The sequence below is a fragment of the Scomber scombrus genome, chromosome 11, assembly GCF_963691925.1.
Source record: "Scomber scombrus chromosome 11, fScoSco1.1, whole genome shotgun sequence".
Taxonomy (NCBI): domain Eukaryota; kingdom Metazoa; phylum Chordata; class Actinopteri; order Scombriformes; family Scombridae; genus Scomber; species Scomber scombrus.
The window spans coordinates 30520042-30571847 of NC_084980.1; the positions used below are offsets into that span (position 1 = coordinate 30520042).

General features: G+C 38.4%; 3 protein-coding genes and 1 pseudogene across 3 annotated transcripts; all 4 read left to right on the top strand.

Annotated features, from left to right (window-relative positions):
* The first annotated feature begins 6348 nt into the window (after positions 1–6348).
* Positions 6349–11629, top strand: LOC133990149 (uncharacterized). Its single transcript, XM_062428323.1, has 6 exons — positions 6349–6404; positions 6497–6823; positions 7240–7275; positions 8694–9010; positions 9092–9203; positions 11289–11629. Exons 1-6 carry the CDS (start codon positions 6362–6364, stop codon positions 11435–11437), a joined length of 984 nt encoding a protein of 327 aa, XP_062284307.1. The 5' UTR covers positions 6349–6361; the 3' UTR covers positions 11438–11629.
* A 7421-nt stretch (positions 11630–19050) lies between these two features.
* Positions 19051–22126, top strand: LOC133991154 (uncharacterized). Its single transcript, XM_062429624.1, has 5 exons — positions 19051–19093; positions 19186–19512; positions 19929–19967; positions 21386–21754; positions 21821–22126. The coding sequence occupies exons 1-5, from the start codon at positions 19051–19053 to the stop codon at positions 22006–22008; spliced, it is 966 nt and encodes a 321-aa protein (XP_062285608.1). The 3' UTR covers positions 22009–22126.
* Positions 22127–29522: 7396 nt separating this feature from the next.
* On the top strand, positions 29523–32722 carry LOC133991146 (immunoglobulin kappa light chain-like; annotated as a pseudogene).
* Positions 32723–38365: 5643 nt separating this feature from the next.
* Positions 38366–41020, top strand: LOC133990150 (piggyBac transposable element-derived protein 4-like). Its single transcript, XM_062428324.1, has 2 exons — positions 38366–38526; positions 39184–41020. The coding sequence occupies exons 1-2, from the start codon at positions 38366–38368 to the stop codon at positions 41018–41020; spliced, it is 1998 nt and encodes a 665-aa protein (XP_062284308.1).
* The last annotated feature ends 10786 nt before the right edge of the window (positions 41021–51806 follow it).

Here is a 51806-nt window from a genome sequence, read left to right on the forward strand (position 1 = left end):
TCATTTGGCCTATTCTTGTAATGATCAACAATAGTCATCCAAATGTCATCTGTGGTACAATCATGTGACGCTGCCTTTTGCCTCAACACACTTAAGGCAAAACTCATTTTAACTATATTATCTTTTGTAAGTACAAATCCAACTTTCTTTGAACATTCCTTAAGATGCATATTAGTTAACCTCTATACAGCTTCTTCAGCACACACACATCTCTGTTATGTAGATAAACACTGCCTAGACTTCTCAATGCCTCTTTTGCACTAACGTTCCCGTCCTTTGATGCTTCTCTATGGGCTTTAGTCAGCAACAATCCTATCTCTCTTTCTGCCTTCGACATGTAAGAAATGATGTAAATAACACACGCATAAGCATAACGAACAAACTGTACATCTAAATTAACATACAAACTTTTCAATAGTGGCTTGATATACTGATTTCACAAACTTCATTAACCTGCCTTTTGACACTATATGTGTATTTCTAGCTAAATGTTTATATGCAGCCTCAAAAGAAAGTTGAATAATCCCTAAAGTTTCAAACAAAGCTATGAAACCATCATTGCTATTGTTCTCACTGCTGCATGCTCTCTTTTTATATGATTTGAATCTTTCTCACCCTGTTTACATGTTCATGCTGCAGAATTATCAGTGTGCCACAGTACAGACTGTGGGAGCTGAGCAGACTGCAGGAGTTTGAACGTCTCCCTTTATTTAATTATGTTTTTCAGCTCTGAGTTTAGGATTTGAGCTGCTTCTCTCACAGATTAATAACACAAATTAAACCTGAGACAGGGAGCACTGAGTTCATACTGAAGTTCCTGGAATGATTCTTTAAGCAGAGTGGATGGTTGTAACCGTCATTGTGTTATTAAAGTGAAAAACCACAGTGAACAGTGTGGAGGCTGCTGAGCAGAAACCCACACGGCCCGTCTGCTGCAGGAAAGGAAGTGTTGATTCGCTGTCAACTGTTTTTTTTTCATGACTCTTATTAACCACAGAGAACAGGAAACTTACACAAGATGTAACAGTTAACAGATAATTGAATAAAAGATGAAATTTTGGTGTAATTTCCTTTATAAATGTAGAGTTTGGTTGGTGGTCAGTCAGAAATGTCTTTGTTTGGACTCATAACTTCAGTATTGATAAAATCCTGACCACCAAACCACAAAGGTCCACTTATCAGTTTTTCTGGTGCTTTCAATCACCTCTCTTGGTCTTCAACAGTTCTCCTCAGTCCCAGTTAGTGGCTCCGTTTTGACTTTAGGGCCCCTCTACAGGACGGGGCCCCCAGATCAGCTCATAATTCAGGACTCAGTTTTGACCTCTTTATCATTGCAGCTGATTCTGTTCTCAAGTGGTCAGCAGTTAATCACATCTGGGGGCCATGAGGGTCTGGGGGCCCACATTCCCCTGCTGGTGACCCAAAACACAGTCCGAACTGATTTGTAGTTTCACACAATTCATCTGTTAGAAAGTGTTAAATATGTGTGCAGACAGACGGCGCCCCCTGCTGGTCAGAAATCACACAGCACAGACAGAAAACACAGGAACACTCTTAATGGCTCTCATGATAAATCCATGCTGCTTCCTCCTCCTCTGTGTTTAACAGCATCCTTGGTGTTGCATTACTGCCATCTGCTGGTCAGCTCCTACAGTGTCCAGCTCTCCTAAGCAGAAACTTCCCACCGTGTCCAGTCTCACCACACAAACCTGCTCCTGTCAGTCCTGAGGCCTGTACTACTAAGCTGGATTTTCTGTTATCGAGGTAACTTCAGGGTTAACCCTGGGTTTTCCGTCCTACGACGCTGGTTCACATCTTACCGGGGTAAATCACCATGGTAACTTAAGCTGAGCGGCTAACCTGCTCCGGAGAAGGTTATGTTCTGGATCAACGAGTATAAAAGCACTGCCTCTTGGAAAATTTTTAGATGATCCTGTCGACATTGGTGCGCGGATCGTGAGAGGAGCGCTTAGGAGAGAAAGAGTTTTTAGGGATAGATGCAATCCTTTTGATGTCCCCGATGACATCCTATATGAAAGGTACAGATTTTTATTGGATTGACTGCGCTACATTTGTCAACTGATGGAGCCATATGTCAACTGTAGAGAAAATGCATATAACCCTCGGCTACTTACTCCCACAGTAAATGGTATATTGGATAATTGTGTTTTATCAGCAACCCAGTGTTTTAACATGAACTCAATGAAACATACCCTTAACATATGAGGTGCTGCGAGTGCTGCTACCTCCACCAGGGTCTGATGTCAACCCCACCCCCTCCACCCCTCTACACCCTCCATCAAGGGGCGACCCTCATTGTTGGAGAGGGGAAGCTCCTCTGCAGTAGTATACTCCTGAGAATGGGGCCCTCCCCCTGTCTTTTTTAAACTGCAAACAATATCAAATAAATTCCATTAATTTCATTAATTTCATCCATAAAACAGAGACAGTGTGAAGAAATGAAGCCTTGTCACTGACAGCTTTGAAGTACGTTTTTATACTTGTTCTTGACTTGTTCCCAAGTCCGATTAGCTCCACTAGGGTTGCTACTCGTGCCGTCACGGTGAGGAATTAATATTCCAACACTAACGTGCTTACACGGAAGAGCTAAGCCTGAAAAGAATTCAATGGAAAATATAAAGAAAAGGAAGGGCACTGAGGAAGCGCTCTGCCTGAAACGTCAACGCCGTAATAAAGTGAAATTGAGTGATCAGAGTGCTATCCGTTTATATTGTCCGATGAATTAATATTGTATAATCTCACAAATGTACACATTAACAGAGTCGGCAATGTTCTGCCAGCATTCCTTCCTGGCTTTTGCTGCAGCAACAGTGTTGCTTTTGGCCTGATGATGTGTTTGAATTCTTCATATTTTTGAAGAATAATTGTCTGCTCCTCCATGGTAAAGTAGGATGCTCTGCAGGGTTTCTCCATGTCTGCGATTGGTCAGACGCTGCAAACACCACCCCTTATATGTGAGCGCGCAGTAATCCAGATTGTAAAACCCTGGGTTAAATTACTGAGTTGATAACCAGCTTCGTAGTACCGTTTATCAGGATTGCGAATGTCCGGGTAAGTCAACCCAGGTAACGGAGAGATATCCAGGGTATGTTAATCCAGCTTCGTAGTACAGGCCTCTGATCTCCTCATTCCCTCCATCATGTTCTTTATTTCCTGCGGTTAGAACCACTACATGTTCTGCTGTTTCTACAACCTGATGCTGCTCATAAACTCCAGTATGATGCTTCCTCTTTAATGTGTGTAGAGTCCCGTTCAGGTTACTGTGTTTGATCATTACTATGAAGCATGGAGAGGAAGGCCATGAAACTTCAGAGGAATTGCATTGGTGCAAAAACACACATATGGAAACAAATACAAGATTAAACTTATGCAGTAAATCAAATTAACCCCATATCTTTAAAAATAAGGTTCATGTCATGTACACAGGATAAGCTGCAAACTGAAGAATGAGATGAAACCTCTCAACAGGTCTGCTGCCACGTATGAAGGTGAAAGAATGAGAGGAGCAGGTGAACTTAATCAGGACAATTAGGGGTGACAGAGCCAATCAGTGAGAATCAAAGGAGGAAAAAAGAAAGTGAAGTAAGTGAGGAAAGAGAAGTGGAATAAATAAAAGAGAGAATAGTGAGTCTTTACTACTTACAGTGGGTAGAAGAAGTCAAACCAGTAAGGGTAATAGTGTGTACAGAATCTCAAACTGGTAACTCAAGTGGGAGACACGACCTTATCTGTGAAATATGAATGATGATTTATAAAAATTCAGACATTAGGAACACATGTTAGATTTGTTTGGGTACCTGCCCACGTGGGAGTGCCTGGAAATAAACTTGGAGATAAATATGCAAAAAAAAAAATAAGCCCAAAGATCAGAGGTCATCCTTAGTTCAAACTAATCTGTGCACGACAGAAGCCAAAGCAATAATAATAATTAAAAAAAGAAGGAAATCAAGAAAGTGTAAAGACCAATGGAGTGGTGGAAATAAAGAGAGACAGTTATTTTCTGTTACTCCACTGGTTGGACAAATGAGACATGGGGGTAGGAACAGGAGGGGGGAGACAATTCTTACAAGGACGAGAATAAACAAAAAATTATACTCTGTAAAGAATTTCACTGTAAAATCATCTACTGTCATTTATTTTAACAGTATATTACTGTATATTGGATTACAGTATATAACAGTAGGATGACGGTGGGTTTTATGTTCATTTTACAGTGTATGCCAACATTTCACTGTTTATTTACAAAGGATAATAAAATCTGTTACTTTTGCTTTTAATTCCTATAAATCCCCACAAATTAAAAAAAGTAGAAAACACAAAAGAATAGACGTTCAATAAAGTATTTCTGTGTTTTATTTGTCACATTTCTATTAATAAACGGACAGATTACTGCATTACCATGACAGTACAAGTGAAAGGGAGAGAGAGGAGAGGACCTCACTGGAGACAAACAGCCCCACTCTGTCATTTATGTCCCTCAGTAATGATAAGTGTAAACTGTAAAGCAAAGGTGGAAGAAGTTTATATTCTATTAAATGTTCATGAATATAGCTCCAAATCCCAACAGAAGTAACCTCAGGACACTTTTCACATAGAGCAGGTCTATATCGTACTCTTTATTTTACAGAGAGCCAACATTCCTCCATGAGCAGCACTTGGTGACAGCAGCAAGGAGAAACTCCACTTTAACAGGAAGAAACCTCAAGAATATATACTCTTTATACACATTTGGTGACATGAAAACTAAACGTTGCAGAGACTAGTAGTAGTAGAAGCAATGTGTTGTTGCAGCCACCAGAGGGCAGCAGTGTAAAGGTTTTATTACTGACAGCAGCAGCACACAGCAGATAGAGGTAATGTAATATAAAGTGTAGAATGAGATGTAAACTATAGGTTTAAAGTGTCATAAAATGTCTCAACAACATTAATAATATATCATATAATGTGTAAAATATATTATAAATATCATATAATAAAAAGGGGCAGAGTTACTTTTGGTTTCCTGGAAACAGCTGAACATGTAGACTGCTGCTGGTTGTATTTGGTACCAAACGTTTATTAAATAATCATGAATAAATAAATATTCAGTTATTTGCAAACAGGTTGAATTTTCTCTTGTTTTTAGACTTTGTAAAATTATAATTATAATTACATATTATGATTAAACATGTTAACATTAGACAATTTGATTTAAAACAACTGAAATAATAACAGAAGAAATAATAAAGAATTTGACAAACACACATTTTTAAATACCGTAATAAACGGTGTATGAGACGCTTCTTTAACGCAATACTTTTTTATTTAAAAGTGAGGTGCGTCTTATACACCAGTGTGTCATATTCACCTTTACAATGCAGAGAGAGGTTGGATCTGCATATGATTGTAGGTCTGTAAAAGGCTCCACACTAAGAACAGTAACTATAACAATGACTATAATTATAAACATAATGATGTGAGCGTCCACACTTATAAATTATAACATCCTGTAAACGCGCTCCAGCTGTTTCAGCAGCTAATGAAAAGAGACTATTGATGACCTGTTAATGCTGAATGCTGGAAAGAAAGATAGTTGTGTGTTGATCAGAAGTATTTCAGACACTAGCTGCTGTGATGTTTCAGTATTTACAGACCAAACTGATGTTGAAGCGTGACTCTGGTGCAGTAGTCTATTTGTGCACAGCGAGCACACAGCTACACACTGTATTAAATATATAAAGTTACTGTGTTAAATATATAAAGTTACTGTGTTCCTTTAAAAGGTTTAATTGAAAGTCAGCCTAACCCGAACACAGAGTTAATATAGCGGTCCAGTTCAGTTAAGCTAATAATTACTGGACCATTAACCTAAATTAACCTGACACACTGTTTCAGGTGTAATATGTGTGTTTTCATTGTGGTTCAGTTAAAAGTAAATTGAGAAAGTTTAAACATGTATAAACATATGTCATATAAATGAATATCTACTGGTGCATTCAAATAAATCAGTCTTTAATAGAAAAGCATTTCCCCAGCATGACAACCCTCAAAATAGACTGAGACTTATACACCGTTTTTTACAGTAGTTTGATTATTATTATTATTGAGAATATTGAAACCTGTCAGATGATGAAGGAAATTGAATTAACTGATTGATCTAAATTAAATAAATAAGCATAAAACCACACAGCAGCAGCAGCAGCAGCCTTATGTGTCAGCTGCAGGGGCTGATGGGAGGTTTGAGGACCTGTTAGAAACCACGTGGCCCTCGTCTGATCTCACAGCTCGTCCTTGTTTGGCCTCAGCTGCATCAGAGCGCCACTTCTCCCCAGGTTCACCAGAGGAAACACCACTGCACACAATGCTTTTCCTCCCAGCTGCTGCTCTGTGCTGTCTGTGTTCAGGTGAGTGTTTCCAGCCAATCAGGAGCCCACAAACTCAACCTTTAACAATCACTGTCACGCTGACCTTCATCTGTGTGTCTGTTTCTCTACAGCGCTGGTTGCCATGGCAGCACAGCTGATTCAGGATGATTTAACATTGACCAGGAGAGCTGGTGAAAATGTTTCATTCAGCTGTCGAGGAACTGGCCAGTGTGACAGTAGTTATGTACTCTGGTACCAGAAGAAAGACAAAGAAACATTCACTGTGATTCTTGATATTATCCTGGATGATGGTGACGTAGATAAAGGTTACAATCACCCTCAGAAAGATGATTTCTCAGCTGTAGAGACACAGAACGGCTGGGAGTTGCAGATCCAGACAGTTCAACTCTCACATTCAGCCACCTACTACTGTAGCTGTTATAAAGTTGTTTCCCACAGTGAGAAATGATCCCTGCAGCCTGTACAAAAACCTCCAGATGTCAAACAGTGTTATTGACAGGAAGAGAGCAGTAAACCACTGCCCAGGTTCACATATTTCACCTTCATCTCAGCCAGAGTCACTCTACTGATCTCCATGTAGTAAAATCATATTTTATTAAAGTGACAGACAACATGTGTCATGTGTTGGACGGATTAGAAATGTAGCAGGATCCCGCCTCTCTCTACCTTAATAGGCTGAAATCAAGAAAAATACAACAAAAGAAGAGACAGTCATGTTGATATGAACATTAGAGAAACACATCATGGAGATGAAATATGAAACTGCTTCATAATTTGGATTTTTTCACCTCAGCTGACACATTCAGCAGCAGAGAGGTTTTTGTACGAGGCTTTTTCACTGTGTCAGGAGGAGAGTGGATCTTTGGCTCTGGCACTAAACTGTTTGTAGGTAAGTCTAAACTTTCATTTTCCTTCAGTTGTTTTATTGAACAAGTTGAAAATGTGTTTGTAGTTTTAGTTTCTGCTGCTTCAGGCTTTACATGTTAGTTTTTTCATATTTAGTAGAGAATTCTTTCTGCAGCCGTTCTTACATAAAACTAATCAATAACTCCTGAAAAGAGCTTCAAATCTCACTGCACACCACAAGTTATTCTTTATTTATGCATCACATCAAAGTTTGTTTCCAGCCAAAAAGTCTGATATCAGTAATGTTACAAATAAACAGGATTTAATCATCTCAGTGATTCAGCAGCAGCTCCTGTTGGTTAAAAACAAGATGATATATGATGTGAAACATCATTTAATAAATGTTCCTAAATGTCATTTTAGAAGCAAATAGTCATAAATATATTGTGTTAAATATACAGTATATATTTATTAAATGGTAAAATGTATCTCATGATAATTGTGTTTTTATGATGATAAATATGTTTATTAGTAGAAAGTATATTAATGCATGAAGGTAAAAAGAGATTAATATGTTATTACGATAAATATAATTTATAGATAAAATGTATAATTGTACCTTAATTCACATTTAATATAAATGAAATGAACGTGATGTCAAATAATGTTAAAATATTTGAGAAAATATAAATTTACATAACAACATAAATCATATCTTATATTTTATCTGATATATGTGAACATGTTGTAATTGTGTTTTATATAAAAGCTGAAACTATTTAAAAAGTAGTTAAAGTATTGATGTATTGTGTCTGATTAGAGTAAAGTATATGGTGGTAAATATACTTCATATAAAACACTATAATCATTTATAAATGTAATATTAATATAATATATTTTAACCAAGTTATAAAACTATAGTTTTAATTTAACAAAGACAAATGTCATCATATTATATTATGTTACATTATATTATATTTGACATATCTCTACATGTTGTGGTGATTGTGTTTTATATAAAACCTAAAACTGTTTTATGAAATAAATGAAATTATTGATATATTGATTCTCTTTAAACTTAATAATCAATATGGTGGTAAATATATTTGATATAAAACATTATAATCATGAACAAATGTATTTTATATGAGGCTGTTATGTCATGATATATGTTCAGTTTTACACATTTTATTATATTAGTAATTAATGTTGTTAAATATTGATAAAGAGTGGTACATTGTGTTTGAATCTTTCTATATGACATATGATGAGCTTCCATGATGCTTTAGTCTGATATGATTATTGATCCAGTGTCCAGTAGATGATGTTTGTGGTGTATTGATGAGTAGTTTAGTGATCATGTAGTTTCCAGGATCAGACTGAATGCAGTGCAGTGCTGTAAGCTGCTGTTGACTGTGTGAATGTGTGTCTGTGCTGCTTGTTGCTGCTGTCAAACTTCAGATGAGCAGGTAGTGAAGCCCGTGGTGAGCGTGTACCCAGCAGCATCCAGAGCCCACCTGGAGGGGAAGAGCTCCCTGCTGTGTGTGGCCTCAGCCATGTCTCCTCCTCGGGTCCGGTTCTCCTGGAAAAGACAGAAGAAGAACGGCCCGCTGGAGGATCTGACCCCTGCTGAGTTTGAGCAGCTGGAGCTCAGAGAGCCGGGACGCAGCGCCTCCATCCTGCTGCTCCATCAGCAAGAGAACAGCACATATAAATACCACTGCTACGTCAAGCACGAGGGGGGCCCAATGGAGGTCCAAACAGGTAATGAAGGCTTGGTGACTGTGTTCAGCAGTGATTCAGCTTCATCTGGAGACGCTGTCAGAGAGAGCAGAGGAGCAGAGCGCTGACATTTCTCACTGCAACTCCAAACATTTGACTCCTTTTCTGTTTCAGAGGTTCCAGCTGCAGCAGCCTCCTGTCCTCCAGAGAGAGAGCCAGCAGACCTGCCAGCTCTGCAGCAAGCTGACTGTAAGATCACCTGCTGCCTCTCTGCATGCTCTGACAGCTCCAATGTCCTGCTGCAGTTAGGGCTGCATATCAGTCTGTTCACTTTCTGCTCATCATTGAAGGATTTAAACATACACTCCCTGATTCTGTTAGAGTGTCCCACAGCACAACAAGTCCCACTGAGAGAGCTTTCACTGCACAGGCTGACTAATAACACCTTTTGGGGGAGCGACACTACATTTTAGGCTTTGAGGGAGATATAACAAGTTTAGGGAGTCTATCTTAAAGCTGCACTAATGAATAGTTTTATATAGAGAAAGAATCTAATGACTAAATGAGCTTTTTAGCCTCTTTTAGCTGCTAGTTGTGGTTTTGTGGCACATTTCCTGTCTGGTTCAGTCTCAGTGTTTCCAGCAGCAGCAGCACCTGTTTTCTAATGCAGCATCAGGCGCCTCTTTCACCATAACCGCAAAATAAAACGGCACCTACTGCAGATATAATTAGGCTCTAACACAGAGGTCTGTAGGATCATTTTTATGTAACCCATGTGCAATTACGCATTGCGCATGCACAATCATTTACTTTGGTCGTGCTGACTGTGGGCAGTTTTTTTTCTGCTGGACCAGTGTGGGATGGATAGGGTAATATTGTATTGATTCATTTATTGTTCAGTCTATGGGAGAGTCTGAGACTGAAACGAGACGGCTGAAGAGCTTTTCCACATTAAAAGCCGCGGACGTAGCTGTCGGCTTCAAACGCTTTCATGAACTTTCTCTTCAAAATTTGAATTCATTTATTTTTCGTTCTCATAACAGCTTTAAACATATTTCTAAATTAACTTAAATAACAAAACGAAAAATCTACTCAGTTCATAATAAAGTTCTCAAACAGTGATCGAAACGGTATATCTCCACCAATACGTTACAGGATGCATTCAGTAAAAAATGCAAATAATAATAAAATACAGAAATAGCATAGCTTAACATAGCATTCACACAAAATAAATAAATAGGCTACCGGTAATTCAAGTGTGCTGTAATTTAGTAAACAAGCCAATAACCTATATGTGCAAATAATATTAGAATTTAGAAGACCCGAAATTATTAAATAATTATTAAATAATTTAAGCTCAACAAAACGAAATTATTTGAATGAATGGTTTCCCTAGTGCAGCATCAGGCGCCTCTCTTTCCGGCTTATGTTTATTGAGTTAGTTTGTATTTATTGATATTGTGTTACAGAGTTATATTTATCTAGGTCACCTACTATCTGTACATCATAACTAAAAAAAAAAAAGAAGACTCCGGCCACCAGGGGGAGCCGTGCAGCCTGGGAACCCCCCCCCAAACTTCACCACTGTTGAGGGAGATATAACAAGTTTAGGGAGTCTATCTTAAAGCTGCTCTAATCAATAGTTTTATATTAAGAAAGAATCTAATGACTAAATTAGCTTTTTAGCCTCTTTTAGCTGCTAGTTGTGGTTTTGTGGCACATTTCCTGTCTGGTTAAGTCTCAGTGTTTCCAGCAGCAGCAGCAGCAGCTGTTTCCTGATTAAGCCACTGTACACTACCTGCCCAGCAGCAAACAGCACACGTACCTTTATATGTCAGAGATGACTTTGTTAGCTTGTTGTGGAGTTCTTCTGCTCCCAAGTGCTAAAAACTTCACATCTATAGTAACCTGTGTGTTTTTAAACAGTGTTTGGACTTTGCTTTTTATCATTGACTGATTTTAATTGTTATAAATTGTAGTTTATTAGTTGTGAATTAAAAAGTGATTTGAAGTTAAAAACAGGAAATCAAATCCTGCTTAGGGCCCCTAAAAAGCTGGGTCCGGCCCTGACTTGTTGTATTTAATAAGGGCCTTTGAGCTGTCAGTCAAACTGTAGTGGACCCCTGTCTTCATGTAAAGCTGCTCGTCCCGTGTGGAAAAGTCCAAGTTATAGTGAAGAACATGTGATGATATTGTGATGTGTGTGTGTGTGTGTGTGTGTGTGTGTGTGTGTGTGTGTGTGTGTGTGTGTGTGTGTGTGTGTGTGTGTGTGTGTGTGTGTGTGTGTGTGTGTGTGTGTGTGTGTGTGTGTGTGTGTGTGTGTGTGTGTGTCAGTGCTCTTCCAGTCTCAGTGCAGGGTGAAGCTGCTCTGTGTGCTGTACACAGTGCTGATAGTGAAGAGTCTGGTGTACTGCTGTGGACTCTCTCTGCTGATGATCCTCAGAAACAAGGGACCGTCCACCAACTGCACACATGCTGACTGACTGTTTCCTGCTCGCCTTTTCTCACCATCACATCTCATCAATTCATCTCATTCATCACTTTGATCAGTCTTCATAAATGTCACTTATGACGCGTTGTGCTTGTTTTTACATTTTCTCTCTTTATGCACAAGTTAGATACAGTTGTGCTAAATATATAAATACATATATACTCATTTATATTTACAAATAAAATCTTAACAGTTACTTTTTTAGCTTTGGTTTGTTTTGTTTCCAACTATAAACTTTGATTTGTATTGTAGGAAATATAAAAATAAATGTAGAAAATATAACTATTTTTTAGTATTTTTAAAACCTTTATTGTGTTTATTGTTTTGTGTTTAATGAATTCTGCAAAGTTAGATTTGTCTTTTTTAATTCATAACTGTGATATTTTCAATAAACTGTAACATCGTTTTATTTGGTTTTGTTGGTTTTTCTTCTAAATTTGTGTCTCTGAATTGATTTTGATGCAAAATGCCCCCAAAATATAGAGATTTGCAAATAAAGTCTCAACAGTTAAATAATATATAATTTTATATTAAATCAACTACAGTCTTATGATTCTCTACTTCATTTACAATATAGACTTACTTCTAAATATATAATGAATAAAACTAGAATTAAATAATAGCAATTTAAATTAGGTGAATTTGTATTCTTTAATTTTTATTTAGTTAATCATTTAAAATGTTTTCAATTTATTGATGTATAAATATGTAAAGCAAATATAAACATACAGATATTAAATATAAGCATGTAGTTGTGGTGTGAGAACAGGTTTGATGGTTCCCTGATTATTTAGGTTGCACATTGATCATCTTTTATAATTATTTCAGTGTGGATGTACAACTCTACACTGATAACACTGTTGTTTAAACACATGATAAAACAGCACAGAGCTGCTTTGAAACTACAGCTGTTATTAAACTGATCACACAGCAGCTTAATTAGTCTGTGCTGAAGTCTGAATGTTGTCAAAATGATGGGTGTGTTTATTATTTATTTATTATCTAAATCACTAAAATATTGATTAGCTCTTGTAGTTTCATCCAGAACTAATTTTGTTTGCATTTACATAAAATATGACTATAAGAAAACTCAGTTTATTGAGATTAATACGACACACATGAATACAAAAGTGATTCAGTGTAGAAACGATGACTTGTTTATTTCAGTGGTTTCTATTTGTGTCTCAGTTTGGTTTGTGTTCTGATTGATGATAACAAACACAGGATGTTTCTTTTTAAACTTTGCAGAGAGGCAGTGAATGTTAAAAATGTTCTTACAGTGTGAATTTAAACACTCTGATGGCAACGACGATGGAAGATTTCAGAAGCAATATAGCTTAAAAATGTGTTTTATTAGCAAAAACAAGCTGCTTTGAAACTACAGCTGTTATAAAACTGATCACACAGCAGCTTAATTAGTCTGTGCTGAAGTCAAAATGGCTCTACTCTCTTTAATTTTGCACATTCATCAAAAACAGCAAAAGTATTTGTACTGAATTTCTGCCTAGTTGTAGTTTCAATGAAGAATGGGGACATACTCTGAATTACATCCTTAATATCTTCCTTACTATATATGGCTTTATCATCCAAATCATGAATCACCAAACCTGACAAACTTGTAACACAACTTAATACCACATATACCCATCCTGCAGAGAATAGCTTTTTAAGACAGACCACAGCATTATCCACAGTAATACCTTGTACTTTATGTGCTGAACAAGCCTAAGCAAGTTTAAGAGGAAACTATCGATGTAATAAACCTTTTTAGTAACCTTCTCTTCCTCTGCTTCAATACCTGTAGAACCCATTACAACTACTGAACCTCTTGCACATTGTTTCCTCCTCTGTGCAACAACATGATCATCATCAAACTTAACACACACTTTATGAGGAAACTTGCTATTCTCTTAATAGTTAGTCTGTTACAGAACCATACACACCATTAACCAGACCATCCATAGCTTCCACATTAGTGCTCAACATTACACACATTCTTACCCAGCAACAGCTGTTCAGCCAAACATGTGTTATAAGTTTTCACATGATGTCCAATTTCCAATTCAAGTTTCCTCATTACTTAATTCAATCTGGTTCTTGCAGTTTAAATTATTACTCAAAGCACAATATTCAGATGCAAATGTCACCATACACGTCATTAAAAGTGTCATTTGGCCTATTCTTGTAATGATCAACAAAACTAGTCATCCAAATGTCATCTGTGGTACAATCATGTGACGCTGCCTTTTGCCTCAACACACTTAAGGACAAACTCATTTTAACTATATTATCTCCTGTGAGTACAAATACAACTTTCTTTGAACATTCCTTAAGATGCATATTAGTTAACCTCTATAAAGCTTCTTCAGCACACACACATCTCTGTTATGTAGATAAACACTGCCTAGACTTCTCAATGCCTCTTTAGCACTAACGTTCCCGTCCTTTGATGCTTCTCTATGGGCTTTAGTCAGCAACAATCCTATCTCTCTTTCTGCCTTCGACATGTAAGAAATGATGTAAATAACACACGCATAAGCATAACGAACAAACTGTACATCTAAATTAACATTCCAACTTTTCAATAGTGGCTTGATATACTGATTTCACAAACTTCATTAACCTGCCTTTTGACACTATATGTGTATTTCTAGCTAAATGTTTATATGCAGCCTCAAAAGAAAGTTGAATAATCCCTAAAGTTTTAAACAAAGCTCTGAAACCATCATTGCTATTGTTCTCACTGCTGCGTGCTCTCTTTTCATATGATTTGAATCTTTCTCACCCTGTTTACATGTTCATGCTGCAGAATTATCAGTCTGCCACAGTACAGACTGTGGGAGCTGAGCAGACTGCAGGAGTTTGAACGTCTCCCTTTATTTAATTATGTCAGTTTCTCAGCTCTGAGTTTAGGATTTGAGCTGCTTCTCTCACAGATTAATAACACAAATTAAAACTGAGACAGGGAGCACTGAGTTCATACTGAAGTTCCTGGAACGATTCTTTAAGCAGAGTGGAGGGTTGTAACCGTCATTGTGTTATTAAAGTGAAAAACCACAGTGAACAGTGTGGAGGCTGCTGAGCAGAAACCCACACGGCCCATCTGCTGCAGGAAAGGAAGTGTTGATTCGCTGTCAACTGAGTCTTAATAACCACAGAGAACAGGAACTTTCACAAGATGTAACAGTTAACAGATAATTGAATAAATTATGTATGTAATTATGGTGTAATTTATTTTATAAATGTAGAGTTTGGTTGGTGGTCAGTCAGAAATGTCTTTGTTTGGACTCATAACTTCAGTATTCATAAAATCCTGGCCACCAGACCACAAAGGTCCACTTATCAGTTTTTCTGTTGCTTTCAATCACCTCTCTTGGTCTTCAACAGTTCTCCTCAGTCCCAGTTAGTGGCTCCGTTTTGACTTTAGGGCCCCTCTACAGGACGGGGCCCCCAGATCAGCTGATAATTCAGGACTCAGTTTTAACCTCTTTATCATTGCAGCTGATTCTGTTCTCAAGTTGTCAGCAGTTAATCACATGATCACAAACTGAACTGTGGAGCTCTGGGGGCCCCTGAGGGTCTGGAGGCCCGTGAGCGTCTGGAGGCCCCTGAGAGTCTGGGGGCCCCTGAGAGTCAGGAGGCCCCTGAGGGTCTGGGGGCCCCTGAGAGTCTGGAGGCCCCTGAGAGTCTGGGGGCCCCTGAGAGTCTGGGGTCTGACATTCCCCTCGTGGTGATCCAAAACACAGTCCGAACTTATTTGTAGTTTCACACAATTCATCTGTTAGAAAGTGTTAAATATGTGTGCAGACAGACGGCGCCCCCTGCTGGTCAGAAATCACACAGCACAGACAGAAAACACAGGAACACTTTTAATGGCTCTCATGCTCTGGATGTATTATAAGAGCTCTTATAATACATCATACTGCTTCTTCCTCCTCTGTGTTTAACAGCTTCCTTGGTGTTGCATTACTGCCATCTGCTGGTCAGCTCCTACAGTGTCCAGCTCTCCTAAGCAGAAACTTCCCACCGTGTTCAGTCTCACCACACAAACCTGCTCCTGTCAGTCCTCAGGCCTGTACTACGAAGCTGGATTTTCTCTTATCGAGGAAACTTCAGGGTTAACCCTGGGTTTTCTGTCCTACGACGCTGGTTCACTTAAGTTACCGGGGTAAATCACCACGGTAACTTAAGCTGAATGGCTAACCTGCTCCGGAGCAGGTTATGTTCTGGATAAGAGATCCATGAGTACAAAAGCACCGCTTCCTGACCAATCAGTGCTCTTGGAAAATGGGTTCCATTACCGAGTTGATAACCAGCTTTGAATGTCTGGGTAAGTCAACCCAGGTAACGGAGAGATATCCCGAGTATGTTAATCCAGCTTCGTAGTACAGGCCTCTGATCTCCTCATTCCCTCCATCATGTTCTTTATTTCCTGAGGTTAGAACCACTACATGTTCTGCTGTTTCTACAACCTGACGCTGCTCATGAAGTCCAGTATGATGCTTCCTCTTTAATGTGTGTAGAGTCCCGTTCAGGTTACTGTGTCTGATCATTACTATGATGCATGGAGAGGAAGGCCATGAAACTTCAGAGGAATTGCATTGGTGCAAAAACACACATATGGAAACAAATACAAGATTAAACTTGTGCAGTAAATCAAATTAACCCCATATCTTTAAAAATAAGGTTCATGTCATGTACACAGGATAAGCTGCAAACTGAAGAATGAAATGAAACCTGTCAACAGGTCTGCTGCCACGTATGAAGGTGAAAGAATGAGAGGAGCAGGTGAACTTAATCAGGACAATTAGGGGTGACAGAGCCAATCAGTGAGAATCAAAGGAGGAAAAAAGAAAGTGAAGTAAGTGAGGAAAGAGAAGTGGAATAAATAAAAGAGAGAATAGTGAGTCATTACTACTTACAGTGGGTAGAAGAAGTCAAACCAATAAAGGTAATAGTGTGTACAGAATCTCAAACTGGTAACTCAAGTGGGAGACACGACCTTATCTGTGAAATATGAATGATGATTTATAGAATTCAGACATTAGGAACACATGTTAGATTTGTTTGGGTACCTGCCCACGTGGGAGTGCCTGGAAATAAACTTGGAGATAAATATGCAAAAACCAAAAACAAGCCCAAAGATCAGAGGTCATCTTTAGTTCAAACTAATCTGTGCACGACAGAAGCCAAAGCAATAAAAATAATTAAAAAAAGAAGGAAATCAAGAAAGTGTAAAGACCAATGGAGTGGTGGAAATAAAGAGAGACAGTTATTTTCTGTTACTCCACTGGTTGGACAAATGAGACATGGGGGTAGGAACAGGAGGGGGAGACAATTCATACAAGGACGAGAATAAACAAAACATTATACTCTGTAAAGAATTTCACTGTAAAATCATCTACTGTCATTTATTTTAACAGTATAATACTGTATATTATTACAGTATATGACAGTAGGATGACGGTGGGTTTTATGGTAATTTTACAGTGTATGCCAACATTTCACTGTTTATTTACAAAGGATAATAACATCTGTTACTTTTGCTTTTAATTCCTATAAATCCCCACGAATAAAAAAAATAGAAAACACAAAAGAATAGACGTTCAATAAAGTATTTCTATATTTTATTTGTCACATTTCTATTAATAAACGGACAGATTACTGCATTACCATGACAGTACAAGTGAAAGGGAGAGAGAGGAGAGGACCTCACTGGAGACAAACAGCCCCACTCTGTCATTTATGTCACTCAGTAATGATAAGTGTAAACTGTAAAGCAAAGGTGGAAGAAGTTTATATTCTATTAAATGTTTATGAATATAGCTCCAAATCCCAACAGAAGTAACCTCAGGACACTTTTCACATAGAGCAGGTCTATATCGTACTCTTTATTTTACAGAGAGCCAACATTCCTCCATGAGCAGCACTTGGTGACAGCAGCAAGGAGAAACTCCACTTTAACAGGAAGAAACCTCAAGAATATATACTCTTTATACACATTTGGTGACATGAAAACTAAACTTTGCAGAGACTAGTAGTAGTAGAAGCAATGTGTTGTTGCAGCCACCAGAGGGCAGCAGTGTAAAGGTTTTATTACTGACAGCAGCAGCACACAGCAGATAGAGGTAATGTAATATAAAGTGTAGAATGAGATGTAAACTATAGGTTTAAAGTGTCATAAAATGTCTCAACAACATTAATAATATATCATATAATGTGTAAAATATATTATAAATATTATATAATAAAAAGGGGCAGAGTTACTTTTGGTTTCCTGGAAACAGCTGAACATGTAGACTGCTGCTGGTTGTATTTGGTACCAAACTTTTATTAAATAATCATGATTAAATATTCAGTTATTTGCAAACAGGTTGAATTTTCTCTTGTTGTAAACTTTGTAAAATTATAATTATAATTACATATTATGATTAAACCAGTTAACATTAGACAATTTGATTTAAAACAACTGAAATAATAACAGAAGAAATAATAAAGAATTTGACAAACACACATTTTTAAATGCCGTAATAAACGGTGTATGAGACGCACCTTTAACACAATACTTTTATTTAAAAGTGAGGTGCGTCTTATACACCAGTGTGTCATATTCACCTTTACAATACAGAGAGAGGTTGGATCTGCATATGATTGTAGGTCTGTAAAAGGCTCCACACTAAGAACAGTAACTATAACAATGACTATAATTATAAACATAATGATGTGAGCGTCCACACTTATAAATTATAACATCCTGTAAACGCGCTCCAGCTGTTTCAGCAGCTAATGAAAAGAGACTATTGATGACCTGTTAATGCTGAATGCTGGACAGAAAGATAGTTGTGTGTTGATACGAAGTATTTCAGACACTAGCTGCTGTGATGTTTCAGTATTTACAGACCAAACTGATGTTGAAGCGTGACTCTGGTGCAGTAGTCTATTTGTGCACAGCGAGCACACAGCTACACACTGTATTAAATATGTAAAGTTACTGTATTAAATATATAAAGTTACTGTATTCCTTTAAAAGGTTTAATTGAAAGTCAGCCTAACCCGAACACAGAGTTAATATAGCGGTCCAGTTCAGTTAACCAAATAATTACTGGACCATTAACCTAAATTAACCTGACACACTGTTTCAGGTGTAATATGTGTGTTTTCATTGTGGTTCAGTTAAAAGTAAATTGAGAAAGTTTAAACATGTATAAACATATGTCATATAAATGAATATCTACTGGTGCATTCAAATAAATCAGTCTTTAATAGAAAAGCATTTCCCCAGCATGACAACCCTCAAAATAGACTGAGACTTATACACCGTTTTTTACAGTAGTTTGATTATTATTATTATTGAGAATATTGCAACCTGTCAGATGATGAAGGAAATTGAATTAACTGATTGATCTAAATTAAATAAATAAGCAGAAAACCCAACAGCAGCAGCAGCAGCCTTATGTGTCTGCTGCAGGGGCTGATGGGAGGTTTGAGGACCTGTTAGAAACCACGTGGCCCTCGTCTGATCTCACAGCTCGTCCTTGTTTGGCCTCAGCTGCATCAGAGCGCCACTTCTCCCCAGGTTCACCAGAGGAAACACCACTGCACACAATGCTTTCCCTCGCAGCTGCTGCTCTGTGCTGTCTGTGTTCAGGTGAGTGTTTCCAGCCAATCAGGAGCCCACAAACTCAACCTTTAACAAACACTGTCACACTGACCTTCATCTGTGTGTCTGTTTCTCTACAGCGCTGGTTGCCATGGCAGCACAGCTGATTCAGGAGGATTTAACATTGACCAGGAGAGCTGGTGGAAATGTTTCCTTCAGCTGTCGAGGAATTGACCAGTGTAACAATTTAAATATATTCTGGTACCAGAAGAAAGACAAAGAAACATTCACATTGATTCTTCGTTTTTACGGGACAAGTGGTGAATTATATAAAGGTTACAATCACACTCAGGAAGATGATTTCTCATCTGTAGAGACACAGAACGGCTGGGAGTTGCAGATCCAGACAGTTCAACTCTCACATTCAGCCACCTACTACTGTAGCTGTGTGAAAGTTGCTTCCCACAGTGAGAAATGATCCCTGCAGCCTGTACAAAAACCTCCAGATGTCAAACAGTGTTATTGACAGGAAGAGAGCAGTAAACCACAGCCCAGGTTCACATATTTCACCTCCATCTCAGCCAGAGTCACTCTACTGATCTCCATGTAGTAAAATCATATTTTATGAAAGTGACAGACAACATGTGTCATGTGTTGGACGGATTAGAAATGTAGCAGGATCCCGCCTCTCTCTACCTTAATAGGCTGAAATCAAGAAAAATACAACAAAAGAAGAGACAGTCATGTTGATATGAACATTAGAGAAACACATCATGGAGATGAAATATGAAACTGCTTCATAATTTGGATTCTTTCACCTCAGCTGACACATTCAGCAGCAGAGAGGTTTTTGTACGAGGCTTTTTCACTGTGTCAGGCAGAGTCTACTTCATCTTTGGCTCTGGCACTAAACTGTTTGTAGGTAAGTCTAAACTTTCATTTTCCTTCAGTTGTTTTATTGAACAAGTTGAAAATGTGTTTGTAGTTTTAGTTTCTGCTGCTTCAGGCTTTACATGTTAGTTTTTTCATATTTAGTAGAGAATTCTTTCTGCAGCCGTTCTTACATCAAACTAATCAATAACTCCTGAAAAGAGCTTCAAATCTCACTGCACACCACAAGTTATTCTTTATTTATGCATCACATCAAAGTTTGTTTCCAGCCAAAACGTCTGATATCAGTAATGTTACAAATAAACAGGATTTAATCATCTCAGTGATTCAGCAGCAGCTCCTGTTGGTTAAAAACAAGATGATATATGATGTGAAACATCATTTAATAAATGTTCCTAAATGTCATTTTAGAAGCAAATAGTCATAAATATATTGTGTTAAATATACAGTATATATTTATTAAATGGTAAAATGTATCTCATGATAATTGTGTTTTTATGATGATAAATATGTTTATTAGTAGAAAGTATATTAATGCATGAAGGTAAAAAGAGATGAATATGTTATAACGATAAATATAATTTATAGATAAAATGTATAATTGTACCTTAATTCACATTTAATATAAATGAAATGAACGTGATGTCAAATAATGTTAAAATATTTTAGAAAATATAAATTTACATAACAACATAAATCATATCTTATATTTTATCTGATATATGTGAACATGTTGTAATTGTGTTTTATATAAAAGCTGAAACTATTTAAAAAGTAGTTAAAGTATTGATGTATTGTGTCTGATTAGAGTAAAGTATATGGTGGTAAATATACTTCATATAAAACACTATAATCATTTATAAATGTAATATTAATATAATATATTTTAACCAAGTTATAAAACTATAGTTTTAATTTAACAAAGACAAATGTCATCATATTATATTATGTTACATTATATTATATTTGACATATCTCTACATGTTGTGGTGATTGTGTTTTATATAAAACCTGAAACTGTTTTATGAAATAAATGAAATTATTGATATATTGATTCTCTTTAAACTTAATAATCAATATGGTGGTAAATATATTTGATATAAAACATTATAATCATGAACAAATGTATTTTATATGAGGCTGTTATGTCATGAAATATGTTCAGTTTTACACATTTTATTATATTAGTAATAAATGTTGTTAAATATTGATAAAGAGTGGTACATTGTGTTTGAATCTTTCTATATGACATATGATGAGCTTCCATGATGCTTTAGTCTGATATGATTATTGATCCAGTGTCCAGTAGATGATGTTTGTGGTGTATTGATGTATAGTTTAGTGATCATGTAGTTTCCAGGATCAGACTGAATGCAGTGCAGTGCTGTAAGCTGCTGTTGACTGTGTGAATGTGTGTCTGTGCTGCTTGTTGCTGCTGTCAAACTTCAGATGAGCAGGTAGTGAAGCCCGTGGTGAGCGTGTACCCAGCAGCATCCAGAGCCCACCTGGAGGGGAAGAGCTCCCTGCTGTGTCTGGCCTCAGCCATGTCTCCTCCTCTGGTCCGGTTCTCCTGGAAAAGACAGAAGAAGAACGGCCCGCTGGAGGTTCTGACCCCTGCTGAGTTTGAGCAGCTGGAGCTCAGAGAGCCGGGACGCAGCGCCTCCATCCTGCTGCTCCATCAGCAAGAGAACAGCACATATAAATACCACTGCTACGTCAAGCACGAGGGCGGCACAGTGGAGGCCCAAACAGGTAATGAAGGCTTGCTGACTGTGTTCAGCAGTGATTCAGCTTCATCTGGAGACGCTGTCAGAGAGAGCAGAGGAGCAGAGCGCTGACATTTCTCACTGCAACTCCAAACATTTGACTCCTTTTCTGTTTCAGAGGTTTCTACTGTTACTCTGCCAACACCAGCTCCACCACTTCCTGTCCCGTCTCAGTACCAGGTGCTGCTGCTCTGTGTGCTGTACACAGTGCTGATAGTGAAGAGTCTGGTGTACTGCTGTGGACTCTCTCTGCTGATGATCCTCAGAAACAAGGGACCGTCCACCAACTGCACACATGCTGACTGACTGTTTCCTGCTCGCCTTTTCTCACCATCACATCTCATCAATTCATCTCATTCATCACTTTGATCAGTCTTCATAAATGTCACTTATGACGTGTTGTGCTTGTTTTTACATTTTCTCTCTTTATGTACAAGTTAGATACAGTTGTGCTAAATATATAAATACATATATATTCATTTATATTTACAAATAAAATCTTAACAGTTACTTTTTTAGCTTTGTTTTGTTTTGTTTCCAACTATAAACTTTGATTTGTATTGTAGGAAATATAAAAATAAATGTAGAAAATATAACTTCAAACCTTTATTGTGTTTATTGTTTTGTGTTTAATGAATTCTGCAAAGTGAGATTTGTCTTTTTAATTCATAACTGTGATATTTGCAATAAACTGTAACATCATTTTATTTGGTTTTGTTTGTTTTTCTTCTAAATTTGTGTCTCTGAATTGATTTTGATGCAAAATGCCCCCAAAATATAGAGATTTACAAATAAAGTCTCAACAGTTAAATAATATATAATTTTATATTAAATTAACTACAGTCTTATGATTCTCTACTTCATTTACAATATAGAGTTACTTCTAAATATATAATGAATAAAACTAGAATTAAATAATAACAATATTTAAATATTGTAAATTTGTATTCTTTAATTTTTATTTAGTTTTTATTTAGTTAATCATTTAAAATGTTTTTAATCCTGCAACACATTATATAATTGTCATTTTAAAGTAGATAATCTCTATAATCTATTCATGTATAAATAAGTAAAGACACGCAAATATAAACATACAGATATTAAATATAAGCATGTAGTTGTGGTGTGAGAACAGGTTTGATGGTTCCCTGATTATTTAGGTTGCACATTGATCATCTTTTATAATTATTTCAGTGTGGATGTACAACTCTACACTGATAACACTGTTGTTTAAACACATGATAAAACAGCACAGAGCTGCTTTGAAACTACAGCTGTTATTAAACTGATCACACAGCAGCTTAATTAGTCTGTGCTGAAGTCTGAATGTTGTCAAAATGATGGGTGTGTTATTTATTTATTTATTATCTAAATCACTAAAGTATTGATTAGCTCTTGTAGTTTTATCCAGAACTAATTGTGTTTGCATTTACATAAAATATGACTATAAGAAAACTCAGTTTATTGAGATTAATACGACACACATGAATACAAAAGTGATTCAGTGTAGAAAAGATGACTTGTTTATTTCAGTGGTTTCTATTTGTGTCTCAGTTTGGTTTGTGTTCTGATTGATGATAACAAACACAGGATGTTTCTTTTTAAACTTTGCAGAGAGGCAGTGAATTTTAAACATGTTCTTACAGTGTGAATTTAAACACTCTGATGGCAACGACGATGGAAGATTTCAGAAGCAATATAGCTTAAAAATGTGTTTTATTAGCAAAAATAAGCTGCTTTGAAACTACAGCTGTTATAAAACTGATCACACAGCAGCTTAATTAGTCTGTGCTGAAGTCAAAATCGCTTTAGTTTCTGTAATTTTGCACATTCATCAAAAACAGAATTACATCCTTAATATCTTCCTTACTATATATGGCTTTATCATCTAAATCATGAATCACCAAACCTGACAAACTTGTAACACAACTTAATACCACATATACTCATCCTGCAGAGAATAGCTTTTTAAGAGAGTCCACAGTAATACCTTGTACTTTATGTGCTGAACAAGCCTAAGCAAGTTTAAGAGGAAACTATCGATGTAATAAACCTTTTTTAGTAACCTTCTCTTCCTCTGCTTCAATACCTGTAGAACCCATTACAACTACTGAACCTCTTGCACATTGTTTCCTCCTCTGTGCAACAACATGATCATCATCAAACTTAACACACACTTTATGAGGAAGCTATTCTCTTAATAGTTAGTCTGTTACAGAACCATACACACCATTAACCAGACCATCCATAGCTTCCACATTAGTGCTCAACATTACACACATTCTTACCCAGCAACAGCTGTTCAGCCAAACATGTGTTATAAGTTTTCACATGATGTCTAATTTCCAATTCAAGTTTCCCCATTACTTAATTTAATCCGGTTCTTGCAGTTTAAATTTTTACTCAAAGCACAATATTCAGATGCAAATGTCACCATACACGTCATTAAAAGTGTCATTTGGCCTATTCTTGTAATGATCAACAAAACTAGTCATCCAAATGTCATCTGTGGTACAATCATGTGACGCTGCCTTTTGCCTCAACACACATAAGGCCAAACTCATTTTAACTATTTTATCTCCTGTGAGTACAAATACAACTTTCATTAAACATTCCTTAAGATGCATATTAGTTAACCTCTATACAGCTTCTTCAGCACACACACATCTCTGTTATGTAGATAAACACTGCCTAGACTTCTCAATGCCTCTTTAGCACTAACGTTCCCGTCCTTTGATGCTTCTCTATGGGCTTTAGTCAGCAACAATCCTATCTCTCTTTCTGCCTTCGACATGTAAGAAATGATGTAAGTAACACACGCATAAGCATAACGAACAAACTGTACATCTAAATTAACATACAAACTTTTCAATAGTGGCTTGATATACTGATTTCACAAACTTCATTAACCTGCCTTTTGACACTATATGTGTATTTCTAGCTAAATGTTTATATGCAGCCTCAAAAGAAAGTTGAATAATCCCTAAAGTTTCAAACACAGCTTTGAAACCATCATTGCTATTGTTCTCACTGCGCCGTGCTCTCTCTTCATATGATTTGAATCTTTCTCACCCTGTTTACATGTTCATGCTGCAGAATTATCAGTCTGCCACAGTACAGACTGTGGGAGCTGAGCAGACTGCAGGAGTTTGAACGTCTCCCTTTATTTAATTATGTCAGTTTCTCAGCTCTGAGTTTAGGATTTGAGCTGCTTCTCTCACAGATTAATAACACAAATTAAACCTGAGACAGGGAGCACTGAGTTCATACTGAAGTTCCTGGAACGATTCTTTAAGCAGAGTGGATGGTTGTAACCGTCATTGTGTTATTAAAGTGAAAAACCACAGTGAACAGTGTGGAGGCTGCTGAGCAGAAACCCACACGGCCCGTCTGCTGCTGGAAAGGAAGTGTTGATTCGCTGTCAACTGAGTCTTAATAACCACAGAGAACAGGAAACTTACACAAGATGTAACAGTTAACAGATAATTGAATAAATTATGTATGTAATTATGGTGTAATTTATTTTATAAATGTAGAGTTTGGTTGGTGGTCAGTCAGAAATGTCTTTGTTTGGACTCATAACTTCAGTATTCATAAAATCCTGACCACCAGACCACAAAGGTCCACTTATCAGTTTTTCTGGTGCTTTCAATCACCTCTCTTGATTCTGTTCTCAAGTTGTCAGCAGTTAATCACATGATCACACACTGCACTGTGGAGCTCTGGGGGCCCCTGAGGGTCTGGAGGCCCGTGAGAGTCTGGAGGCCCCTGAGAGTCTGGGGGCCCCTGAGAGTCAGGAGGCCCCTGAGGGTCTGTGGGCCCCTGAGAGTCTGGAGGTCCCTGAGAGTCTGGGGGCCCCTGAGAGTCTGGGGTCTGACATTCCCCTCGTGGTGATCCAAAACACAGTCCGAACTTATTTGTAGTTTCACACAATTCATCTGTTAGAAAGTGTTAAATATGTGTGCAGACAGACGGCGCCCCCTGCTGGTCAGAAATCACACAGCACAGACAGAAAACACAGGAACACTTTTAATGACTCTCATGCTCTGGATGTATTATAAGAACTCTTATAATACATCATACTGCTTCTTCCTCCTCTGTGTTTAACAGCTTCCTTGGTGCCATCTGCTGGTCAGCTCCTACAGTGTCCAGCTCTCCTAAGCAGAAACTTCCCACCGTGTTCAGTCTCACCACACAAACCTGCTCCTGTCAGTCCTGAGGCGTGTACTACTAAGCTGGATTTTCTCTTATCGAGGTAACTTCAGGGTTAACCCTGGGTATTCTGTCCTACGATACTGGTTCACTTCTTACCGGGGTAAATCACCACAGTAACTTAAGCTGAATGGCTATCCTGCTCCAGAGTAGGTTATGTTCTGGATAAGAGATCAACGAGTACAAAAGCACCGCTTCCTGACCAATCAGTGCTCTTGGAAAATGGCCTGCCAATTCTTAGAAGATCAACATTAGTTTGAAGCTGGGTAACTGATCAACATTGGATAACCCTGGGTTCCATTCCCGAGTTGATAACCAGCTTTGAATGTCTGGGTAAGTCAACCCAGGTAACGGAGAGATATCCAGGGTATGTTAAACCAGCTTCGTAGTAAAGGCCTCTGATCTCCTCATTCCCTCCATCATGTTCTTTATCTCCTGCAGTTAGAACCACTACATGTTCTGCTGTTTCTACAACCTGACACTGCTCATAAAGTCCAGTATGATGCTTCCCCTTTAATGTGTGTAGAGTCCCGTTCAGGTTACTGTGTTTGATCATTACTATGATGCATGGAGAGGAAGGCCATGAAACTTCAGAGGAATTGCATTGGTGCAAAAACACATATATGGAAACAAATACAAGATTAAATTTATGCAGTAAATCAAATTAACCCCATGTCTTAAAAACTAAGGTTCATGTCATGTACACAGGATAAGCTGCAAACTGAAGAATGAGATGAAACCTGTCAACAGGTCTGCTGCCACGTATGAAGGTGAAAGAATGAGAGGAGCAGGTGAACTTAATCAGGACAATTAGGGGTGACAGAGCCAATCAGTGAGAATCAAAGGAGGAAAAAAGGAAGTGAGGTATAGGTGAGGAAAGAGAAGTGGAATAAATAAAAGAGAGAATAGTGAGTCTTTGCTACTTACAGTGGGTAGAAGAAGTCAAACCAGTAAGGGTAATAGTGTGTACAGAATCTCAAACTGGTAACTCAAGTGGGAGACACGACCTTATCTGTGAAATATGAATGATGATTTATAGAATTCAGACATTAGGAACACATGTTACATTTGTTTGGGTACCTGCCCACGTGGGAGTGGAAATAAACTTGGAGATAAATATGCTGAAAAAAAATAAGCCCAAAGATCAGAGGTCATCTTCAGTTCAAACTAATCTGTGCACGACAGAAGCCAAAGCAATAAAAATAATTTAAAAAAGAAGGAAATCAAGAAAGTGTAAAGACCAATGGAGTGGTGGAAATAAAGAGAGACAGTTATTTTCTGTTACTCCACTGGTTGGACAAATGAGACATGGGGGTAGGAACAGGAGGGGGAGACAATTCTTACAAGGACGAGAATAAACAAAACATTATACTCTGTAAAGAATTTCACTGTAAAATCATCTACTGTCATTTATTTTAACAGTATAATACTGTATATTGGATTACAGTATATAACAGTAGGATGACGGTGGGTTTTATGGTAATTTTACAGTGTATGCCAACATTTCACTGTTTATTTACAAAGGATAATAAAATCTGTTACTTTTGCTTTTAATTCCTATAAATCCCCACAAAAAAACACAAAAGAATAGATGTTCAATAAAGTATTTCTATATTTTATTTGTCACATTTCAATTAATAACGACCAGATTACTGCATTACCATGACAGTACAAGTGAAAGGGAGAGAGAGGAGAGGACCTCACTGGAGACAAACAGCCCCACTCTGTCATTTATGTCCCTCAGTAATGATAAGTGTAAACTGTAAAGCAAAGGTGGAAGAAGTTTATATTCTATTTAATGTTCATGAATCTAGCTCCAAATCCCAACAGAAGTAACCTCAGGACACTTTTCACATAGAGCAGGTCTATATCGTACTCTTTATTTTACAGAGAGCCAACATTCCTCCATGAGCAGCACTTGGTGACAGCAGCAAGGAGAAACTCCACTTTAACAGGAAGAAAACCTCAAGAATATATACTCTTTATACACATTTGGTGACATGAAAACTAAACTTTGCAGAGACTAGTAGTAGTAGAAGCAATGTGTTGTTGCAGCCACCAGAGGGCAGCAGTGTAAAGGTTTTATTACTGACAGCAGCAGCACACAGCAGATAGAGGTAATGTAATATAAAGTGTAGAATGAGATGTAAACTATAGGTTTAAAGTGTCATAAAATGTCTCAACAACATTAATAATATATCATATAATGTGTAAAATATATTATAAATATTATATAATAAAAAGGGGCAGAGTTACTTTTGGTTTCCTGGAAACAGCTGAACATGTAGACTGCTGCTGGTTGTATTTGGTACCAAACTTTTATTAAATAATCATGAATAAATAAATATTCAGTTATTTGCAAACAGGTTGAATTTTCTCTTGTTTTTAGACTTTGTAAAATTATAATTATAATTACATATTATGATTAAACATGTTAACATTAGACAATTTGATTTAAAAAAAACTGAAATAATATCAGAAGAAATAATAAAGAATTTGACAAACACACATTTTTAAATACAGTAATAAACGGTGTATGAGACGCACCTTTAACGCAATACTTTTATTTAAAAGTGAGATGCGTCTTATACACCAGTGTGTCATATTCACCTTTACAATACAGAGAGAGGTTGGATCTGCATATGATTGTAGGTCTGTAAAAGGCTCCACACTAAGAACAGTAACTATAACAATGACTATAATTATAAACATAATGATGTGAGCGTCCACACTTATAAATTATAACATCCTGTAAACGCGCTCCAGCTGTTTCAGCAGCTAATGAAAAGAGACTATTGATGACCTGTTAATGCTGAATGCTGGACAGAAAGATAGTTGTGTGTTGATCAGAAGTATTTCAGACACTAGCTGCTGTGATGTTTCAGTATTTACAGACCAAACTGATGTTGAAGCGTGACTCTGGTGCAGTAGTCTATTTGTGCACAGCGAGCACACAGCTACACACTGTATTAAATATGTAAAGTTACTGTATTAAATATATAAAGTTACTGTGTTCTTTTAAAAGGTTTAATTGAAAGTCAGCCTAACCCGAACACAGAGTTAATATAGCGGTCCAGTTCAGTTAACCAAATAATTACTGGACCATTAACCTAAATTAACCTGACACACTGGTTCAGGTGTAATATGTGTGTTTTCATTGTGGTTCAGTTAAAAGTAAATTGAGAAAGTTTAAACATGTATAAACATATGTTATATAAATGAATATCTACTGGTGCATTCAAATAAATCAGTCTTTAATAGAAAAGCATTTTACCAGCATGACAACCCTCAAAATAGACTGATTATTATTATTATTATTATTATTATTATCGTTGTTATTATTATTATTATTATTGAGAATATTGAAACCTGTCAGATGATGAAGGAAATTGAATTAACTGATTGATCTAAATTAAATAAATAAGCATAAAACCACACAGCAGCAGCAGCAGCCTTATGTGTCTGCTGCAGGGGCTGATGGGAGGTTTGAGGACCTGTTAGAAACCACGTGGCCCTCGTCTGATCTCACAGCTCGTCCTTGTTTGGCCTCAGCTGCATCAGAGCGCCACTTCTCCCCAGGTTCACCAGAGGAAACACCACTGCACACAATGCTTTTCCTCCCAGCTGCTGCTCTGTGCTGTCTGTGTTCAGGTGAGTGTTTCCAGCCAATCAGGAGCCCACAAACTCAACCTTTAACAAACACTGTCACACTGACCTTCATCTGTGTGTGTCTGTTTCCTTACAGCGCTGGTTGCCATGGCAGCACAGCTGACTCAGGAGGATTTAACATTGACCAGGAGAGCTGGTGGAAATGTTTCCTTCAGCTGTCGAGGAACTGACCAGTGTGACAGTAGTAATGTACTCTGGTACCAGAAGAAAGACAACGAAACATTCACTGTGATTCTTGATATTATCCTGGATGATGGTGACGTAGAAAAAGGTTAATTAGATAAAAGTTATTCTAAACACCCTCAGAAAGATGATTTCTCATCTGTAGAGACACAGAAAGGCTGGGAGTTGCAGATCCAGACAGTTAAACTCTCACATTCAGCCACCTACTACTGTAACTGTGGGAAAGTTGCTTCCCACAGTGAGAAATGATCCCTGCAGCCTGTACAAAAACCTCCAGATGTCAAACAGTGTTATTGACAGGAAGAGAGCAGTAAACCACAGCCCAGGTTCACATATTTCACGTCCATCTCAGCCAGAGTCACTCTACTGATCTCCATGTAGTAAAATCATATTTTATTAAAGTGACAGACAACATGTGTCATGTGTTGGACGGATTAGAAATGTAGCAGGATCCCGCCTCTCTCTACCTTAATAGGCTGAAATCAAGAAAAATACAACAAAAGAAGAGACAGTCATGTTGATATGAACATTAGAGAAACACATCATGGAGATGAAATATGAAACTGCTTCATAATTTGGATTATTTCACCTCAGCTGACACATTCAGCAGCAGAGAGGTTTTTGTACGAGGCTTTTTCACTGTGTCAGGAGGAGAGTGGTACGACATCTTTGGCTCTGGCACTAAACTGTTTGTAGGTAAGTCTAAACTTTCATTTTCCTTCAGTTGTTTTATTGAACAAGTTGAAAATGTGTTTGTAGTTTTAGTTTCTGCTGCTTCAGGCTTTACATGTTAGTTTTTTCATATTTAGTAGAGAATTCTTTCTGCAGCCGTTCTTACATAAAACTAATCAATAACTCCTGAAAAGAGCTTCAAATCTCACTGCACACCACAAGTTATTCTTTATTTATGCATCACATCAAAGTTTGTTTCCAGCCAAAAAGTCTGATATCAGTAATGTTACAAATAAACAGGATTTAATCATCTCAGTGATTCAGCAGCAGCTCCTGTTGGTTAAAAACAAGATGATATATGATGTGAAACATCATTTAATAAATGTTCCTAAATGTCATTTTAGAAGCAAATAGTCATAAATATATTGTGTTAAATATACAGTATATATTTATTAAATGGTAAAATGTATCTCATGATAATTGTGTTTTTATGATGATAAATATGTTTATTAGTAGAAAGTATATTAACGCATGAAGGTAAAAAGAGATGAATATGTTATTACGATAAATATAATTTATATATAAAATGTATAATTGTACCTTAATTCACATTTAATATAAATGAAATGAACGTGATGTCAAATAATGTTAAAATATTTTATAATTAATTTACATAACAAAATATATCATATCTTATATTTTATCTGATATATGTGAACATGTTGTAATTGTGTTTTATATAAAAGCTGAAACTATTTAAAAAGTAGTTAAAGTATTGATGTATTGTGTCTGATTAGAGTAAAGTATATGGTGGTAAATATACTTCATATAAAACACTATAATCATTTATAAATGTAATATTAATATAATATATTTTAACCAAGTTATAAAACTATAGTTTTAATTTAACAAAGACAAATGTCATCATATTATATTTTGTTACATTATATTATATTTGACATATCTCTACATGTTGTGTTGATTGTGTTTTATATAAAACCTGAAACTGTTTTATGATATAAATGAAATTATTGATATATTGATTCTCTTTAAACTTAATAATCAATATGGTGGTAAATATATTTGATATAAAACATTATAATCATGAACAAATGTATTTTATATGAGGCTGTTATGTCATGAAATATGTTCAGTTTTACACATTTTATTATATTAGTAATTAATGTTGTTAAATATTGATAAAGAGTGGTACATTGTGTTTGAATCTTTCTATATGACATATGATGAGCTTCCATGATGCTTTAGTCTGATATGATTATTGATCCAGTGTCCAGTAGATGATGTTTGTGGTGTATTGATGAGTAGTTTAATGATCATGTAGTTTCCAGGATCAGACTGAATGCAGTGCAGTGCTGTAAGCTGCTGTTGACTGTGTGAATGTGTGTCTGTGCTGCTTGTTGCTGCTGTCAAACTTCAGATGAGCAGGTAGTGAAGCCCGTGGTGAGCGTGTACCCAGCAGCATCCAGAGCCCACCTGGAGGGGAAGAGCTCCCTGCTGTGTCTGGCCTCAGCCATGTCTCCTCCTCTGGTCCAGTTCTCCTGGAAAAGACAGAAGAAGAACGGCCCGCCGGAGGTTCTGACCCCTGCTGAGTTTGAGCAGCTGGAGCTCAGAGAGCCGGGACGCAGCGCCTCCATCCTGCTGCTCCATCAGCAGGAGAACAGCGCATATAAATACCACTGCTACGTCAAGCACGAGGGGGGCACAGTGGAGGCCCAAACAGGTAATGAAGGCTTGGTGACTGTGTTCAGCAGTGATTCAGCTTCATCTGGAGACGCTGTCAGAGAGAGCAGAGGAGCAGAGCGCTGACATTTCTCACTGCAACTCCAAACATTTGACTCCTTTTCTGTTTCAGAGGTTTCTACTGTTACTCTGCCAACACCAGCTCCATCAGCTTCTGTCCCGTCTCAGTACCAGGTGCTGCTGCTCTGTGTGCTGTACACAGTGCTGATAGTGAAGAGTCTGGTGTACTGCTGTGGACTCTCTCTGCTGATGATCCTCAGAAACAAGGGACCGTCCACCAACTGCACACATGCTGACTGACTGTTTCCTGCTCGCCTTTTCTCACCATCACATCTCATCAATTCATCTCATTCATCACTTTGATCAGTCTTCATAAATGTCACTTATGACGTGTTGTGCTTGTTTTTACATTTTCTCTCTTTATGCACAAGTTAGATACAGTTGTGCTAAATATATAAATACATATATACTCATTTATATTTACAAATAAAATCTTAACAGTTACTTTTGTAGCTTTGGTTTGTTTTGTTTCCAACTATAAACTTTGATTTGTATTGTAGGAAATATAAAAATAAATGTAGAAATTATAAATCTGTTTTTAAGTAGTTTTCAAACCTTTATTGTGTTTATTGTTTTTTTGTTTAATGAATTCTGCAAAGTGAGATTTGTCTTTTTAATTCATAACTGTGATATTTTCAATAAACTGTAACATCGTTTTATTTGGTTTTGTTGGTTTTTCTTCTAAATTTGTGTCTCTGAATTGATTTTAATGCAAAATGCCCCCAAAATATAGAGATTTGCAAATAAAGTCTCAACAGTTAAATAATATATAATTTTATATTAAATTAACTACAGTCTTATGATTCTCTACTTCATTTACAATATAGAGTTACTTCTAAATATATAATGAATAAAACTAGAATTAAATAATAGCAATATTTAAATTAGGTGAATTTGTATTCTTTAATTTTTATTTAGTTAATCATTTAAAATGTTTTTAATCTATTTATGTATAAATAAGTAAAGACAAGCAGATATAAACATACAGATATTAAATATAAGCATGTAGTTGTGGTGTGAGAACAGGTTTGATGATGGTTCCCTGATTATTTAGGTTGCACATTGATCATCTTTTATAATTATTTCAGTGTGGATGTACAACTCTACACTGATAACACTGTTGTTTAAACACATGATAAAACAGCACAGAGCTGCTTTGAAACTACAGCTGTTATTAAACTGATCACACAGCAGCTTAATTAGTCTGTGCTGAAGTCTGAATGTTGTCTAAATGATGAGTGTGTTTATTATTTATTTATTATCTAAATCACTAAAATATTGATTAGCTCTTGTAGTTTTAACCAGAACTAATTGTGCGTGCATTTACATAAAATATGACTATAAGAAAATTCAGTTTATTGAGATTAATACGACACACATGAATACAAAAGTGATTCAGTGTAGAAACGATGACTTGTTTATTTCAGTGGTTTCTATTTGTGTCTCAGTTTGGTTTGTGTTCTGATTGATGATAACAAACACAGGATGTTTCTTTTTAAACTTTGCAGAGAGGCAGTGAATGTTAAAAATGTTCTTACAGTGTGAATTTAAACACTGATGGCAACAACGATGGAAGATTTCAGAAGCAATAAAGCTTAAAAATGTGTTTTATTAGCAAAAACAAGCTGCTTTGAAACTACAGCTGTTATAAAACTGATCACACAGCAGCTTAATTAGTCTGTGCTGAAGTCAAAAAGGCTCTACTCTCTTTAATTTTGCACATTCATCAAAAACAGCAAAAGTATTTATACTGAATTTGTGCCTAGTTGTAGTTTCAATGAAGAATGGGGACATACTCTGAATTACATCCTTAATATCTTCCTTACTATATATGGCTTTATCATCCAAATCATGAATCACCAAACCTGACAAACTTGTAACACAACTTAATACCACATATACTCATCCTGCAGAGAATAGCTTTTTAAGAGAGACCACAGCATTATCCACAGTAATACCTTTTACTTTATGTGATGAACAAGCCTAAGAAAGTTTAAGAGGAAACTATCGATGTAATAAACCTTTTTTAGTAACCTTCTCTTCCTCTGCTTCAATACCTGTAGAACCCATTACAACTATTGAACCTCTTGCACATTGTTCCCTCCTCTGTGCAACAACATGATCATCATCAAACTTAACACACACTTTATGAGGAAACTTGCTCTTCTCTTAATAGTTAGTCTGTTACAGAACCATACACACCATTAACCAGACCATCCATAGCTTCCACATTAGTGCTCAACATTACACACATTCTTACCCAGCAACAGCTGTTCAGCCAAACATGTGTTATAAGTTTTCACATGATGTCCAATTTCCAATTCAAGTTTCCCCATTACTTAATTTAATCTGGTTCTTGCAGTTTTCATTTTTACTCAAAGCACAATATTCAGATGCAAATGTCACCATACACGTCATTAAAAGTGTCATTTGGCCTATTCTTGTAATGATCAACAAAACGAGTCACCCAAATGTCATCTGTGGTACAATCATGTGACGCTGCCTTTTGCCTCAACACACTTAAGGCCAAACTCATTATAACTATATTATCTGCTGTTAGTACAAATACAACTTTCTTTGAACATTCCTTAAGATGCATATTAGTTAACCTCTATACAGCTTCTTCAGCACACACACATCTCTGTTATGTAGATAAACACTGCCTAGACTTCTCAATGCCTCTTTTGCACTAATGTTCCCGTCCTTTGATGCTTCTCTATGGGCTTTAGTCAGCAACAATCCTATCTCTCTTTCTGCCTTCGACATGTAAGAAATGATGTAAATAACACACGCATAAGCATAACAAACAAACTGTACATCTAAATTAAAATTCCAACTTTTCAATAGTGGCTTGATATACTGATTTCACAAACTTCATTAACCTGCCTTTTGACACTAAATGTGTATTTCTAGCTAAACGTTTATATGCAGCCTCAAAAGAAAGTTGAATAATCCCTAAAGTTTCAAACAAAGCTTTGAAACCATCATTGCTATTGTTCTCACTGCTGCATGCTCTTTCTTCATATGATTTGAATCTTTCTCACCCTGTTTACATGTTCATGCTGCAGAATTATCAGTGTGCCACAGTACAGACTGTGGGAGCTGAGCAGACTGCAGGAGTTGGAATGTCTCCCTTTATTTAATTATGTCAGTTTCTCAGCTCTGAGTTTAGGATTTGAGCTGCTTCTCTCACAGATTAATAACACAAATTAAAACTGAGACAGGGAGCACTGAGTTCATACTGAAGTTCCTGGAACGATTCTTTAAGCAGAGTGGATGGTTGTAACCGTCATTGTGTTATTAAAGAGAAAAACCACAGTGAACAGTGTGGAGGCTGCTGAGCAGAAACCCACACGGCCCATCTGCTGCAGGAAAGGAAGTGCTGATTCGCTGTCAAAAGTTTTTTATGAGTCTTAATAACCACAGAGAACAGGAAACTTACACAAGATTTAACAGTTAACAGATATGGGAATAAAAGATGACATTTTGGTGTAATTTCCTTTATAAATGTAGAGTTTGGTTGGTGGTCAGTCAGAAATGTCTTTGTTTGGACTCATAACTTCAGTATTCATAAAATCCTGACCACCAAACCACAAAGGTCCACTTATCAGTTTTTCTGGTGCTTTCAATCACCTCTCCTGGTCTTCAACAGTTTTCCTCAGTCCCAGTTAGTGGCCCCAGTTTTAACTTTAGGGCCCCTCTACAGTACGGGGCCCCCAGATCAGCTCATAATTCAGGACTCAGTTTTAACCTCTTTATCATTGCAGCTGATCCTGTTCTCAAGTGGTCAGCAGTTAATCATATGATCACAAACTGCACTGTGGAGCTCTGGGGGCCCCTGAGGGTCTGGAGGCCTGTGAGAGTCTGGAGGCCCCTGAGAGTCTGGGGGCCCCTGAGAGTCAGGAGGCCCCTGAGGGTCTGGGGGCCCCTGAGAGTCTGGGGGCCCCTGAGAGTCTGGGGGCCCCTGAGAGTCTGGGGGCCCACAGAGGGTCTGGAGGCCCCACATTCCCCTTCTGGTGATCCAAAACACAGTCCGAACTGACTTGTAGTTTCACACAATTCATCTGTTAGAAAGTGTTAAATATGTGTGCAGACAGACGGCGCCCCCTGCTGGTCAGAAATCTCGCAGCACAGACAGAAAACACAGGAACACTTTTAATGGCTCTCATGATAAATCCATGCTCTGGATGTATTATAAGAGCTCTTATAATACATCCATGCTGCTTCCTCCTCCTCTGTGTTTAACAGCATCCTTGGTGTTGCATTACTGCCACCTGCTGGTCAGCTCCTACAGTGTCCAGCTCTCCTAAGCAGAAACTTCCCACCGTGTTCAGTCACACCACACAAACCTGCTCCTGTCAGTCCTGAGGTCTGTACTACGAAGCTGGATTTTCTCTTATCGAGGTAACTTCAGGGTTAACCCTGGGTATTCTGTCCTACGACGCTGGTTAACTTCTTATCGGGGTAAATCACCATGGTAACTTCAATCAATCAATCAATCAATCTTTATTTGTATAGCGCCAAATCACAACAAAGTTATCTCAAGGCACTTTACACATAGAGCAGGTTCTAAACCGAACTCTTCAGGTTTTAATTTATAAAGAGACCCAACATTCCCACATGAGCAAGCACTTAGCGACAATGGCAAGAAAAAACTCCCTTTTAACAGGAAGAAACCTCAGGCAGAACCAGGCTCAAAGTGGGCGGCCATCTGCCTCGACCGGTTGGGGTAGAGGGGAGAGAGAGCAAGAATAGGAGAGAGAGAGAAGCACATAGAAAATAAACATTGAAGCTAGAAGGTCCGGGACTGGAATCTGTCATCCGGACGTCTACAGGCCCAGATTACCTGTGAGACGAGAAAGCACAGACAACTCCGGGGAAGAAGTGTAGGTTATTGATGCATTAATAGTACATGAATGTTATTGGATATAGATGGATGGATAGAGAGAGAGAGGGGAGGAGAGAGGAGCTCAGTGCATCATGGAGGTAGGAGTCCCCCGGCAGTCTAAGCCTATAGCAGCATAAACTAGGAGCTTGCTAACTATAAGCTCTATCAAAAAGGAAAGTTTTAAGCCTACTCTTAAAAGTAGAGAGGGTGTCTGCCCTCCGGACCGAATCTGGGAGATGGTTCCACAGGAGAGGAGCCTGATAACTGAAGGCTCTGCCTCCCATTCTACTTTTAGAGATACTAGGTACCACAAGTAGGCCTGCGTTCTGGGAGCACAGTGTTCTAGTAGGTACATAAGGTACTATGAGCTCTTTAACCTGTTTGACCCGACGGACCCGGTACCGGGTCGGGCGAGCGCTACAACAGTTTACTGCCTATAAAAAGTTAATAAAACGCTGTAGTGGTTTTTTTTTTCAAATGTTTCCAAAAGATGAGGCTTCAACTCTACCAAAACAACAGTCCAAGTGTATTTTTCTCAAACACAGTTTGTTTGGCAATAATTTAAACAATTAACTAAAAAAATAACAGCTCTGTGAATATAAGGGACAGTCGAAATGAAACGCAGCAGTACACATATATCCGCTTGCTCTACTCAGTCATGTTAGGTATAGAATTAAACTATAGAAGCTCATCTTTCTGCTGATACCAAACAAAACATTATCCGACCTAACCAGCTCATGTCAGCCCCGTAGCAAAGACGCAGCTACGTTTTGCATTTTATCGTCAAAATGTGAAATTCTGTGTTTATGTCTCAATATTCTATCAAATAACAAAGCAATTGTCATCAAAAGCGACTAATATTGTTTCCTTACCCTTTCTTTGTCATTTTGAGTCTATTCGCACCGTGCTATGTTCAAAATGGACACCATGGTGACGTATATTGCAGAAACTGCATCCTCACTGCTCGATTTCAAACACGGTCTTTTGCTTCCACCTACTGGTCGTGTGTTGGTATTTCAGAGTCAATCACACTGCAGTGATATTCTACTTATCGCGAGCTTTCCAACGAGATGTCACACTCCTATCAGACTATAAATAATCCAGGTAAAAATTGAAGATCATTCGCTGCGTAACCCCCTGCTGATACAAGCGTCAATACGCATTACGCACGAGCCTCATTCAGCATTTGTATCTGAAAGACATTTAGTTCGTTTTACAATGGCTGAGAAGCAAAAACAAAGATACACAATACTGGAGGCCTTGGAAGCCATCCAGAACAGAAGTGATGTCGAGGTCACAGACTCATCTGATAGCAGCTGCTCTGAATATGAAGAAGAGGAGGACACATATTTACTGCTGAACCGGGATCCAGTTTATGAGTAAGTTATTGTTTTTCTTATACATTTACAGGCAATAGCGACATTTTTGTCGCCATGATTGATGATTTTGGTTTTATTTCACCTTTTCAAACAATAGCGCCAGCTGATCCGCGCCAGCTGAGCCACAAAATGGCGGCGCCAACTTTGAAGTTTTGTTTTCTGTTGTACTTGCGTTTTGTCGGCATGTTTTTCACAAAATCTGATATTTAGTGATTCTGTTACTATTATTATAATAATCTTTTATCAGATTATAATCAGATTACTATTATCAGCCTGAAAACATTCATGTTTTATTTTGCCTACACTCTCACTGTAACAGCTGATCTGTGTAAAGGGACAAAGACAAAATGGCGGCGCATGCCTAGTTTTCTTTTCAAGTCTGACTTTTCACCAAATCTGATATTTTTACTTATTTATTTCATGTTAATGATTCTGTTACTATTATCAGATAGCCTGAATACCTTTACAACCTGGCATTAGTCCCACTAATGTGCAGACATTTGATAATAGCTAAAAGTGGGGCTTGTGTTATTCAATCACTATTTGTACATAGTAGCTCAAGATTGATCTCTTTAGGCTAAACACGTTATGATGAATTGGGCAGATGTATTGTTCTGTTGAATGATTCTCATTATTTATCTCCATTTGTCTCCAAAGCCAGGAGGATGAGACACCAGGTCCATCTGGCACCAGCAGCACTGCAGCCCCCCAGCCCTCCAGCCCTCCAGCTGAAGCTTCATCTCCTCTTTCTAGTGAGGATGATGAAGATGAGGAGTATGTGCCACCGGCAAGGAAGACAAGGCGCAGTTCTGCTTCCTCAAGATACACGACATGCAGATCACAGAAAGTGTCACCCTCCCCTGCCCCAGCCCCCACCCCTCCATCACAGTCAAAGAAGGGTCAGCAGAGGCGACGTGGGCCTTCCAGTAAGCAGCCAAAGCAGGCTACCTCTGGACGTGGTGATCGCTGGTGTAATCCAGAAGAGCCAGATGTGGAGCCACCACTGCCAAAGTTTCAGCCAAAGCATCCACCAGGTCCCAGGATTGACAGGACAGTGGCATGGTCACCATTGAGCTTGTTCAAGCTTTTCTTCAGCTCCAGCACCATTCACACAATTATCAACAATACAAATGACAATGCAGCCAGAAGAAAAGCATCAGGTATGCATTTCAAATGGTCTCCCGTTACAGTTCAGAACTTCTTCATATTTTTGGCTATAATACTGTATTCTGGGATGGTCCACGTACATTCAAGGGCAGACATGTGGAGAAGAGAGTGGCCCTACAATTTCACATTTCCACGGAGCTGCATGACCAGAGACACATTTGAAGCAATTTTTTGGTCCCTTCATCTATGTGACATCGAAGAGGATGAAGAAAATCAGAAAAAGAAGGGAACACCTGAGTACGACCGGCTATTCAAAATCAAACCCCTCTACAGCCAGATTGTCACTGCTTGCAAGTCACTCTTCCAGCCATGCAGGGAAATAAGTATTGATGAGCGTATGGTGGCAAGTAAAGCTAGAATTGGCTTCAGGCAGTTCATGCGAGACAAGCCAACCAAGTTTGGATACAAACTGTTTGTGTTGGCTGAATCCTCTTCTGGATATACGTGGAATTTCTTTGTTTACCAAGGAAAAACTGCCAATGTTCAGGGGGAGGGTCTCAGTTTCACATCAGTAATGGACCTAATGAACTTCACACTGCTGGGAAAAGGTTACCACCTGTACGTGGACAACTTTTACACAAGTCCAGCACTTTTTCAGCAACTTGCCACCAATTGCACATCAGCTTGTGGAACCATCCGTCAGACTCGCATTGGCTTTCCTAAAACTCAAATCAACGAGTTACCAAAGAAGGCTGAGAGGGGAGACATGAGGTGGCTGCGGAAGGACAACCTCCTCTTTGTCAAGTGGAAGGACACCAAGGATGTGACGGTGTGCAGCAGTTTCCACAAGGCATACAGTGGAGACTCCACACGCAGGAGAGTAAAGGAGGATGGACAGTGGCGCAATAAAAACATTCCTGTTCCTGATGCAATCAGAGACTATAACAAGTACATGGGAGGGGTGGACCTGTCAGATGCCATGATCCAATATTACTCTGTTCGAGGGAAGACGATGAAATGGTACAAGACCTTCTTCTACCATTTTATGGATATTGCGGTAGTCAATTCCTACATCCTCTTCAAGCTTTTGGCCATCGAACGAGGAGAGACTCCCATGCGCCACAAAAGATTCAGGGAGGTCCTAATGAGGGAGATGGTTGATGAGGCCCAAGCTGCAGTTGCTGCTGCTGCCCCCCGCCCCACTCTCAGCACCACCTGTATGCCCATGTACTTTGGACAAACTGCCACTGACCAGCGGAGGGTCTGTGTGGTGTGCAAGGACCAAGGGAGAAAGGTGAAGACACCGGTATACTGCAGCAAGTGTGATGTTGCTCTGTGTTTCACCTCAAGCCGGAACTGCTTCAAAGACTACCATCTTAGGAGGTGAAAACTTTGAAATCACAGCAGTGCATACCTCAGGAACGTTCCTGTTACTGTGTTTTTATTTTTATTTTTTTGTGTGCTTTTTCACTTTCACTTCATTGTTTTTTTTTTTTATATTTGTACATAGTTTACAGGATTTTCATTGATGTTTATCTTGTTACATTTTCATAATAAAATTACTCCATTTGGAGACAAAATGATACAAGTTTAGTTGTTTTTTTAAAATTTGATTTTATACTATATACTATACACAATGGTAGTAGTTGATGGGCCACAAGGTAAATTTCATATCCAACAGCTCCAGTAAATGGCAATAGACTCCTGTAATGGACATATGTTGTATTTTTCAGCCAGTTTCCTTTGGAAGTGGAAAATAACCTATTTGGCACACTTTGGTGCCAAACTGTGCCAAACTGTGCCAAATGAATGTCCGCCTGGTCCTATCCTTACTAAAACCTTTGTGGAGGCTTTGCCCTTTGCTCAAATTCTATCAAATGTGGTACATGTGTAGTCAAGGAGTTGCTGAAGGTGATCAGTGGCATCTGTGTGCATTTTATTAGTGTTAGCATGGTGTTATCCTCTGTCAAATAGGGGGGAAAAATAGGCGAGGATAGACATTTCCCATTTCTCCTTTGCTTTATTCAAATTTACTCAGGTATAATAACAGACACACTATTTCTGACACTGGGAATACATTCCTTGAGGTCCCTAGATGTCCCCAGACACCAAGGAAATGCACATGAACCATATAATTGTGAAGCAATTCTTCATTTACTTTGGGTATGTCTTTTAGGCGTTTTTCTTCTGAAAATATGGTGAGGGTTAAACAGGTTAAGGTATGATGGAGCCTGACCATTAAGAGCTTTAAAAGTGAGGAGAAGGATTTTAAATTCTATTCTTGATTTTACGGGAAGCCAATGTAGTGAAGCTAAAATAGGAGTAATATGATCTCTCTTTCTAGTTTTTGTCAGAACGCGTGCAGCTGCATTCTGGACCAGTTGGAGAGTCTTTAGAGATTTATTAGGACAGCCTGATAATAATGAATTACAATAATCCCAAAACTTATGCAGAACGGCTAACCTGCTCCGGAGGAGGTTTTGTTCTGGATAAGAGATCAGCGAGTATAAAAGCACCGCTTCCTGACCAACCAGTGCTCTTGGAAAATGGGCTGCCCATTCTTAGAAGATCCTGTCGACATTAGTGTGAAGCTGGGTAAATGATCAAGATTGGAAAACCCTGGGTTCTATTACCGAGTTGATAACCAGCTTTGAATGTCTGGGTAAGTCAACCCAGGTAACGGAGAGATATCCAGGGTATGTTAAACCAGCTTCGTAGTACAGGCCTCTGATCTCATTCCCTCCATCATGTTCTTTATTTCCTGCAGTTAGAACCACTACATGTTCTGCTGTTTCTACAACCTGACGCTGCTCATAAACTCCAGTATGATGCTTCCCCTTTAATGTGTGCAGAGTCCCGTTCAGGTTACTGTGTTTGATCATTACTATGATGCATGGAGAGGAAGGCCATGAAACTTTAGAGGAATTGCATTGGTGCAAAAACACACATATGGAAACAAATACAACATTAAACTTACACAATAAATCAAATTAACCCCATGTCTTTAATAATAAGGTTCATGTCATGTACACAGGATAAGCTGCAAACTGAAGAATGAGATGAAACCTGTCAACAGGTCTGCTGCCACGTATGAAGGTGAAAGAATGAGAGGAGCAGGTGAACTTAATCAGGACAATTATGGGTTACAGAGCCAATCAGTGAGAAGGAAAGGAGGAAAAAAGGGAGTGAGTTAGGTGAGGAAAGAGAAGTGGAATAAACAAAAGAGAGAATAGTGAGTCTTTACTACTTACAGTGGGTAGAAGAAGTCAAACCAGTAAGGGTAATAGTGTGTACAGAATCTCAAACTGGTAACTCAAGTGGGAGACACGACCTTATCTGTGAAATATGAATGATGATTTATAGAATTCAGACATTAGGAACACATGTTAGATTTGTTTGGGTACCTGCCCACGTGGGAGTGCCTGGAAATAAACTTGGAGATAAATATGCAAAAAAAAACAAGCCCAAAGATCAGAGGTCATCTTCAGTTCAAACTAATCTGTGCACGACAGAAGCCAAAGCAATAAAAATAATTAAAAAAAGAAGGAAATCAAGAAAGTGTAAAGACCAATGGAGTGGTGGAAATAAAGAGAGACAGTTATTTTCTGTTACTCCACTGGTTGGACAAATGAGACATGGGGGTAGGAACAGGAGGGGGGAGACAATTCTTACAAGGACGAGAATAAACAAAACATTATACTCAGTAAAGAAATTCACTGTAAAATCATCTACTGTCATTTATTTTAACAGTATAATACTGTATATTGGATTACAGTCTATGACAGTAGGATGACGGTGGGTTTTATGGTAATTTTACAGTGTATGCCAACATTTCACTGTTTATTTACAAAGGATAATAAAATCTGTTACTTTTGCTTTTAATTCCTATAAATCCCCACACATTAAAAAAAGTAGAAAACACAAAAGAATAGACGTTCAATAAAGTATTTCTATATTTTATTTGTCACATTTCTATTAATAAACGGACAGATTACTGCATTACCATGACAGTACAAGTGAAAGGGAGAGAGAGGAGAGGACCTCACTGGAGACCAACAGCCCCACTCTGTCATTTATGTCCCTCAGTAATGATAAGTGTAAACTGTAAAGCAAAAGGTGGAAGAAGTTTATATTCTATTCAATTTTTATTAATATAGCTCCAAATCCCAACAGAAGTAACCTCAGGACACTTTTCACATAGAGCAGGTCTATATCGTACTCTTCATTTTACAGAGAGCCAACATTCCTCCATGAGCAGCACTTGGTGACAGCAGCAAGGAGAAACTCCACTTTAACAGGAAGAAACCTCAAGAATATATACTCTTTATACACATTTGGTGACATGAAAACTAACCTTTGCAGAGTCTAGTAGTAGTAGAAGCAATGTGTTGTTGCAGCCACCAGAGGGCAGCAGTGTAAAGGTTTTATTACTGACAGCAGCAGCACACAGCAGATAGAGGTAATGTAATATAAAGTGTAGAATGAGATGTAAACTATAGGTTTTAAAGTGTCATAAAATGTCTCAACAACATTAATAATATATCATATAATGTGTCAAATATATTATAAATATTATATAATAAAAAGGGGCAGAGTTACTTTTGGTTTCCTGGAAACAGCTGAACATGTAGACTGCTGCTGGTTGTATTTGGTACCAAACTTTTATTAAATAATCATGAATAAATAAATATTCAGTTATTTGCAAACAGGTTCAATTTTCTCTTGTTTTTAGAATTTGTAAAATTATAATAATAATTACATATTATGATTAAACCAGTTAACATTAGACAATTTGATTTAAAACAACTGAAATAATAACAGAAGAAATAATAAAGAATTTGACAAACACACATTTTTTAATACCGTAATAAACGGTGTATGAGACGCACCTTTAACACAATACTTTTATTTAAAAGTGAGGTGCGTCGGACTTCCGGTTTGGTGAGCATGTGAGAGCGGCGTAGTCTTCGTCCCCCGCGACTCAACTTCGCAAAAATCCCATATTTTTCTTATACCCTCAACAGCTCAAGTAGGATTTTATATTTTATAAACTCAGTTTAACATCGTGTAACCAAGAATAATGTCAAAAGCAACGAAACCGACAAAGAAAAACGTCAATGATGCTCCTCCAAGTCCCTGCGCTAACACGAGCTCGTGCTTGGCTAGCATCCAGGGTCTGCTGGAAACACACAGAGCTAGCATGGCGGATGATCTTAAAAACTCCTTCGCTGCCCTGGAGTCAAGACTGGAGAAAATACAGACCACTTTGTCAGATCATGGACAGCGTATCGTTTCACTGGAAACTAGTGCCGAGTCAGATGACCAGCGTATTCTGGCCCTGGAGGCGAGGGTGGTCGCTTTAGCTGATAGCAACAGCAAGCTACTAGCGAAGACGTCGGACCTCGAGAGCCGGAGCCGCCGGAATAATATCCGAATCATCGGCCTTCCAGAATCAATCGAGGGGCCAACACCCACCATGTTTTTCTCGAAGCTGCTTGTTGAACTATTCGGAGAGGAGATCCTAGAATCCCCTCCCGAACTCGACCGAGCGCACAGGGCGCTAACTGCTAAGCCACAGCCAGGTTCAAGGCCACGGCCTGTGATTATCCGCCTGCACCGCTACCAGATTAAGGACTTAATCATACGAGAGGCCCGCAAAAGAAGAGGGAATCTACAATATCAAGGAGCCCCCGTCCAGATCTTCGAGGATTACGCTCCGGAGGTGGCTGAAGAACGTGCAAAATACCGGTCGGTGATGGCAGAACTGTATAACCTCTCCCTCAGGCCCTCGCTACTCTTCCCGGCTCGCCTCCAGGTAACACTCAACGGCGGGACAAAGAAGAGGTTCTCCTCCCCAGATGAGGCCGCGGCGTTCGCCTCAAGCTACAAACAGAGCCCGAGGCCCAACTAGCTTAGCCGGCTAGGCTAGGTATACTGTTACACAACACCATGGCAGCTCCGGTAAGACGTAAGGTCACCATTAGGTATAATCTCGACCACGAAGGTACAACAGGTCTATGGTATATGTCTGTTCTTTAATCGTAACCGTTGTAAATAACAACATGTGACTGAAGTCTTTTTACTGGTAGCTGCTCATTGCGTTAGCAAGCTGCTAACGCGCTAGCTGTGCCTTGGCCTTGGGCACTACAGGGCAAGACTGTTCCACCTAAAGACACCTTTTTTTTTTTTCTTTTCTTTTTTTTTTCTTCTTTTCTCTAAAGACGCTTTTCTGCAGCAAAATCAGTTAATTTTGCATTTGGACAATTCATTCATTTATTTATTGCCCATTATTTTTCTTTTTCCTTTTGCTGTTTATGCACGAATTTGAAAACTAATTTTTCAGTTTATTGGGGCACCTAAATGTGCGAGAGTTCGTTCTGTTTTTACTCTCCTAAAGCTGCAATTCTTACAGAGCTAATAGTCTTTATTTAGGTGAAAAATGTAAAGTGATTGTAAGTTCTTGATTAATGCTGAGCTTAACCAAGTGTAGGACTTGGTTTGTTTTGTTCTGCTCTGAAAATTTACCTATTACAGTTATGGTAAATAATTAATACTTTACTTGGGTCATAGATTACTATGTAATATTCCATATACAGAATATCTTATTCTTTATATATTCTTCATGTAATGTTGGAAGGGTACATTTCTGTATTTTGTTAAAGGTTCAAAGGGTTATGTAAAATGTATTATACCTGTTGAGTTAAGGGGTTCTGAGATGACTCTTTGAGGTAAGATGCTTCAGAAAGGGAAGTATGAGAAAGCTAGTTCAGATGTCGATGACATTTCTAGGGATTGGGAAGGGGGTGGGAAGGGGCAAGGCCAGGGATCCAGGTCTCCTCACAGATGGGGTGGGGGATTTGGGGCTGGTAAAGAGACCTTTTTTGTTGGTTTTGTACGGACAAGTAGCATTGCCTTATGTTTTGTTAAGTTTTTGATATCATTTGTTGTGATCTCACTCCTTTTCTGCTGCCTGCGTCTTAGAATCGGCCTGACACCTTTTCTTCCATTCGCTGTAACATGACTGGTTCATTAGACGGAGGGACCGCCGGAGGGCAAATGGTAAGGTTCATCTCTTTGAACACGGGGGGCTTGAATGCTGCATTAAAACGAACAAAGATTATGACTCATATCAAAAATCTGAACGCCGAGGTGATACTTCTTCAGGAGACACACCTGTTAAAGTCCGAACATGGAAAGTTGAGCCGACCATGGATAGGACACATTTTTCACTCCCAATTTAATTGTAAGACAAGGGGTACTGCCATATTAATAAAAAAAAACGTTCAATTCACCTCCTGTAATATTATCACAGACCCAGAGGGACGTTATACAATTGTCTCTGGTATTTTATGCCAGAAGCCTGTGGTCTTGGCATCAATCTACGCCCCGAATTGGGATGATCATAGTTTCTTTAATTCAGTATTATCTCTAATCCCCAACCCGGACTCCCATATGCTGATTCTTGGCGGGGATTTCAATTGTGTCATTGACCCAGTTCTCGATAGATCGAGCTCCCGAATTATCCCGCCCTCAAAGATGTCACAAACTTTGTCCACCTTCATGGACCAATTTGGCTATACTGATCCCTGGAGATTCATGTACCCATCTACCCGTCAATATTCCTTTTTCTCGCACGCCCATCGTTCTTTTTCCCGTATTGATTACTTCCTGGTAGATAAAAATCTTATCTCATCACTTATCTCTGTACAATATCTACCCATAACAGTTTCGGACCACTCAGCGGTAATACTAGATCTCCGTTTTGACCTAAAACCCAAACATTTTAGGTTTTGGCGTCTTGACCCTCTCTTACTTACAGAAGAAAAGTTTTGTAATTATATTTCTGATTCCATCACTGTCTTTTGCGACACCAACAAAAATAAAGAGACCTCCCCATCTTTACTGTGGGATACCCTGAAGGCTTTTCTCAGAGGCAAGATCATTTCATATGCATCTTATGCTAATAAACAACGCAGAAAGCGTAAAGAAGAACTAGAAAAATTAATTGCTGATTTGGACAGATCGCTAGCAACAACATATACTCCGGACTTGTATAAAGAGAGACTTGGACTTAAGACAGAACTCGACTTACTCCTTTCAACAGATGCTGAAAGACTACTTTTGCGCTCCCATGGAACGCTGTATGAACACGGTGACAAGGCTGGGCGCCTTCTAGCACACCAGCTAAAAGCCAGACAAGCGTCCAACCAAATTGTCCAGATCAGAGACGAATCAGGCACGGTAGTGACCGACCCAATTAAAATTAATGCCTCATTTAATTCGTTCTATCGTCAATTGTATGAATCTGAATCCCCCGGCGATGAAACCCAAATGGACGCCTTCTTTCAAAAACTAGACTTACCAACTATTTCACCTAACGACAATCAGACACTAGATGCTCCTTTAACACTTGCTGAGATAAAAGAAGCAATAAGCTCAATGAATAGTGGCAAATCACCGGGCCCCGACGGGTACCCCGTTGAGTTTTATAAGCGATTCTCTAATCAGCTGGCCCCTTTACTTCTAGAGATGTTAAACTTTTCACACAGCCATGGCTCTCTACCAGCCACTTTATTGCAAGCCTCTATTTCCCTCATTCATAAAAAAGATAAGGACCCTTTAAACTGTGCATCGTACAGGCCGATTTCCCTTCTACCTGTCGACGTGAAAATACTTGCGAAAATTTTAGCTCGTCGCTTGGGACCCATTATCCCTTCAATCATCTCGGAGGATCAAACAGGGTTTATTGGCGGGAGACACTCCTTTTCCAATGTCAGAAGGCTTCTCGGCGTCATCCACACTCCATCCTCCCCTATAGATCCGGAAGTGGTTATATCTCTTGACGCCGAGAAGGCCTTCGATAGGGTGGAATGGCCCTACCTCTTTTCTTCCTTGCGGCGATTTGGGTTCAGCTCCTGTTTTATTTCCTGGATTAAATTGTTGTACTCCTCTCCGCAGGCGTCAGTATGTACGAATACACAGCGCTCTGATCCTTTCCCCCTTTTCCGTGGCACACGCCAAGGGTGCCCCCTTTCTCCACTGTTGTTCGCGCTTGCCATCGAGCCGTTGTCCATAGCATTGAAATCAGAAGGAAGATTCAAAGGAATGAGGAGACATGGAGAGGAACATCGGGTCTCGCTGTACGCTGATGACCTACTCCTGTATGTAAGCGATCCCCTGTCAAGCCTTCCACCGATTCTCTCAATTCTGGACTCGTTTGGCATATTCTCCGGGTATAAATTGAACATCTCCAAAAGTGAGTGTTTCGCGATAAATCAATTGGCTACTGAAATCCCAACTCACCTTATACCTTTCAAGACCACAGCGGTGGGCATAAAATACCTAGGCATAATGGTAACACGATCTATGCGCACACTGAAGGAACTGAACTTCTCAGCACTGACGGCAGCAGTCAAACAAGATCTTCAGAAATGGAACCGTTTACCACTGTCTTTAGCGGGTAGAGTGCAAACTGTAAAAATGAACATCTTACCAAGGTACCTTTATCTCTTCCAATGCTTACCACTCTACCTCCCTCGATCATATTTCAATCTTATCAACAGCATCATATCCACTTTCATTTGGGCAGGTAAACGGGCCAGAGCGAATAAATCCTTACTTCAGAGGGGCAGATCACTGGGTGGTCTAGGATTGCCCAACTTCCTAGGGTATTATTGGGCAGCTAACGCACAAAAAATTTTGCTCTGGTTCACCGCACCTCAACATAGTTGGTGCCAGTTAGAAGCAAACTCTTGTTCCACGTCCCTCCAGGCTCTAGCATGTAGCACCCTCCCCATCTCTCCTGCAAATTTCACAACCAACCCCATTGTAACTCATACATTAAAAATCTGGATTCAAATCAGGAAGCGGTTTGGATGGCTCTCCCTCCCCCAAACTACGCCTCTTTGTAATAATTATTTATTTGTACCAGCCAAGCTTGACACGCGCTTTGCAGCTCTGGAAAACAAAGGCCTGAAATGTCTGGGAGACTTGTACATAGATGGACTGTTCGCCAGCTTCAACCAACTACGCTCAACCTTCGGACTAGGTAGCACAGACTTTTTTCGCTTCTTCCAACTCCGCGACTTCGCACGAACTCATTCTTCTCAGTTCCCCCAAGCTCCACCCCGCAGCGGTATAGACTTAGTACTCCAGGCTAAATCTTTGCCTAAGGGCCATGTCTCATTTCTCTATAATCTCTTATCACCAATAAATGATACATCTGTAAATAAGTGCAGGGCAGACTGGGAAACTGAACTCCAGATAAGTATCTCTGATGCTCTATGGACACAAGCATTGGAAGCTGTGAACTCCTCTTCTAGTTGTACGAGACTCTCTGTCATCCAATTTAAAGTACTCTTTAGGCTGCACTATAGCAGAGACAAACTCTTCAAACTTTACCCAGACAAGACTCCTGAAGCTTGTGACAAATGTTCTCAGACGCCCTGCAATTTAACACACATGTTCTGGACATGCTCCAAATTATCTAACTATTGGAAATTGTTCTTTAAAACTATTTCTGACGTCCTTGGAATATCTGTTAGTCCATCGCCACAGATAGCCATTTTTGGAGTGTCTCCTGATGAACTTGTAACCACATCCTTGCAGGATAATGTTATAGCCTTTGCGTCTTTGATTGCGCGCAGAAAGATTCTTTTCTTATGGAAATCCTCCCAGCCACCTTCCTTTAAATCCTGGCTACAAGATTTATTATTCTTACTGAAACTGGAGAAAATCAAATTCAGTCTTAGAGGCCGTCCTGAGAAGTTTTATTCACACTGGAAACCTCTACTTGAGTATGTCGACAGACTCCCTGCCACTGAAACGTCCCCCTGACTTGACTTGACCCCTGACTACACTCACGCCTTACTGATACATCGACCCTCCCCCTCCCCTTAGAGATGACTCCTCACACATAGATTGGCCGGCCGGCTAACTGGCTAACCTGACATGCAGAGACGCAGGCAGCAAACAACAATGTATGTTGAATGAATGCTTTTTTTTTTTTTTTTCTTTTTTTTTTCTCTTTCTTCTCCCAATGTATTTACTTATTGTATTTACTTATTTTATACTCTTAATTTATTTTATTTATTTATTTATTTTTATTATTATTATTATTTTTTTTTATTCTAATCTTACTATTATTATTATTATTATTAATCTATTGTTTATTATTATATTATTATTATTATTATTTTTTTTTTTTTTTTTCTTTTTTTGGCCCGGGTGTATAGGTCTCCGGGAAGGGTAGGGTGGGTGTTGGGTTATATAGAAAATGGAAAAAATGAAGATGTGACTTTTTCCGAATGTACTGTCCACTGCAACTGTGAATTAATAAAAAGATTTGAAAAAAAAAAAAAAAAAGTGAGGTGCGTCTTATACACCAGTGTGTCATATTCACCTTTACAATACAGAGAGGTTGGATCTGCATATGATTCTAAGTCTGTAAAAGGCTCCACACTAAGAACAGTAACTATAACAATGACTATAATTATAAACATAATGATGTGAGCGTCCACACTTATAAATTATAACATCCTGTAAACGCGCTCCAGCTGTTTCAGCAGCTAATGAAAAGAGACTATTGATGACCTGTTAATGCTGAATGCTGGACAGAAAGATAGTTGTGTGTTGATCAGAAGTATTTCAGACACTAGCTGCTGTGATGTTTCAGTATTTACAGACCAAACTGATGTTGAAGCGTGACTCTGGTGCAGTAGTCTATTTGTGCACAGCGAGCACACAGCTACACACTGTATTAAATATATAAAGTTACTGTATTAAATATATAAAGTTACTGTGTTCTTTTAAAAGGTTTAATAGAAAGTCAGCCTAACCCGAACACAGTCTGAGTTAATATAGCGGTCCAGTTCAGTTAAGCTAATAATTACTGGACCATTAACCTAAATTAACCTGACACACTGTTTCAGGTGTAATATGTGTGTTTTCATTGTGGTTCAGTTAAAAGTAAATTGAGAAAGTTTAAACATGTATAAACATTTGTCATATAAATAAATATCTACTGGTGCATTCAAATAAATCAGTCTTTAATAGAAAAGCATTTTACCAGCATGACAACCCTCAAAATAGACTGATTATTATTATTATTATTATTATTATTATTATTATTATCGTTGTTATTTATATTATTATTATTGAGAATATTGAAACCT

Excerpts from the sequence above, each read along its gene's own strand:
- LOC133990149 (XM_062428323.1), top strand. The coding sequence starts at position 6,362 with ATGCTTTTCCTCCCAGCTGCTGCTCTGTGCTGTCTGTGTTCAG. Across the intron at positions 7,276-8,693 it reads TGGCACTAAACTGTTTGTAG|ATGAGCAGGTAGTGAAGCCC; the intron begins GTAAGTCTAAAC and ends GTCAAACTTCAG. Across the intron at positions 9,011-9,091 it reads AAACAGGTAATGAAGGCTTG|CTGCAACTCCAAACATTTGA; the intron begins GTGACTGTGTTC and ends TGACATTTCTCA.
- LOC133991154 (XM_062429624.1), top strand. The coding sequence starts at position 19,051 with ATGCTTTCCCTCGCAGCTGCTGCTCTGTGCTGTCTGTGTTCAG. Across the intron at positions 19,094-19,185 it reads TCTGTGCTGTCTGTGTTCAG|CGCTGGTTGCCATGGCAGCA; the intron begins GTGAGTGTTTCC and ends GTTTCTCTACAG. Across the intron at positions 19,968-21,385 it reads TGGCACTAAACTGTTTGTAG|ATGAGCAGGTAGTGAAGCCC; the intron begins GTAAGTCTAAAC and ends GTCAAACTTCAG.
- LOC133990150 (XM_062428324.1), top strand. The coding sequence starts at position 38,366 with ATGGCTGAGAAGCAAAAACAAAGATACACAATACTGGAGGCCTTGGAA. Across the intron at positions 38,527-39,183 it reads AACCGGGATCCAGTTTATGA|CCAGGAGGATGAGACACCAG; the intron begins GTAAGTTATTGT and ends TTGTCTCCAAAG.